We start from the raw sequence: 72,089 nt of genomic DNA, 5'->3' as shown, positions 1-72,089 counted from the left end.
ATCATTAATCAATCAGCATTTCACCTAGCTGAATTCAGTCCACATTATGAATAATTATTGAGTAGAATTGTTTGTGAGAAGAAAGAATACTGACCCATTTTGGCCCATTTATTCAAATTGCTGAACATTTTGAACCATTTCTACAAATTGGTGAAAATTATCCTTTGTTTTGACCCGGTTTTACTAAAATCCGAATCTTGATTTAAGGCTAAATACAATAACTGTGAAAATGACTGCGGAACAAAATCAATGAAAATATATTTAGAAACATAAACTTTGAACAACACGTTTCCCTTAACAAAGGCATATACTTAAATACAGGGCTTTACTTAGAACTGAAAAAATGTGTTTTTTTCTTTGTGCATACTTCTTTGTCATGGCAATGTTTAGAAATAAAGGAAGCAAATTGCATTTTTTTAATTTTACATATTTTCGAATAGATTTCAGATCGCAGATCCCAAAATTCTTGTTTGATACAAATCCATCTATTCATACAAAAAAATTAAAGAATGCAAAGTTTTAAATACTATCCATATGGTCTTTTTTAATGACTTGCCAAAAAAAAAAAAAAAAAAAAAAAAAAAAAAAAAAAAATTCACATTATGATATTTTGATTAAAAGGTATAACTAGTGTTTCAATAGGCAAAAGTTAAATCATATTCACTTGGAATATTTTAGTTGTAGATGTTCAAGTGTTGTCTTCGGAATGGAATGTATATGTACCCTGGTACCCTTTGTGAACTTATTCATGTCAGAGGATTTAAATCAAAGGGCCACTTAGAGCTAACAAACAACATTAAAAACTTTCCTCAGACTGTTATTTTGTCAATAATAATGAAAATTCGGCAGTTAAAGAAAAGGTGCAAAAATGGATCTGAAACATACTTGGAAATGATCAGCAATCAGCTGCCCACATCTATTTCATTGTACCTCCGTGATATAAGCAATATTTGTAGATGGGAATTTAAAAGTATGTTTGTTGTCATATATGTTAGTTATATGTGCAGATAGACAACAGATATTAGATTGCTTTAGGTCCATTGCACACTACCCTTGACGAACCATTGCTAATCTATCTACAAAAATACTGGTCGTAATCTTCGAGGGTGCGATTCCTATACCTTTGCCATAGACATGATTACTCGAAATTTCTCATATGATTTCTATAGATGTAATTTATTTACAGGTTGTAATCATAATACTGTCATTCCGTATTTAGAATGTAAATCTATAAATTAAAAGTCGTTTGAAGAATAAAATAAAAGATTACAAGAAAGTTTAATGCTAGCAAAATTATTTAAAAAAATTTGTACACAAGAATATTTGTTTCATGTTTAATTTTTCAAAGGTAAAATCGTCAGAAGAAACTGTAAAACGCCTTATAATTTTGTTGTAAATCTGTGTGAGTTTTATTTTATTTTGATATGCTGTTGGCTATGCTAAACACTCTGGATAACTGGTCATTGTCAACGGGTACTGTTTAAAATTTGAAATAGGTAAAAGTTAAGAAAAAACTCATTTTTAACTTTAGCTCTGTCAACTCAGATACAATGGCGCTTCCCTTTGTTCTGAGCTTGAGATTACACCACTACCTATAAGACACGAACAATAACTGACGCTTAAAATAGGTTACATGTAATGCTTGCTAACATGAAACATAATCATGTCGTTTTGTAAGGAGGGTTGGAATTAAAGAAGAAAATAAAATTATATCATGTTAATACTAGTCAAAGATTGAAAACACCTTTCCGTAGACAATGTTGGATTGTGAAACTATGTACTGCTTTTCTACATATTATGTATATTTCGCAACAACAAATTCGATAGTGTTGGGAATGTTTCAAAGATTAAGAAAATAAAAAAAAAACTTTGAGAGTACATAGAAGCATTATGAATATGAGGTTATGATCAACAATATGCAGACACGTAAGTTCGGTCAAAGATCGGTTGTACAAGAAACCGAAATTTACCCGTATATTAATTCACTATAAACAGATAAGTAGGTCTTTATCACATTTGAAAAATGTTTACTCTGTTCCTGAAAGAGTTCTGAATGGATTGAAGGAAGTTTATTTTTTTAATTAATCAATATTTGAATACAGACTGGAATTTTCTGACCAAAAGTTTTTAAACCACTACATTTTATAGAAGACATTATATCTAGATCTGAAATAACTCTTCAGTTTCTTATACTAAAGTCTAAGAATAGAGGCATTCACCTGTTATTATTAACATCATTTTGATCAAGAAAAAGTCAAGTTTTGCACTCCAGTATTTAAAGTCAAATCCCTGGATGTTTTGCAATTGCTAAATATTTTCCAACTCTTGCTTCAAAATTTTTCAATTACAAAAAAGGTGCTATCTTGCTTATGTATCTATTATCAGAAAGAAAATCTTCCCAAGTGTTATTTCACTTCAGAAAGGTGAAAAGCCAAAAATATTTGACTTTACCTCGTGTGTGAAATATTTTAAATATTCTCTTGATAGTTTTGTGAAGTGTAAACAAAATTAAAAGCAGCACAGTAAAGCTACAAAAAAAGAGGTGTAACCTAAAAACAAGGTACGGTTTCAATACAAATTTTGCCCGGTATTTTTCTTAAATATGAAAGTGATGTAAGAAATCAAAACTCAAGCTTTCTGAGTCGTTGAATTTCCATGCGGTAAGAACATGCAGATCATTTATTTAATATGACCTCCTAAATGATAATTGGGACGTCATGAACTTGTGGATTTTCCCGTATTTTTTAAAAGGGTTGCACAAGACATCAATTTTCAGTGGAATTTTCTTTCAGTTTTTCATACTAATTGTTAGACCATTATTTACACACTGATTCCTGTTATTTCCCGATCATGACAATGAGCACACGGCAGGTGTGACCGGTCGGCAGGAGATGCTCACTCCTCCATGGCGCCTGATCCCACCTCTGATGTTTCGGAGGTCCGTGTTTGCTCTGCTCCTATTTTGTATTGTTTAATGGACTGTTGAGCTTGAATACTGTTCGTTATCTCCATATATTTCATATAGCATATACATCGCCCACAAAGATTTTCAGAAATATGATATGTCAAAGGATTTTACACAATATATTTAAAAATTGCAGTGGGCGACGGCTGTAAACACCATTTTCTTATGGAAAATAACCCCAGAAATGAGTCATTTTGAGTCTTTTTCTGTTAAAATCTTAAAAATATAACAAATTAATTATGATATATTTTCAGAATGGTCCTCTTCATGACGTATTCTTTCATGATTTATCGCATTCACATTCTCAACTTTTATTTAAGCACTGAAATGAGTTCTTTTAATTTTGTGTAAGTCCGGAAGGAAACGAAACACTGCAGAATCAATTAAACAAACAAAATTATTTAACAGATCAAATAAACGAATACCCCCTCCCCCCCAAAAAAAAAAAACAAAAAAAAACCAACAACAACAAAAAACAATAACACAAAAATCTTACATACACCACACGCGCAAACACCCACACACAGAAAAAAAGAAATGTAACGTAATACAGAAATAACTGACACGACACACAAACAATGAACTTAATACTGCGTGTCAGAAAAAAATTTGTTTAACTTGTTTAATGAAAACAGCAACGTTTTTGTTAAACAATAATTAATTCCAAGTTGTTTTGAAAAAGTTCAAAGTAGAAAATTATCCTTTAAATTCTTTTCACTGTAATATAATTTTAAGGAAAGTTTATTTTCTAAACCAAGTTGGGAGTTTGTCTGACACCTGTTCTCGTATATAACACTTCATCAACACCACAGGGCTTTCGAACACCACACAAGGTTCACTGACGTTCCAGTCCCTGACTCACAGGCCTCCTACTGATAACGTCCTACCGGTATTCGTCTACCCCTCAGTTAGACGGACATTATGGTTCTCCCATTAGTTTGCAACGATGCAATTCCAACGCAGTAACACCATATGCTCCGGTCATAAACACACACTGACCAATTACCGTTTCAAGTCCTTAGCCCCTAGCCTCTGGTATACTCTATGCCCTAAAATAAAACAATGTTTCTAGAATACTGATTACTTAAGTTGAGAAATAATCATATTACCTAATATAAAACAAATATACAGACAAAGTAACGAACTCCTATAAATAGTATCGAAAACTAGCTTACCGATTGGAGAAAACAGAAATGACCACACACAGAATTTCACCTGTTCACCGTTCCCCGGCTACCGGTTCCAGACCAATTTCTGAAATTCACCATTAATGAGAACGTCCATGGTGACCAAACCAAAACCGTAGACGTGGCACAGCGCCTCTTTCACTGCCACGAGTCTCTATCGTTCTGACCAAACCAGTTTTCAAAATTTAACTAATATACGCACACTCAAAACTCTGGAAACACCTAACGACAAAACTCTTAGGGAAAACACAAAACCAAACATACTATTAACTAAACAAAAGCCAACCTCATCACAAGCACATTTCGTAACTTTTTGAAAACATTAAATTTTTAGGGCACAATAAAGCCTAAAGCGTACCTTCTTCTTTATAGGGAAAGATTAAAACAAAACTAATATTTCTGAAAATAAAATGATGTGCGATTTGAAACTTATGAAAGCATTTAATTACATCAGAACTATTACATGCTGTTCTTCGTTAGCTAAATCCAACATAGCAAGATTTAAAACAAGTCATTGATCGCAATGCACTTGTTGCCGTGACGTTATTCTGTAATATTTTACACAGTTTGTACACAATTAGAGTAGGATCCAGTAATATTTTCACAACCATAACGTTTTCAATATTATTTGCAGATATTTAAGAGGTCATTAACTTGGATTCAGTGTTTTTTAAACATATTATCCTTACACTCTCTTGTGAATAGATACTTACGAATATACAAGTATTTGTATTCAGGTACATTAGATGGTAATATAATAGTCTCATTAAATCGACATACACTCAATAGATCATAGTGTTGTAAGCTTTTACACATAAACTCTAGAACTATAAAGCTATTTGAAAAGTTTTGCGATCCTGATGAAATCTGAAAAAAAAATGAGTTTCACTACTATAATTCATGCAATTGACGAACCCCAAAATTAAGCAGTCTTACAAAGATAATGTTTACAAATAAACAATAGAATCTATATAAGGTTCGCAGCACTTTTCACAAACTACAATGCATATGAGTTTTGAAAATATTTATTAACTACATTAAGAATTTTAACCTGGTTATGCTTTTGTACTATTAGAATTTATAGATGACCTCCTCAATACTTTTAGTAATTTGCTAAAACCACGTGACTGCCACATCAAGTGACAAATCTAAAAGAAATCTAATCTTCCTCAATATATAGTTACTATCCATAAAATAATTTGTCCGAGATCAGTAAAGTACTAAAAATAATCATCATCGTGATTAAAAATGTATTTTTATCACAAAAAATCTCCGATATTTAAATGAGCACCTAACGGTACTGCGAATCTACAGCACGCTAGTACCGAGAGAGAAAAAATGTTTGCCTGATTGATTGTTCATGAAAAAGTTTATTCCTCAAACTTTAATTAGGACAACATTAATTATTTTTAATCTTGCTAAATATTCTTTCTTGCATATTACTTGAACTATTGAGACATAGGATCATATTAATCCAAGATATTTGTTGGGGTAATTTTAAAAATGTAAACAATTTAAAAGAAAGGTCAAAACCACATAAACTATATTGTTTGAATACAGCATAGACATTTAAGATACAAATTCGTTTTCGTATGGTGAAGATGATTGTACATCTAGTCTATTTCTTAACAGGAAAACTTTGCGACAATGTAATGCACCGTAAGATAAAAATACAATAACGAAAATAATTATCAATCCAATGGTGGTATAAAATACGATTGATCTTGACGAAGAACTGATTATATTACCACCTGATTTATTGGTAACGCCAATAGATGTAGCCTTAGCCTGTGTAATGGTCAAAACGGTATGAGTTTTATTTCGTGTAATTTTCCCCGGCCATATTCCACCATCAGTGCTTGGATATATCCTTGAACTGTCTGCAGTGATAAACATACAAATACATGTACATAGGGCGTTACTTATTTATATGATTTTTAATAGTTACCTTTAAGGAGATTAAAGTAAAAAGATATTTGAACACTATCTGGAAAAGTATTAGTACATTCTGTATAAATTTTGCATAAAGTTGAATATTTTGATTTTAATATGCAATATTTCCTAATACTTCAGTAAGTCCAAACGGAAAATAAAAATCAAAACACATGATTTTAAAAATAAGAAAAGTACATTTGCCTGATTGATGATCTTTATGCCGGCATCCATTGATAAAGTCACACATGTCCTTTTCGCAGAGGCATGTCTGAAGACAGTCTTCGCCGAAACGTGGAAAATAACACTTGTACCTACAGTCCCTTCCGGTATATCCACTTGGACATTCTGATAAAACGAGACACTAGTGTAGAGTATATAATGATAATTTATTGAAGTAATGTTCTCCGAAAAGATTCCTGTGTAATATAATTTTAAAATCATCTTCCCCTAATTTTCCCATCTGTTAGTCCTGGTTGTCCTCAGTTTTGTTCTTATTCAATTTCAAGATCTAATTGTTTGTAATTATTGTTCTGCTAAATTCGACTAGAAGTAATAGTTTGTGTTTTTTTTTACAATAAAAACAAGATCAAGAAAGTGATCCGATTAAGATTTACGATGTGTCAAATTTTAATGGAATTTGTTCCTGTATCAGAATAAATTAATAAAGAACAAAGTACGGTTTCAATACAAATCTGGCCCTGTATTTTTCTAAAATATAGGACTGATGTAAGATATTAAAACCCAACCTTTCTGAATCATTGAAATTCCATGCATTAAGAACACACAACTTTATTTTCTCATATGACCTTCTAAATGCTAATTATGCCGTCCTGAACTTGTGCATTTTCCCGTATTTTCTTAAAAGTGGAATTTTCTTTCAGATAATATAGAGCACATGCATCGCCCACAAAGATTTTGAGAAATGTGATTCTTCAAAGTATTTAACACAACATATTCGAAAATTTAAATGGGCGACGAGTATGGACATTGTTTGTTTTTTAAGGGAAATTACCCCCTGAAATGAGTCATTTTGAGGCTTTTTCTGTTTAAAACTTAGAAATGTACCACATTTATGACATCATATTTCCAGAATGGTCCTCCTTCATACCATATTCTCACATGATTTATCAAATTCATATACTCCACTCATTATTAAGCCAATTTCATAACTTTTTGAAAACATTTAAATTTTAATGCGCAATAAAGCCCAAACCGTACCTTCTTCTTTTATTAGTGATTGGAAGGTCGTGATTTCGAATTTCGGCCACGAATGACTTAAGTCGATAAAAAATAGGTAGCACTTGTTCCTTCGCCATGCGCTCGGCACTTTGAAGTGGAATTTTCGGGTCCTTCGGATGAGACCTTAAAATCCGAGGCCCCGTGTCACGGTAGATGTCGGCACGATAAAGATTCCTCACTGCTCAATAGTTCCGAGTGCCGAGCAAAGGTAAAAATTTGAAGACCTTCACCGGTATATGACGACGTCTCTATATGAGTGAAAAATTCTCGAATTGGACGTAAAACAACATACAATCAACAAATCAATTAATCTTCTTTTATTAAGATTGGAATTATGTTTGATACTATTTGTGAATTTTAAAAATTATTCAAAATAGTGTCTTTCCGAAATTCAAAACCCCTTACATTGGATTGAAAAATAAAAGTAGTCTTGTTTTATATGTATCTTTTTTTTTTGTTATCGAGCAATGCAATTCACAATATGTGTGAAATAACCCCATTTTTTTCTTTATATCTTTTTACTACTGTCTTCATCACTTTGCGACAAGGAGATTATTTTATAACACAGTCAACAGATTTTCATTTATACACGGTGATGGCTTATATTAATAAAGCTTACAAACTATGAAAGAAATTTAAAAGAGGAATGCTTACTTTCACACTTTTCTAAGTCTACATTCCATATGTAGCCAGAACAACAATAGTTTTCACCATATTCGCTGAAAAAAAAGTAGACTGAAAAGAGAGCACATATTCGTCTCTCAATAGTATTAATGTAAAAGTTTTAATTACACTATAGCCATCGTACTTTATTTGGAAACAATAAATATGTATTTATTACAAATAAACTACTTGTGTCTGACTTACTTTATGCATATGGCAGAAAAGACAGATCCAAACATACAGAACATCAAATTGCAAACCCTCATACTAATAGGTGTCACTAAAAGATAAATACATTAAACTATAACAGGTATAATCCCATTTTTATTAAAAAACAAAACAAGGAAGGATATAAATTTTGGGATTGAGGAAATAATTTTCCATTCGAAATCATTAATGAAAAGCTGAATGATTTGAAGAGCTTTGGAACTAAACAATTGAAATTTTCCAAACATGTCTCTTACTTTGCCTTTTTGCTTTCCATCTCTCTTTATAATCTCCACAACTCTGCAATCATTTCTGACACAGAAACATTTTCCTTATGCACATGTATATTTTGTAATCGGTGGTACTTAAAAGTTTTGTATATCTTTTTCCTTGAGGGTTTTAATCTGAAAATCTAGGAACCAAAAATTGTAGGCAATAAAATATCTGTGAGTGTGACACTCTCAGATACAAATTGACCTTGACAAGGAATGGACACCCTTGTTATGATTAAATCATCCTATGATGTTTTGGTATTGGATCAGTTTACATCAGAATTTACTCTGAAATCTACATTGGTCAGTCTCATATGTTTTCTGACTTTAAAACGTAAAAAAAAAAAAAAATAAATCCGAATTTCAATTTGCAATTGATTATAAATATACATTTTGCCTCAAGTTGTACATTTACCTCCCTGTATGGTTTAAATGTTTGAAGCTTAGAAGAATATTGAGATTCAAGAAGCTTAGAAGAATATTGAGATTCAAGAGTTAAATGAAAATTACATGTAGTGATATAAACCTCTTACGACGGCGTTTGAGGGAAGCGTATGATTATTGTACATGTTCATAATGCAAAGTTCAGTCTTTTCAATTTTTTTTTACTTCGTATGCTTCGTATTTTGCTGACTTGTTAATGCCAAATTTTAGGCCGTTGTTTTTAATTTGTACTTAATTTGACTATGGAATGTTCCGTCTACTTGATCAATACATAAGCTCACGGCAGGTTTGACCGGTCAACAGAGGATGCTTACTCCTCCTAGGCACCTGATCCCACCTCTGGAACTTTTAGGGGTCCGCGTTTATGCCCTGTTCTATTAGTTGTATTGTTTTGTAGTTTGTATGAGATCGATCACTGTTTGTTATCTTTACTTTTTTTCAATTTTACTTATGAAAATCAAGGTATCATTTATTTATCAATATCTCAGTGCATCTAAAGTGCCCAATGGAAATATGAAAATGCATTCTTTATAAGGATGTGCCATTTTTTAAATACTTTACTAATATCGTACAAATGTTATATGATAAAAAGAAAACGTTGAGGACGATTAGATTTTTTATTTAGACTTGTCACGTGATTTTAGCAAATGTACTTGTAGCATTGAATTCATCTATAAATTCCAATATTGCGAGGGCATAAACAAGTTAAAAATCTAACTTATGTTTAAATATTTTCAACATTCTTTGGAGTTTGTGAAAAGTGTTGGGAACCTATATAGACTCTACTGTCTCATTGCTAAGCTTATATTTGTTAGACCGAATATTAGACTGAATATTTTGCTGATCAGCTGAGTTAAATATAGAAATAATTAATTCATCTGCAAATTTTTATCAGGTTTGCAGAATTTTCTAATATCTTAATACTTCTTGAGTACATGTGTAAAAGATTGTCATGATCAGTTGAGGGCATGCCCTTGCAACCTATCGATTTATTAAGACCCTTCTGTTACCCTCCAATGTATATACGGCGATATCGCTTAATTGACTAGGGAATATACGGAAAATATACGGAGAAAATAATAAAATAGGCATGGTATCCAAGTTAATGGGTTCCTAATATCTGCAAATAATAATTTATTTGATTACAAAATAAATTTTTCATGGTATAAAATATTACTTGATCCTCCTCTCACAACATTCAGACTGCGTCAAAGTTAATTATATGACGTCACATTGACTATTAAATTGTAATCAGTGAATTGTTTATACCTTACTGTGTAGAATTTATTTAACGACAAAACTGCAAGCAGTAGTAAGTTGTGGTGGAGTTTAAGCTCCCGAAAGTTTAGAATATCAAATTCTTTCATTTTTATGTAATTTGAAGAAGTGGTATTTTTTGTGATGTCATAGTACTGTGAAATCATTTTTAAAATTCGTGGTGGTCAAAGTTCGTGGGCAAGCAAATTTTTATTGGTTCGAATTCGTGGTGACGTAATTTCGAGGGTAGCTCTTATATATAGAAGAATCAATGAATAAATATGTTGAAAAAATAATTGTTCATGGGGACGTAAATTCGTTGATAAGGGTGACCCACGAACATTGATGATTCCATAGTATATATTTCCCGTAAACATTAGGCCCTGCCTCCTTTTTGTAGCCTTAACTGTCCTGCAGTATTATACATTTATTTTAAATTGAATCATTAAGCATAATTAAAAACAAAAGACAAAACAATGATATGCATGGACAGACACAATGCAAAGTTAATATACATCAATATACATTTTAAAGGGAAAGGTTATATCGAATCAACGTAGGAAAGAAAATGAATATTGTTAATAGATAAAACTTAACATAAAAAGCAGGTGACTTCTTCTTTCATGTAGAAATTTTTAAATAAATTCTACTCCATATATATATGAATAAAAAACCCCAGGTCTGCTGATAACTGGGCACAGTTAGTATTCATGGGGACTCCAACAGGTTGTGGAAAGACCAAAAAAATACAAAGATATCAATCAGAAACTCAGGCATTTTGAATCAATATTTTTTAATTAATAAAATAAGTTTGCAGATGACAAGGAATGTAAAGAACTCTATACGGTAAGGGCGTATTCCTGCCCCCATAATAGTCAAATTTTGAAAATCTCTTGAAATGAGAAAAAGTGCATATATTGTGTAAAATAATCCAAATTGAGACAATATATTATGAAATTGGAAAAATTAGTTGGCTTTTCTTGTCTCTGTGACGTCACAAACTATTTGGATTTCCGTTATTTTTAAAATAGAGGCCAAAATGCACAGAGTTTGTTCAATTTTGACTATAGTATTTATAGAGCGCAAGCTTGCTCAGGTACCATATTCACATATTTCATTGATATTATCATTCTACACATTATATCAAAGATCTAGTCTGAGCAGACCTGCGCTCGATAATTTCCAATCAAAATACCGACGTAAAATACACTATTTTCTCTCAAAATCATTGCAATTTGGAATTTACGTAATTTTATTGACGTCATATATAACTAATGATGTCATAGTTGATAAAAATATTTAATGCTTTGAAGTTTGCAAATATCCACCTGGTTAAGAACATAATTAAAGATTTCCCCATCAAAGTTTTATTTTGGGGGCAGATACTGGCCACTACAGAATATAGTCCTTTTAGAGTTTCATTTGTTTCGAAAAAGTAGTTGTATAAGAAGTCAAAAGCCTGGACTTTAATTTATAATGTGGTATGTTGTGGAATGGTGTTATGAAGTGTTGAAAAGTTGTACGTTTTGATGCTATTGATCTTGATAAAACTTTTTGATTTCAAAGAATGAGTGCACTTTAGAGTGTCATTTGGAACCTTTTCGGACACCAATTTTAAGCCTTGAATTAGACTATATTGCAAAATTAATTTATGATTATTGTGCATACATATGCTTTTGATATTTATACTTCGAATATTTTGTACGTTTTGATGCTATTGATCTTGATAAAACTTTTTGATTTCAAAGAATGAGTGCACTTTAGAGTGTCATTTGGAACCTTTTCGGACACCAATTTTAAGCCTTGAATTAGACTATATTGCAAAATTAATTTATGATTATTGTGCATACATATGCTTTTGATATTTATACTTCGAATATTTTGTTAAACATATTTCTATTATTCCACATAACGTCATTGAATGGAACATGTATAAGCCTTAAATTCCGGAAATTTGAACTGGACCTCTTTCGAATTTAAGGTACCCGGAAATGTATATTTAAATCGCATGGAAGTGGAAAACATTTGCACATTATTTCAAGATTGATTCCACGGTATGAATTTAAATGGAAGAGAGAGAGAGATTGTTTAGTTTCATGATTCACACAAATAAATAAATGATTCATGGTGATACATATTGATCATTTTCATGATTCGTATCCATATGTTTGCTGCCTAGCACCGAATCAGCTCAATCTTAAGTTTTCGTATATATAACGTTATATACATATGTATAAAAAAAAGGCCCCTCCCCCCCTTTTTTTTACTTTAGCTTTATCATTTTTCGTTTTATATGCTGAATGCTTTTCAATTCAAAGAATGAACATTTATTTTAGGAAAGATTCACATCTACATGACTTCGATGTCACACTACATTTAATCGTAATTCACTGTACATGTAGTACATAGTAATACAAACACGTATAGTGAAACAATTAAAGTATACATGTATGTAGTACTCACGGTGATACATATTCTATCATATGCATGTATAGATAAATAACATTCGGAAATGAAATATAAACTTTTAACTAAAAATTTGAGTTGCTATGTTATGAAAATTCCAAGAAATACAAACTATCTGTAAAGATTATGCACTTCATGTAATGAATTTCATTTCTTTTTACAATTTAATTGCAATATACGTGCAAGGAATATACTTTTAAAATCCATGATAGATAATTTTCGCTCCTCATTCTATCTCAAATCACCCATACAGAAACTTGAATATATACTTAGTTCAACATTTGAAGTTATACAGCTGTTATACCGGCTGTTTGCACTTTTATAAAACAATCATTAGAATTAAGAAATAAAAGGTCCACATCTGTGTAACATATATTGAGTAAATAACTTAAATTGCGCCTATTGTTTATAAACATTCATTATTTTCTGTTTTTTTTTTTTTTGTATTGTATTGCTTGACCTACATGGGTGTATCGTGCATCTGATTTGCACTGGCAATACCAGAATTTCCTTCAAAATTCCAAACGAAAAGCACAATTTAGTGAAAGAAGATAAGGTAAACTTTAATACCCTAATAAAATTTTCGCAAAATTCTTCAATATTTTGAAGCCGGTACACACGGCGAGAATTGTAATATAATACAAGTATTACACTGTAAAAAATGTGTTTACAATTCAAATACTTTTCTAAACACTTTCTTGTCACCTCCTTTTTTATATGTTTAATTCCTAAACATGTAAAATATCTAAACATGTCTTAGAAAGTGTTTAGAATTTAAACACTTGTGTGCTTAGAAATTAAACATATCTAAACACATGAACACAAGCGTTTTAATTCTAAACACATAACAGCAGAAGTGTTTAATATCTAAACACCTGATAAGTATAATTTGTACCTGCAGAAAAACAAAACACTCTCGTAAATTTAGGCACAAAAAGTATATATTTCTGAAATTCACCATTAATGAGAACGTCCATGGTGACCAAACCAAAACTGTAGACATGGCACAGCGCCTCTTTCACTGCCACGAGTCTCTATCGTTCTGACTAAACCAGTTTTCTAATTTTAACTTATATACACACACTCAAAACTATGGAAACACCTAACGACAAAACTCATAGGGAAAACACAAAACCAAACATAATATTAACTAAACAAAAGCCAACTTCATCACAAGCATATTTCGTAACTTTTTGAAAACATTAAATTTTTAGCGCACAATAAAGCCTAAACCGCACTTTCTTCTTTATAGGGAAAGATTAAAACAAAACTAATATCTCTGAAAATAAAATGATTTGCGATTTGAAACGAATGAAAGCATTTAATTACCTCAAAACTATTACATGCTGTTCTTCGTTAGTTAAATCCAACATAGCAAGATTTAAAACAAGTCACTGATCGTAATGCACTTGTTGCCGTGACATTATTCTGTAATATTTTACACAGTTTGTACACAATTAGAGTAGGATCCAGTGATATTTTCACAACCAAAAACGTATTTAATATTATTTGCAGATATTTAAGAGGTCATTCAATTAGATTCTGTTCAGTGTTTTTTTTTTTTAAACATATTATCCTTACTCTCTCTAGTGAATAGATCCTTCCGAATGTACAAGTACATGTATTTGTATGCAGGTACATTAGATGGTAATATAATAGTTTTATTAAATCGACATGGTGCAAAGACATAGACTCAATAGATCATAGTAATATAAGCTTTTACACATAAACTCTAGAAGTATAAAGCTATTTGAAAAGTTTTGCGATCCCGATGAAATCTGAAAAAAATGAGTTTCACTTCTATAATTTATGCAATTGACGAACCCCCAAAATTAAGCAGTCTTACAAATATATTTACAAATAAATAATAAAATCTATATAAGGTTCGCAGCACTTTTCACAAATTACAATGCATATGAGTTTTGAAAATATTTATAAACTAGATTAAGAATTTTATGCTCTTGTATGCTCTTTTATGGTTATGCTCTTGAACTATTAAAATTTATAGATGACCTCCTCAATATTTCCCGGTATATCCAGATGGACATTCTGATAAAACGAGTCAATAGTGTAGAGTATATAATAATAATCTATTGAAGTGATGCTCTTATGTATTAATTTTAAAGCTTTCTGCTCCTAAATTGGCACTGATGAGCAGGAACACAATATTTCATTGAGCATTATACAGATCATGAACAAAATAGCCCCAACATCTCCCCTCTATACAAGCATTAGAGAAATAGAGTAATTGCAGTAATTAGACAATTGAACATCATTTCAAATATCACAGGCTTATTAGTTAAAAATACGTCAACACTAGCTACCTCAATTTATGTGTGAATGAAGTTCAAAAGGATAATATTAATGTTTTTCATTTTTTTTTATTTATGAAGGTATAAACGTAAACTTCTCCAACCTGCATACTTTTTAACAGGCGCTAAAATGCTTTTTGAAATGTTCCTGGGTGAGAAGTAAAAGTTCAAACTTTTATTAAATTGAGAGAGAGAGAGAGAGAGAGAGAGAGAGAGAGATTTGTGTTTTCAGGGTTTCTGTTTTTGCCCTGTTCACGATTCGTTTGTTTACTGGATTTATGAGATCGAGCTCTGTTCGTTAGCATAACATCTTACAGGGTTTACGACGAGAACTATGTAATACATGTGATGTAATTATCAATATGTGAAGTATATGGATATCCGACCCTTTTATGAGATTATAAAATTTATATTTATCAAAAGTTCAAGTATTTAGATCGAGGGAGGAAAGACGCCTTAATCAGATACATTTTTATATCCCTATTAAATTTTGACCTCTGCCTATTTATGTAATTATACTCCATGGACATTAATTTGCAATATTTATGAAAGTATTGCTTCGCTGACATGTTTGAATATATTTCTTTTAAAACCATAAAGAATATAGATATTTTGTATTCTAATAAATGATTAACCTGCCCATTAAGAATCAGTTAACTTTTATAGAGTATGACAGAGATTTTTCACACGCGTGTTCTAAGTCATTTTCCCGTCTGTTATTCCTGTTTTTCCTTTGTTTTGTTCTTACTCAATTTTAAGATTTAAGTGTTTGTAATCATTGTTCTGCTTAATCGGACTAAAAGTAATAATTCGTTTTTTTTTCCTTACATTTAAAACAAGATCAATTTAAGAAAGTGATCCGATTAAGGAGATTTATCCATGTGTCAACTTTTTATAGAATTTGTTCCTGTATCACAGTAAATTTATAAATTTAAGGAAGATTGAAATTATGTATGATACTATTTTTTGGATTTTAAAAATTAATCAAAATAGAGTCTTTCCGAAATTCAAAACCCCTTACAATGGATCAAAACATGAAAATAGCCTTGTTTTACATAATTTTTGTAATTAGACAATGCAATTCACAATATGTGTGGAATAACCCCAACTTTTTTTTTGATATCTTTCTACTACTGTCTTCGTCATTTTGTAACTAAGCGATTATTTTCTAAAATAATCAACAGATTTTCATTTGTTATGCACGGAGATCGTTTAATAAGTCCTACAAACTATGAAAGACAGTTAAAAGTGGAATGCTTACTTTCACATTTTTTCTAATTCTATATTCCATATGTATCCAGAACAACAATAATTTCCACCATCTTCGCTGAAAAAAAAGTAGACTGAGAAGAGAGCACATATTCATCTCGCAATAGTATTAATGCAAAAGTTTTAATTACACTATTGTCATCGTAACTCATTTGGAAACAATAAATATGTATTTATTACCAATAAACTACTTTTGTCTGGCTTACTTTGAGCATATGGCAGAAAAGACAGGTCCAAACATAAAGAACATATAATTGCAAACCCTCATAGTAATAGGTGTCACTAAAATTTGAATACATTAAACTATAATAGGCATAATCACATTTCTATTAAAAAACAAAACAAGGAAGGATATAAATTTTGGGACTGAGGAAATCATTTTCTATTTGAAATTATGAATGAAAAGCTGAGTGATTTGAAGAGCTTTAGAACTAAACAATTGTCATTTTCCTAACATGTTTCTTACTTAGCCTTTTTGCTTTCCATCCTTCCTTATAATCTCCACATTTCTGAAATCAATCCTGACACAGAAAACTTTCCTTATGCACATGTATATTTTGTAATCAGTGGTACTTAAAAGTTTTGTATATCTTCTTCTTTGAGGGTTTTAATCTGAAAATTTAGGAACCAAAAATTGTAGGCAATAAAATATCTGTGAGTGTGACACTGTCAAATTGACCTTTACAAGGAATGGACACCCTTATTATGATTAAATTATCTGATGAAATATTGGTCTTGGATCAGTTTACATCAGAATTTACTCTGAAATCTACATCGGTCAGTCTCATATGTTTTCTGACTTTAAAACGTAAAAAAAAAAATCCGAATTTCAATTTACAATTAATTATAAATATACATTCCGCCTCAAGTTCTACTTTTACCTCCCCGTATGGTTTAAATGTTTGAAGCTTAGAAGAATATTGAGATTCAAGAGTTAAATGAAAATTACATGTAGTGAAATAAACCTCTTAATTACAACGGCGTTTGAGGAAAAGCGTACGATTATTGTACATGTTCATAATGCAAAGTTCAGTCTTTTCGGTTTTTTTCTTACTTTGTATGCTTCGTATTTTAGCTGACTTGTTAATGCCAGCTGTTTTTAATTTATACTTAATTTGACTATGGAATGTTCCGTCTACTTGATCAATACATAGGGCTCACAGCAGGTTTGCCCGGTCAACAGAGGATGCTTACTCCTCCTAGGCACCTGATCCCACCTCTGGAACTTTTAGGGGTCCGCGTTTATGCCCTGTTCTATTAGTTGTATTGTTTTGTAGTTTGTATGAGATCGATCACTGTTTGTTATCTTTACTTTTTTTCAATTTTACTTATGAAAATCAAGGTATCATTTATTTATCAATATCTCAGTGCATCTAAAGTGCCCAATGGAAATATGAAAATGCATTCTTTATAAGGATGTGCCATTTTTTAAATACTTTACTAATATCGTACAAGTGTTATAAGATAAAAAGAAAACGTTGAGGACGATTAGATTTTTTATTTAGACTTGTCACGTGATTTTAGCAAATGTACTTGTAGTACTGATTTCATCTATAAATTCCAATATTGTGAGGGCATAAACAAGTTAAAAATCTTATGTTTAAATATTTTCAACATTCTTTGTAGTTTGTGAAAAGTGCTGGGAACCTGTATAAACTCTACTATATCATTGCTAAACTTATATTGGTTAGTCCGCATGTTGAATATTTTGCTGATCAACTGCGTTAAATATAGAAATAATTAATTCTTCTGTAAATTTTCATTAGATACGCAGAACTGTTCTAATATCTTAATACTTCTTGAGTACATGTGCAAAAGCTTGTCATGATCAGTTGAGGGTATGCCTTTGCAAACTATCGATTTATTTAGACCCTTCTGTTACCCTCCAATGAATTTACGGCAGTATCGCTTAATTGACTAGGGAATGTACGGAAAATATACGAATAAAATAGGCATGACATCCAAGTTAATGTATTCCTAATATCCGCAAATAATAAATTTTGATTACAAAATAATTTTTTCATTGCATAAAATATTACTTGATCCTCCTCTCACAACATGCATACTGTATCAAAGTTTATTATATGACGTCACATTGACTATCACATTGTGATTAGTGAATTGTTTATACCTTACTGCAAACAGAAGTAAGTTTTGATGGAGTTTAAAGCCTTTCATATTTATGTAATTTGAAGTAGTGCTATTTTTTGTGATGCCATAGTACTGTAAAATCATTTCTAAAATTCGTGGGGGTCAAGGTTCGTGGGCAGGCAAATTTTTGTTAGTTCTAATTCGTGGGGATGTAATTTCTAAGGTAACTCTTATATAAAGAAGATTCAAAATATAAATATGTTGACAAAATAATTGTTCATGGGGATGTAAATTCGCGGATATGATGGATTGTATGTTGTTTTACGCCCCATTAGAGAATTTTTCACTCATATAGAGACGTCACCATATACCAAAGAAGGGCTTCAAAATTTGACCTTTACTGGGCACTCAGGGCCTTTGAGCTGTGAGGGATCTTTATCGTGCCAACGCCTGCCGTGACACGGGGCCTCGGTTTTTAAGGTCTCATCCGAAGGACCCGCAACTTTCACTTCAAAGTGCCGAGCGCATGGCGAAGGAAAAGTTGCTACCTATTTTTTATCGACTTAGTTCAGTCGCGGCCGAGATTCGAACTCAACCTCCTGATCACGGTTCGTGGATATGGGTGATCCACGAACATTTATGATTCCATAGTATATATTTCCCGTAAACATTAGGCCCTGTCTCCTTTTTGTAGCCTTGACTGTGCTGCAGTATTATAAATCTATTTTAACTTGAATCATTAAGCGCAATTAAAAACATAAGACAAACAATGATATGCATGTACAGACACAATGCAAAATTAATATACATTAAAGCGACAGTACGGCTGCAAAATATGTGCTTTTTCATCCAAATTTACCCAATATGTCATTAAGAAATAAGGTATAAAGTTGATGTAAGCAGTTTGAGAAACAGAAATATTCTCTACTCAAACAAAATTAACGTAATTAGAATCTGCCGGAAAATCAAGGGTCGTACGAACTGGAGCAATCTTAGATCTGTTTATTTGTACCACGTGAATTCTAAAACGGCACGTGCCTACACTGTAGCGTTTACATTTATAATGAATATTAGGTGAAAGCAATTTTCAAAAACACAAATTATCATAACTATCTGATAAAATAATCTAAAATAATAATCGAAAAGATTTTAGTCTGCATTCAGGCGAATTTAACAGAAATTAAAAGTACAAATGTTTACGTTTAGTGTATTGGGGTCCGAGAAAGGAAAAACCAACTAATCATACGTTATCGCGGCAAATGTCAAACAAAATATGTTTCTGCACAGTTAAAAAAAATTAGCATTTCAAATGGCAACAATGTTTATAAGTCAAAAGATGTATTTTTTATGTTGAGATTACACTATTTTTTTTCTTTGAAAGCGACGGAAAAATGAGGAAATGATAACAAGTATCAACAAACCTGTCGAATAGAACCTTCGAGAGCCCTGCGTGAGTGTCGCCGAGTTCCCGTTTCTCCCTTATCCAGCGATTATATTAATCCCCAAACTAAATTTTAGTCAGGAAAGTTGCTTTTTCAAGTTCTGTTTTTCAGTTTCTTTTTCTTTTTGGTCGACTTTGTCAATGTAGCAGGCCTACCGGGATTCCCTCTCTAACCATGCTGTTTTGTTTATGAAAACTACGCATGCGTGCATAGCATGGAATGTGGAACCCCGAACACGTTGCGATGTATATATTTACGTCCCATGAATAACTATTAATTTTAATGAAATAATCCAAATTATATAATTGTAAAAGTTGTAATTTTCTGAAAGTTTATACATTTATGAGTAGTAAAAAAATTCCAAATCTTGTCGGAAAATTTTATCTAGTCAGTTTTTTGACGAGACGCGCCGTACTGTCACTTTAAGAAACATTTTAAAGGGAAATGATTCCTAATATGATTTCATCACTGAAAAGACGTAGACTTACGATTGTAATTAACTGTACTTATATATTTAAAAAAAAAACTACGGAATATGTAGGAAATTTGATATCAAAAAGTATTATCAAGATCAATAGCATTATCTTGTTCTGTACTTTAGTAGTATTGGTAAGTCGCTCCGCATATTTTTCGTACCCACAAGATATATAGTTGCCGTACGACGTGTTTTGCAAGATCAAATATTGCTAGTGTGACAGGCCGTACGAAAAATTCTCGTGTAAGAAGGGGGACGAAGGGTGGACGCAGGTTCATTAGACATATCCACACTGTCTGTGTTGGGCGGTTGAAATACGGGGGGTACCAACTTGGGGTTAATGGAGATAATCTGGTGTACATCTTGGGTGATATACTCAACAATCCCTTATCAACCGTACCAAAGGAAGTTCCCAATAAAGTATGTGAAGCTTTCCCTATCCCAACATTAATTCAAAATCGGGCAAAGAGAATTGATTCGTCACTTGGCATTAGTAAAGACAATCTGGCGAAAATTTCATTGTCGATATCACAAAGAGTCAAAAAGTCTCTACGTTTATTTACTATAAATTGCAGATCTGTGAAAAATAAGACCGTTTCAATTTCAGACTTCATCGTCTCGAATGATATTGATACATTGGCAATCACGGAGACTTGGCTTGGAACTGATACGGATCAAATAGTTTTAAATGAATTAACCCCTGTAGGCTACAAAACTTATCATAAACCCAGAATTGACCGTAAGGGAGGGGGTGTAGCTATCATAGCAAGACAAAATTTAAAAATAGTTGAAGAAAAGCAACCCTGGGACAATGTTCAGTTTGAACATAACGGATGCATCGTGCATTCAAAGGATTATAAGTTTCGAATGTCTGTCGTGTATAGACCTCCTTCAGCCAGTTTGTCCTGTTTTACTGGGGAATTCTCTCAGTAGTTAGCATCATTAGTCGTTACATCAGAAGAACTTCTTATCACAGGCGATTTCAACATCCATGTGGATAACGTCAAAAATGCGGATACGCAGAAGTTCCTTAACTCTCTTGATGAGTTTGGTTTAAAACAGCATGTTGATGAACCAACCCACAAAAGGTGGCATATACTTGACCTGGTCATTACCAGAGAGTCGAACAACCTCCTTTTTCTAAACCGGAGGTAAAAGATCCCTTATTATGTGATCTGAGAGGGAATGTGTCCGGTGATCTCAAGGGTATATGTACTGTTTTGAATGTTTCGAAACCGGAAAAACCAAAGAAATTAGTGAGTTTTAGGCAATTTCGTGAAGTTAATATAAAGGACCTGAGTTCCGACCTCGATGACACCCTTAGTTATCTGAAATCAGATGACATTTCGCTTGACGACCATGTTACGAATTACGATTCCATTGTGCGCGATGTTGTCGACAAACACGCACCTCTCTTAAGTAAAATAATTACGTTAAGACCGAACACAAAGTGGTACTCATCTGAACTGCGCGAAGCAAAACGTGAGAAAAGAAAAGCTGAAAGGGTTTGGAGGCGCACTAAAATGACTTTGCATCATTTGATTTACAAAGAAAAGTGTTCATCGAGCACGAAGCTACTCGTTGAAAGCAAGCGAGACTACTATCTGTCCAAAATTAATTTTTGCGGTAAAGATCAAGGAACAATTTTCAAAATTACGAATTCATTACTTGGAGAATCAAATGCTCCTATTCTTCCCGACCGTACATCTAATTTGGAATTAGCGAACAAGTTTGGATCATTTTTCAGTAACAAGATAAACAACATTTGAGATGAGTTGGTCAGTGAAAGCAGAGGCGACACTAATTCCATGGCTTTTGATAAACCATTTCAGGGCGAAGCTTTGGTCAATTTTGATCCTACAACTTGTGAGGAAGTTTTGAAAATTTTGTCAAACTCTGCACCAAAAACGTGCTGCTTAGACCCGTTACCAACCCATTTACTCAAAGAATGTGAAAGTTCAGTATTAGTGCCTCATATCACAGAATCATCAACAAATCGATATCTGAGTGTTCTGTTCCATCGAGTTTCAAGGAGGCAGTTGTGAAACCATTGCTTAAAAAACAAGGTTTGGATAAAGAATGTTTCAAAAATTATCGACCTGTCTCGAACTTGCCTTTCATATCAAAAGTTTTGGAAAAGGTCGTCGCCATTCGAATTGATCGTCATCTAGAACAAAACCGTCTTAACGATGACCTTCAGTCCGCTTACAGGAAATACCATTCCACTGAGACAGCCCTACTTCGTGTTCTTCACGACATTGCTGCTGCGCTGGACAACAACAGTTGTGCAGTTCTAGTTATATTGGATCTTTCGGTAGCCTTCGACGTCATTGACCATGGCATCTTGTACAAACGGCTTGCACACACTTTTGGTATAACAGAGAACGCTCTTTTGTGGATCAAGTCATACATGAGTCAAAGAACGCAACGCATATCAGTTGGTTCCGAAATTTCCGATCCATTACCATTAAATATCGGTGTACCTCAAGGCTCAGTGTTGGGGCCTAAAATATACTGTATTTTTTCCCGTCCGCTTACCGAGATTTGCTTGCGTCATGGTATGAGGTACCACGTATACGCCGATGATACGCAAGTTTATCTAGTAGTAGAACCAACTGAAACCTGGCTGAATGTGTCTTCTCGGTTAGCATGCTGTCTGAATGAAATCAACTCATGGATGTCTAGTAACATGCTGAAATTAAACGAGGATAAAACTGATCTTATTGTATTTGCCCCTAAGAGTCGAATCAAAACCATGACCGAATTCAGCTTATCGTTTGGAGAAAAAATCATTCACAGTGTTCCGAATGTCAGAAATCTTGGTGCATTTTTCGATCGAATCCTATCTTTTGAAAAGCAATGTAATGCTGTTTCAAGGACATGCTACTCGAAGATTCGCAAAATAGGACGCATTAGACATTTTTTTACGGATGGGGCATGTAAAACACTTGTCCACTCTCTGGTGACGTCACGATTGGATTATGGTAATGCGCTCTTATTCAACATAAATAGCACATATATATGCAAATTGCAGAGGGTTCAGAACACGGCTGCTAGACTTATTACTAGGACAGGCAAGCGTGAACATATTCAGCCCATACTTGTTGAGCTACATTGGCTTCCTGTCAAATATAGAGTGCAATACAAACTATGTGTCTATGTTTTCAAAGCACTTCATGGTTTGGCACCGACTTATCTTTCTGAACTAGTTTGCGAATACAGACCCGCCAGGTCACTTCGCTCGGTTTCGTCAAACAAGTTGGTTGTACCTCGAGTCCGATCAAAAACATACGGTGATCTTAGATTCGATAGAGTTGCTCCAACACTTTGGAATCAGCTGCCACTAGAACTTCGACAAGTTCACAAATTGGAAGTGTTTAAAAGGGAACTTAAGACTCTTCTTTTTAAAAATGCCTTTACTTGAAGTGGAAAGTGTATATACGTATGACTTGTTTTAATATCAACGTGACTGTATTTTCAGAATGTCTTCCTATTTTATAGGTGATATAAGATTGTTTTAGTCTTCCTTTTATTATGTAGATTGTTATATCTATGTAAAGCGCTTTAGAGTTCACATAAGATAAGGCGCTATATAAAATTTTATTATTATTATTATTATTATCAAAACTTACGACTTTTCAACACTTCATACCACCATTCCAAATTATAAATTAAAGTTCGGGCTTTTTTGACTTCATATACAACTGCTTTTTCGAAACAAAAGGAACTCTAAATTTTACATACCTTGTTAGTTGTCATCTACAAACCTATTTTATTGATTAAAAAAATAATGATTCAAAATTTTGAGTTTCTGATTGATATATTTGTAGTTTTGGAGACCAGGTCTTTCCACAACCTGTTGGAGTTCCCATGAATACTAATTGTGCCCAGTTATCAGCAGACCTGTTTTTTATTCATATGAAGTAGAATTTATTTAAAAACTTCTACATGAAAGAAGTCACCTGCTTTTTATGTTGTGTTTTATCAATTAACAATATTCATTTTCATTCCTATATTGATTCGATATAACCCTTTGAACTTGAAAAGAAGCCGCTTCATCTGTCACATCTGTTTTATATTTGGATATTTTACTACAGAAATACGCTGACGACAAACTAACAACTAAAGTTCATGATCAACCTGATGACTTCTACTTTTCTATCGCCTAGTTCTCTTATTTATATAGTAATATCGCATTATCGTCTGTATATAGTTTAGGTCTCAAAGTTGATTCGATACGCAGGAGAATGTTCTACACTGGAGCAATTTTCAAAGCGAGGCAAGGTATATACAAATTAAATGATTACACAATGATATCAAGTCTTGTTCAAGCATTTTGTTTGTTTGACGTTAAACGTCCCTCTCGAGGATTTTTTCCCTCATGTGGAGACGCCACCACTTACCGGTGGTGGGCTGCAAATTAAGACCCATACTCGGCACTCAGGGATCTTCTTCGTGCCAGCACCTACTGCGACACGGGAGCTCGATTTATGCGGTCTCATCCGAAGGATCGGTCTCCACGTCCTGCAGTGGGATTAGAACCCGCGACATAAGGATCTACATCTTACTCCGTGACTCTAGAGCAAACGGTCTAAACACTGCGCCACACGAGCGACGTTTAAACATTTTGCAAATTCTATGCTTGATAAAATGACCTTGTTAGCAAATGCCAACTATCGTCTAGTTTATTGTTGACTGCGTTTTTCATATTAATTGTTAGGCCATTATTATCACACTTTATTGTCTACGGATCTTCCAGCTTACCTGATCATGTCAAGGAGCACACTGACCGGTCGTCAGGAGATGCTTACTCTTCCTTGAGACCCGATCCCAGCTCTGATCTTTTAATTGAGAGGTCTGTGTTTGCTCTATTTAAAATTTGTATTGTTTTAATGGATGTTTGAGCATGATTACTGATCGTTTCTATCAAATTTTAGTCATTAAATTCCCAACTTGCTAAATAAGCAAGATTCAGATTATTTCATTATAAAATATATCTTGATCAACATCAATAATTGATGTAAAATGCTATGTTGCGCATAAACAAAATATGTACATATTTTACATACTAACCATTGATTAAATATGTAAATATTGGTTATGTGCCATGTGTGGAAACAACGTATACCTCATGTCATAGAATGACCTGACAAACCTGACAAAAGAGTAAATAAAGCAAAGCTTTGAAAAAATCAGGTATTCAGAAGCTTGCTGAAGAAGTTGGCAGTCAATTCGGAAGAACAAAAAAAATTACGAGTAAGATCGGAATAAAATTAATTATAAGAACCAGTGGCATGCTATTCTAGGTAGCTGATGTTAAGAATTGGGTGTAGTAAATCTGAAGAATATTGAGACACCCAGCTCTTCTCTTTCAAAAAGAACCCAAGGAAGAAACACTAACCAGTCCTCGTCTGGATAAGAAAAATAAATTAGTACGGTGTAATATACCCTCGAGTAGAGCAGAGTCTCCGAGAGAGTTGAAGAAAACATATACAGTTGTAAATCCCTGTAAGAACCCAATCGTAAACCTTACAATAGTAAGTCAAATTTATGGACTTAATCAGTTACTCAAAAGACATATATTCAAATAATCTAGCGTTTCTAATGATGTTTAAAAACATTAAACATTATTGTGTATCAAAACTAAATACATCACTTGTCTTATGATGATGAACAGATCAATAAAATTGTATTAAAGTACATTATTAATTCTCCAACATTTCTGTCTCCACCAGTGCTAATAATATGAAAACTGATTATTGTTCCTTCAAAAGAATTGCATCCCTCTGTCAAATAAAAAGACACATGTGCTAATCTTTAAGATCTTTAAGAATTTGATAAGAACGATTTTTTGTAGAATGTATTCGATAATGACCACTACTTACTGCCACCAGAAACAATATCAATCAATTCTTAATCAGAATGAAAATATATCGAGGTAGTTTTTTGAACAACGGAGGGACCCTATATCCGGAAAACAGTCTATAGCCCCTCTATCAACCTAATATCTACTGTACATAACAAATTATTAACACCACTTAGAACAAGAACCACATACATTATAGGGCATGAAAAAGGACAAAAAATGTAACTAAACTTTCTTGAAAATAAAAACCTTTTATTTTTGATAAGACATACTTACTCTTAAATAAATATATTCAGAAACTGAATACATGACCCCCCCCCCTTTTTTTTTTTTTACAATAGCAACATTTTTCTTTCCCTATTGTCACACCAGAGCTAACACGTGTATGTATTTAATTTTATATAAACGTAGGAATTAAACGTCACCGAACCACAGGGCTAAAATAAGTTCATGCTATTGATAAGAAAAAAATTATTAACAACTTCTATGTATCTCTAAGTTTTCACTACCTCACTACCGAGATTCCTATATCCCTATATACGGAAACTCTTCATACTGGTAAGGAAATTTTCTAAGTGACATAGTGACACAAGCATGGGAAATTTTGAAGAAAATAATTTCATTTCTCAGGCAAATTTTATTCTGTTTTTGAAAATATTAGCGTTATTTTAGATAAATGATACAATGGCAAGATTGAAAAAAGTATACAATCTACATTTACTACAAGAAGCCCCATTGTATGGCTCAACATTTAACCTCCCAACTGATTGTACGCTGGTTAGAAAAAATGAAATAGTTACTGTAGCGGGTATTCCCGGCAATGATGGAAACACACTCAGTTGTAACTTTTAAATTATTCTTTTATTAAGGTGACATAGTTGTGATAGATAAATGGATAATGGATAATATAGAATTTATGGAATTGTCCTGCAATATACAAATTGCGTCATAAAAATATGTACAAACAATATATCAATTATCTAATATTCTGATCATAAAAATATATCAAATTATCTGTCTTCCCTTTTACAATTAATTATCATATTTATCAATTTAATTCGATATGATAAAATGAAGATATTCTATATAAGGGAGTTAACTCTTACAACATAATTACTCTTAACAGTCTTGTGAAGAGTTAACTTTCTTTTATGTTTCTTTACAAATCATAAAATATATATACAGATAGACATACCAATTTATGGAATTGAACTTTCTCCAATTTCAATTATTTATATGGTTTACTTATGGTGTTACCTATGTACAATAAATAAAATAATCAGGGATTTGTTCTTTACAAAAACTTTCTCATAACCAATAGATATTTAAATTAGTTTGACTACCAAAATATTCACATCAAAATATTTCTAGGTATATATATATACAAATTAATTAATAAGAAAACTCCATCAGATTTATCTACACTCTGATTATACAGACAGATAATTCAATATGTTAACATTTAAAAGTGAAATATTCTGTTTTCCACCTATTTCACATAAATTATGGAAAATATATCTTAAGGCATAAAAAAGGTAAAACGTACATTTTCAGGAACTGTCGTAGGTCTTCAGAAATAAATAAAGTCAGCAGCTTAAACTGTATGTCTTACACCATGAAATCTTGAGCTAAATCTGAATAAAACTCAGTACCCCAGAAAAACTAAACTTTCAACCAATGAAATCTATCCATTTCAAAATCTGACCAATAGATATGTGTGTGGTAATGTAAAAGTATATGTACAGGTGTGGATTCAAAGGGGTGTATATCTATGTCACTAAATACCCATGTAAGTAAAGAATGAACAGAATGAAACTTTAATAGAAAACTTATCATTTATGCATTTATAACATATTTAATAGTTTATTTAGTTTATATTTAATTATTATTTTATTTAAAATCATTTCAACTTTTATTATTTTAATAAAAGTACCTCTACTACAAACTCCCCCCCCCCCCATTAGAAAATGACGTCCCCGTCATTTCTCTAATGGACTTACTGAGTGTATTCTGTTCTGTTCCTGCTATTCTTCTCGTTTACTGGAATATCTGAAATAAAAATAAATATGTACAATTAAAATCAGATTAGCTTTTCTTTAAAATATCCAGCATGGTTTGAACTATTTCATTTTCATAAGACTTCATTTCTGATGTTGATTTCAAACGATGTAGATAATTGCATTTCTTCATCCATTCATCTTGATTCTGCTGCTGTGCTAAGACATATTCCTGGGGGTTTAACCAATCTGGTTTTCTTCTCTCCCTAGTAATCCTCCTCGGTAACACTGGTTCAGGTTCAAGTTCTTTATCTTCAGATCTGGGACTTATATTAGCTACAGCATGTTCCTGCTGTTGCTCTGTCTCTATCTGTACTGGTTGTTGTTCCGTTGCTTTGTCCTCTGCATCATGATACTGTATTTCTTCCTCTGCTTCTCTTTCCTGTCTCTGTTCTCTCTGGTCAACAGTCTGCTCTCTAGGGCTCTGTACCGTCTGCTCTCTAAGGCTCTGTACTGTCTGCTCTCTAGGGCTCTGTACTGTCTGATCTTTTGATCTCTGTACTCTCTGCTTTCCTGAGTGCTTATCAACATCTTTTGGGACGTTAACATCAGGAATCCTTGGTACCTGTACTGGGATGAATTCTACTACTGACTCTTCATCAGAACTAACATCTCTTTCATCTTCTAATTCTTTAGTCTCTGGTGTTTTCTCTTGAACCTGTTCTTGTTTTTTTCCATGTTTCCCTTGTCCTGGGTTTAGGAGTAGGTTTGGAAAGTGATGTCGATGATTCTTCTAAATTGGAATCATAAGAATCTAGATGTTCAATAGGGAGTAGTAGGTTTCTGTGTAATGTCCGGGTTTTTCCTTTTGATGTTCCTTTTTGTACTTTATAAACTGGAATTTCTAAGTTTGGTTGGTCAATAACTAGGTAAGGTTCTTCTTCCCACTTAGCTGCTACTTTGTGTTTCCCATCAAACGCTACAATCTTTACTAATACTCTGTCTCCTATCTGTATTTCTGCATTTGTAGTTCTCCTATCATAACTTTCTTTCTGTCTTTCCAGTGATTTCTTTGTTATCTTGTTTACTAGTTCGTAGGCTGCTTTCATGTTATCTTTCAAGTTACTGATGTACTTAGATACTGATTTCTTTTCTTCTTTCTTCAAGCCAAACTCTATGTCTATAGGTAATTTTGGTTCACGTCCAAACATAAGGAAATATGGGGAAACTCCTGTTGACTCATTCTTGATGCAGTTGTATGCATGTACTAATGGGTTAATGTACAGCTTCCAGTTCTGTTTCTGTGATGGTTTCAGGGTTCCTAGCATGTTGAGTAAAGTTCTATTATATCTCTCACATTGTCCGTTGCCCATAGCATGGTAAGGAGTTGTCCTTGACTTTTTCATTCCTGTGATCTGGCATAATTCTTTTATGATTTGGCTCTCAAAATTAGCTCCCTGGTCTGAGTGTATTCTAGTTGGAATTCCGTAGTAAGTTATGAAACTGTTGTACAATGCCTCTGCTGTTGTCTTTGCAGTCATGTTGCGAGTTGGAACCGCATGTGCAAAACGAGTGAAGTGGTCTGTTATGACGAGTACATGTTGATATCCTCCTTTACTCATCTCTAATGTCAAGAAATCCATCCAGAATAGTTCTAGTGGACAAGATGAATTGATGTTAACTAGTGGTGCTTTTTGATTTGTTGCTTTCCTACGCACACATCTGTTACAGTTCTTTATCCAGTTTTCAATGTCTTGCTGCATTCCTACCCAATAAAATCTGTCTTTGACTAAAGATGATATTCTTTCTCTTCCCGGATGTCCAAATTTGTCATGTAATTCCATCAGAACTTTGTCTTTGAATCTTCTTGGTATTACCAATTGTTGATTAGAGTTGTCGAATGAAGTTGTTTCCCTGTAAAGAATATCATTGATTAGTCTAAGTTTGTTGAAATTTCTAACTAATGCTTGCGAGTCAGGTTGGAATGGCAAATCCTCAAGTCTAGGTTTCTTTTGCTGCTTTACATAATGGATCCATGATTTAAGAGTTGGATCATTTCTCTGAACATTGTACCAATCAATCTGCTGGTCGATGACATCCTGTTGAGAAAAATTTTGATCAACAATTGAGGCATCTAAAGACAAAGAAGTGACAAGTGGCTCTGCATGAACTGCTTTACAAACTGCTTTGATGGAATCTGTAGAAATAGATTGAAAATCATAATTAATAGGTCTTCTTGACAGAGCATCTGCATCTTGGTTCTGATTTCCAGGCCTGTAAATAATATTGAAATCATAAACAGATAAAGCTGCTAGCCACCTATGTCCTGCAGCGTCAAGTCTTGCTGTTGTCAGTACGTATGTCAGAGGATTATTGTCTGTCAGTACTGTAAATTTATGTCCATAAAGATAGTCATGAAATTTTTCACAAATGGACCATTTCAAAGCTAAGAACTCTAATTTGTGTGCTGCATAGTTTTTCTCAGTAGGACTTAGACTGCGACTTGCGTAGCTGATGACTCTTTTTCTTCCTTGTTGTTCCTTATACAATACAGCTCCAAGTCCTAACTTGCTGGCATCCGTGTGTAATTCAAAAGGTAGGTTGTAATCTGCAAATCCAAGAATTGGAGGTTCTGTTAATAGTTTCTTAAGGTGTTGGAAGGCTTATTTCTGTTCTATTCTCCATTTGAATTCCTTTGTTGCTTGTTTTCCTTTCTTGTCCTTTTTGATATTGGATTTTGGCATCATTTCAGTCAAGGGTTTTGAGATTTTACTAAAATTTGGAATAAATCTCCTATAATACCCGATGAAACCAGTAAACTTTCTTATTTCTTCTGGTGTACTAGGAGTTGGCCAATCTAAGACTTTTTGCACCTTTTCTGGATCCGTTTCTATGGCTTCCCCTGATACAATGTGGCCTACATACTTAACCTTCTTCATAAATAAGTTGCACTTCTTTGGTGATAGTTTCAGGCCTGATTCTCTAAGTTTATCAAATACTAGTTGTAATCTGTGAATATGCTCTTCATAAGATCTCGAGAAAATGATCAAGTCGTCAAGAAAAATAAAACAAATATTCAAATGTAAGTCTCCTAGACAGCTCTCCATCAACCGTTGGTATGTTGCTGGGCTGTTTGATAGTCCAAATGGAAGTCTGTTAAATTCATAAAAACCCAGAGGTCCCACGGTGAGAGCTGTTCGTTCTTTATGTTCTTCTAAGATCTCAACTTGGTGGTACCCAGACTTCATGTCCAAAACCGAGAAATACTTATTTCCTGAAAGTGCATTAAGAATTTCTTCAATCCGTGGCAATGCATAGGCATCTTTCTTTGTTCTTTGGTTCAGTTGTCTATAATCTACACACATTCTTAATTTGTTGTCCTTTTTTCTGACTATTACTACATTACTTGAGAATGGTGAACTTGATTTTCTTATGATGTTGTAATTTAGCAGCATCTGTAAATGGTTTCTGATTTCTTCAAACATAGCAGGTGGTATTCGCCTCGTTCTCTGCTTGTAAGGTTGTTCATCTAATAAATCTATTCTGTGCTTTACGGTGTCATTAAACCCAATATCAGTCTCGTCTTTTGAAAATATATCCTTGTAATCTCTGAGTAGTTCATGTACTTCTTGTATCTGACTAGATGATAAGTTGTCAGTAGAAATTTTCACTTCCTGCAAATGAGTTATCTCCTCCTGTTGTAGATGTTGAGGCTGTTCTATGATGGATACTGGGTGAAGTTCACAAAGTATTGCCTTTGGATTAACAGTCACTGTTCTTGTTGTTAAGTTGCTAATATTAACTGGTATGATTTGATTTTCTCTGAAGTTGAAGTTCACCACAGAAGGTTCAATGTCAAGATCAGTTGGAATTCTGGAGTATGTTGTTGATTGCAGTAATGTACAGGTTTTGTGGTATGGGATCTTCTTATCTGCATACCCCTTAATCACTACTTGACTATTTGGAAGGATGGTGATTGTCTGTTGTTCAGCTGATTTTACTATGGCTAATCTAAAATTCTGCTTCATCAGTGTTTTTTCTCTCAACTGTAAACTTCTAAAAACTAAAAACCATGGTGTTTGTAGAGCTGTTTCCTGTAAGAAATTCTCTCCTTACTGTTGATGTGTGTTGTTGAGAAATAAATTGATTATGTTGGTTCCTAATAATATTGGAGTTGTTTTGCTATAATTTGAATGTGGTACAATCAAGAAAAGGCACGGTAAAGGTTTACAACTGGGAATTCCTATAGGCTGGATTTCTATTTCAATATACCCTAGGTACAAGAGAGAATTTCAAACTGCACACTCAATGTTGATGATATCTTGTATTGGATGAATAGGATTTTCTTGCAGATTGTTATCATAAGATGACTTTGAAATTGTGGATACAGTTGATCCTGTGTCTAGTAAGGCTTTAGCTTTAATCTGTGAAATCAGAATTTCTGTCTCAGTTGATTCACCAATTAATTTTGGCTGGTACATGGGGCTCTGTGGTCTTCGACCTATCGTCGGCCCCTTGCCGAAGGTCGTTATCCGTATAAATTTCCTCTTGAATGGTCGACTCTAACTCTACATCCAATTTGGAGGTGGCCTTGTTGACTGCATCTCCAGCATACAACTTCCTCAGATGCTGTGGGTTGAGAAGTCTGAAATCTTTTATTCTGTTGCATCTGAGGAGCCTGAAATCTGTATGATGTTTGACCTCTGAATCTGTTAGGAGATCTGTATCGTGGAGTGTAATTTCCTATTGTCATTACTCTGCCTCTGTACTGATCATTTCTTTCTCTCTTCATCTCCTCTAACTCTGTAGATAGTCTGTTGACTATAGATCTTAATTCATTTGTATCCTGTTTTCTTTCCACAGTAACTCTCTTTGATGGTAGAGGCTTTGACTGTTTTTCAGATTCAGTTCTTTTCTCTTTGTCCTGCTCGAGTACTCTCATTGCCATTCGTTACTCATCAAAATCAAGATACTTGTCATGTAAATGGCCTGATATATCTTTAAGACTAGGCTTCATTCCATTCCAGAACATGTTTCTTAACATTTCATTTTCATCATCTTGTTTTACTTGCCCTCGTATGACAGCTTTACTCAATAAATCTTCCAGTCTACATCCCCATGTTGAGATATCCTCACTTTCTCCCTGCTTCGCTCTGTAGAAGTTGGCAAGCAATGTTTCCTTTTCCTCAACAATGCCATAAATACTGTCCAGTTTGTTTAAAATTTCCCCCACAGATGCATTAGACCCTAGACGCATAAGCACTAGTACTCTACTTGCTGGAGAACGCAATGATCTCCTGATTGCTAAACAAATAATATTTTCTGAAAAACCATTTGCTTGTAAACACTTTACCTCATATCTCCATTGATCGTATAAAACATCACCCTTTTTGTCACCTGCAAACCCTGATGTTTTAGGGACACCACTCAAGGGAATGTGGGTTGAGGAAGTGGTCAGGGTAAGGTCATGGGCAAATGGACCAGGTTTGGTAGGGGTAAGGTTATTGGCAAATGGGTTAAGACTGGGAGGGACAAGGTCATTGAGGAATGGATTAGGACTAGAAGGGGCAAGGTCATGGTCAATACTAGGACTAGCATGAACAGACGGACTGGGTAATTCCTTCTTTAAGGATTCAGCATATTTCAAAACCCAGTTTTTAAATTCTTCAGGAGTACTAACTTCAGGCTTGATGTCTAATGCCTGAAATGTAGACGACAAATCAGACATTTCTATCTCTGTAAGCTCTGCCATGATGGTAATAAATAATAGATATCAAATCATGCAGATGTTTGACTGATCAATGTAAAAATTGCAATTGTATAACAAGCAAGTAAAAAAATGACAACTCAAAGAAAGCGACGCGCATCTAACTGACAGATGAAACAAATAAACCGACATGTTGATTGACTGTCAATAACCTCTTGTTTGTTTTAAATTGTTTTAAACAATTTACATTTTGCAATAAACACACAAAATATAACACGATTTTAAACCATGTTTATATATATATATATATATATATATATATATATATATATATATATATATATATATATATATATATATATATATATATATATATATATATATATATATATATATATATATTTAAATGGAAAGTATCAGAAGCTAATGATGTTAGTACCTTAACACTAAACTAAGTGGACACCATGACAGACAAACTTCTGATCAGATTCTGTATTTCTAATGTTTGAGATCAATGTGAGAACAAATGTGGTTTTGTGTTCACTATATAAACTCAAATTCACTGTATACCTAAACTCTCAACTGCACTAATGTATGACAATCACATCTACTCGAATTTTCTCTATACACTATCCAAAACAACCTGCTAACTGTACCTGTATCTGTGACAGTCCGTTTTCTCTAGTCTGAGTCAAAGTATTTTTAAATATTTGTACTAAATAATTGTTATAATAATGAATGAATAACAATATGGAAAAAAAAAATCAACAATGTGAAACGGTCGAAAAATCTCTGTCTTTGTTTTCAACAACATGTGCTTTCAAACTCTAAACTCTTCAACTGGCCAGTCAATATTGTATCAAAAGTAAATAATCGCTACACTTAATATAGTATCTTGTTGAATAAATAGGTAAACAACCACTAAGTACCTCTACTACATTACCATCACCATTTCTCAAGTTCAAAATCGCAAAAGATTAGTACACCAAGGATTTTGACAGAATATGCTTTAAAAAATATAAAATGGAATAAATTCAGTTAATTTTAATACAAACATTGATTATTTGCATCCATTTGTGTAAATTTGTCTTTTAGTATAAGCCAGTAAATGAGCGCGGAAAATTTCGCCGATGATGTTGGATTACCAGTTGGTTGATTTTAACTTCATTAAAGCTATTTAATTTTGAGTAACAATTACTAGTGCTATATTTTTACTTCAGTAATAATATTTTTACTAGATTAAAATTCATGAATTGTCGGTTAGATATCCACAAAGTAATTTTACATCACTTATTAAGAAAATGGTTCACTGGAGAAACGATTTTACTGGAGTGATAATACTCAATGACCACTGTTTTAGTTTTACTGCAGTAGAAATAATTTTAGAGGTGAAAATTATTAATGATATAGTTTGATTCCTTCATCTTGAATGCCAGTTGTTTTCTGTTTTGTAATACTTTTTTACTTAAAAATTTCTTTGCTTTTGGGTTATATTTTTTAACTTTATATTTTGCATTTTTTACCTTCATTTTTCTTGAATATTTATTTCATTTTATTTTAGCTGACATCCACGACTGTACTCGTCAATGCTGTCACCGGACATCCATGACTGTACCTGCACGACTAATGTCAAAATCGTAGTATCAGAGCAAGATTTTCCGGATTGTTCAGCGTGGTAAATATGTTGATAAGCTAATACGTATTGTTTTTGAAAGAAAAATACCCCATGTGTAAATATGAAGAAAAGAAAATTAAACAATATCTGTTTTCAAATAAATGTGCTGCATGGAAGGCTGTGATAGCCAAAAGGTAACATTGACTGGTTTAGTGAATATATCGAGGAAACTATATTCTAACTTGCCTCAAGACATAAGAAAATTAAACCATGTTTCTATGCTTAAATCCATTGTATGGATCGCCATAATAGCTAAAAAGTAACATTTAAAACAGTGTACATGCATGACCGTACCTGTACCTGATTAACAACATCCACGATTGTACCTGTCCTGTATACACAAGTTATTCTACATCCTTGACTGTACCTGTGCCTGAGTGACAGCATCCACAACTGTGCCTCTCCTGTATATACACTATATTACATTCCTGACTGTACCTGTGCCTGATCAAAAACAAACGACGGTACCTGTCCTGTATACACACTTTATTCTACACCCCTGACTGTGCCTGTACCAGATTAACAACATCCACGACTATACCTGTCCTGTATACACACTTTATTCTACATTCATGACTGTACCTGTGCCAGATTAACAAATCCACGACTGTATCTGTCTAGTATAGTATACACAAGTCATTCTACATCCATGACTGTACCTGTGCCTGAATGACAAAGTACCTGTCCTGTATACACACTTTATTCTACATCCTTGATTGTACTTGTACCAGATTAACAACATCCACGACTGTACCTGTCCTGTATACACACTTTACTAGACATCCATGACTGTACCTCCGCCTGATAAACAACATGCACGACTTTACCTGTCCTGTATTCATACTTTATTCTGAATCTACATCCATGACTGTAACTGTCCCTGATTGACAACATCCACGACTGTAACTGTCTAGTATAGTATACACAAGTCATTCTACATCCCTGACTGCACCTGTGCCTGATTGACAACATCCACGTCTGTACCTGTCCTGTATACACAGATCTGTTATTATTAAGTAGATTTATGATAGCTGATAGTTAAACTGAGCTAATTGTTTGTCTTTAATTTTCATATTCTTTGACTGATTTTTGATTTCCTCAAGGTTGATATTAAAGCTTTTGGACCAAAAAATTCTCGGAGTAGGGCTTTAAAAAGTTTTTGTGATGAATTTGCTACTTATCAAATTTATCGGTAGTTTCTGTTTATTTTCTTTACAAAAACTTCATTTGATTTTTAATGTTATTTATTGGTTTCATAGCTTTCTTTAATTTTTTTTTATTCGCCAATCATGTTAGATTTGTTTATATGAGTATTATAAAAATAATTGTTAACAAGGAAATTTCCGTTTTCATCAAATACTAGTAGGCCCTTTATATACAAAATTCCACTTTCTAGCCAATCTGTGTAGATGAGAATTCTTATCTTATCAAGTTGATTACCCATATAGGTTTGAGACAATATTTCAGCATCGATCATCTCTCTCTCCCTCGTTTTTGATTTTTTGTTTGTTTACATTCGTTCAGTGTACTTAAATTCACAATATAATAATGGTGATTATTTCAATAATAGTTTTATTTTCTTTAGCGTTGGTTATATTCGTTTTGGTGTAATTATTTTTTTTCAAAATGCATGATGTAAAAAAAAGATTTAAAGGATGATTGTTTTTCATTGAAAATTCGTGTTACCCATGCGATCCTGAGCGCTTTCAATTTACAATCAATGTTAACTATTTCAATCCCTCCTTCATTCTGTTTACCGATTAAAGTATTTCTTTCTATCCGTTCTCTTTTTCAGCAGAGAAAAAAATTGCTTTCATTATTTTTTTAATAGTTTCTTTTCTTGGATATCGCAAAATACTTGCACCACAGAATAATTGTGTAAATGCTTAAGCATTGATTACAGTACATTTTCCTTATAGTTAACTTTCTGGTATTCTACATTGTAAGTTCTAATTTATCAATTTTTCCATCCATTTTTGAGCATAACACTAATTCGAATTAATACCTAAATATATATTCCTAAATATTTTACAGGTGCATTAGTGCTAGCCCGTAGAACACGCCCCTAATTTTTTCTGCGTATAACATTTTGCTATGGTAAATTTTCCTTTATATGCTTGTTCCCCCCCCCCCCCCCGCCCTTCACACACACACTTTTTGTTGATGTAAGGTCGAGGACAAATTTCAGGATTTGGACAGTTATAAAGTTTTAAAGCTCACCTGAGCCGAAGGCTCAAGTGAACTTTTCTGATCAAAGTTTGTCCGTAGTCTGCCGTCGTTGTCGTCGTTGTAACCTTTTCACATTTTCATCCTCTTCTCAAGAACCACTGGGCCAATTTCAACCAAATTTGCCACAAAGTATCCTTGGGTAAAGGATAGTCAAGTTTGTTCAAAAAAGGGTCGCGTCTTCTTCGAAGGGGAGAAAATTAAAAATTTGTGAAAAATTAACGGCATCATTTAAAAATCTTTAATACAAGAACCACTGTGCTAGAAAATATGAAACTGATGTGGAAGCATCCTCAGGTTGTGCAGATTCAAATTTGTTAAAATTCATGAATCTCAAGGATAGGTGGGGCCACAGTTGGCGATAGAAGTTTTACATAGTAATACATAGAAAAAATCTTTAAAAATCTTCTTCTCAAGAACAGCAAAGTCATGATTAGTCATAATTATATGGAAGCATCCTCAGGTAGTTTGTAATACAGTTTGTTCAAATCCTGACCTACAGGGGGAGGGTGGGGCCACAATGGGCGATCAAAGTTTTGCATAGCAATACATGGGAAAAAGAACTTTAAAAATCTACCTCTCAAGAAGAGTAGCCTTGATAAGTCATATTTATATGGAAGCATCCTCAGTAGTGTAGAATCAAGTTTCTTCAAATCATGACCCCTGGGGGTAGGGTGGGGCGGCTGGGGCCACAATGGGTGACCGAGGTTTCACATAGGAATGTACAGGAAAAATCTTTAAAATTCTTCAAAAACACAGCAAAGCAATGATTGGTCATAATAATATAAAAGCATCCCCAGGTAATGTAGATTACTCAGTAGTATAGAAGGGTCATAACAGGGGATCATAGTTATACATAGTAATATAAAGGATATATCAGTAAAAAAATTGTTCTTAAAAATAGCAAAGCCATTATGTGTCATTAATTCAAAAGCATCCTTAGGAAGTGTAGATTCAAGTTTGTTCGATTCATACCCCTCCCCCTCCCCCCGAACCACTTTTATTTTTAAACTTTTTAATACTGAATTGATTTCTGCTTTTTCCTTGCTAAAGTTCTTAGGTGAGCAATGTAGCTCCTAGGCCTCTTTTTTTCCTTGTTAGATTTTTGGGAAGTTGGACCCCAACTTTTGAAACCGTTGCTACGGGCCTGTAGTGATATTTATATCACACAATTCATCATATCTGTTTTTCAAATGTCCTGATAATATTCCGTCAGATTTACTTTTATTAAGTTGGATTCTTAATACCTAATGATATGGTAAATTAATCCATTCAAATAGATAAAATCATAAAAATATTGACTGTATTGCATTATTATATTTTTGCAAAGTATGAAAATGAATACGTGAAAGAAAATTTAATTTTTGTTACTTTAGCCTTAAACTATTTTCTGAGCCTAATCAAACAAGTGATATAAAATCTGAATTATAAAGAAACTTTAACACGAAACAATAAAGAAAGATAATTATTGATTTCAACATGATCTTGACCTGTGAACTTTGACCTAACACTTGTCAGGGATTAGGAGGTTCTGTATTAGGATCATCCTATCATAAAAACAATACGTATTATAATTAAGCAAATTTGAATTTCACTCACAAATTTTGATATTTCAGTGTGTCCTTGACCGTGAAATTTGACCGTGAAAATCAATAAGGATTTTCAAGACACAGATAATCATCAGTTTATTAAATCAAGGCAAGTTACCATTATTAATTTTACTAAAGCTTTGCCGTATACTTTTGACCTATGACCAGTTGTAAACTTTGATAACAATTTCCCGCAACTTTGTTGGCGGGTTAAAAAAATTACAAATACTGTATAATCTTGGATAAAAGCATTATGGATGATCCTGGTATATTAAAGAAGAAGATATAATAATTCATAAAAACACAATTGAAAACATTTTTGGATGGAATAGTGCATTTTATTGTGTTAACAAAGACCTATTGGAAATAATTAGTTCAATCATACTACATGTAACTACACTTCACAATTCAATGATTAAATGGCATTCGAAAGAATTGAAAAATAACCCAATAATCAAAAGAAATATGACAAAAAGGAAGGGAAAATGAGAGAAAAGTTTTTATCTTGTAGTTAAGGTCGTACTCCTGTGTAATAAGATTAATTATTTTTTCGAAAAACAAAGAGACCAGAAAGATTTTTATGAATTGTTTTTTATTCATTTAAAGCAATGGGGGATAACTCTTCAATGACAGGACAAGGTCATAAATTAGAACACACTGCGCTCTAAAACATAATAATTATGTCCAAATATACTGAGTATTCAGCCCATATATTCAATTTCATTGAATTTGAGATTATTCTGGGTCTGACACGATAGTGCAGTAAAACCCTCTCATTGAAATATGGAATCACGTGTTTTGATGCAAAAAATTTATATTCTTTTTAATTGTGGCATTATTACTATCTTTAATTCTAACAAAGCGTAAATAACAACTATTAAAGTTGTAACGTATATATTGTATTCTGAGATTATCCCAATCTCCTGTGCACTCTGTAACCACGTGCTTGCATGCTATATCTTTATGTTCTTTGTTTATACTAAGCAGTCTGTAATAAACTCATGTAGAACACACACGTGTTAGAACCATTACTTTACTTGGTGTCAGAAGTGTTTTTCCTGAGTCTTTCTGTGAATCTCTGGATTTAACTGGACACCATGGGTGACGAGGGAAACGCAAATGCTCCCGTTCCCATTGTTGTGAATCCATCAATTCCAATACCTGGAAAATTGGATCTCAAGGGAAATCTCTCAACAAACTGGAAAAAATTAAAGCGGATGTGGACTAAATACGAAACTGCATCCAACTTAAAGGAGAAAGACAAAGAGGTGAGAACTGCTACTTTTCTAACATGCATTGGACCTGATGCATTAGACATTTTTGATGGCCTCCAGTTTGAGAATGAAGATGATAAAAAAGATATAGATATAGTACTTGAAAGATTTGAAGCCTTCTGCATCGGACAAACAAATGAAACATATGAAAGATATACGTTCTATAAAAGAGATCAGGAAACGACTGAAAATATTGACACATATGTGGCAATTCTGAGATCACTTGCAAAAAGGTGCAAATTTGATGCGCTGGAAAATGAAATGATTCGTGACAGAATTGTATTAGGAATACGGGACAATGGCACGCGAAAAAAATTACTTCAGGAACCGAAGTTGGATTTGAAGAGATGTGTTGACATCTGCAGGGCCAATGAAAAATCCACCTCCCAGCTTAAAACTATGGAAGAGGTACATGCCGTAAAAATGAAATCACCACGCAAACCCCAGGCATTTACAAAAACCAAACAAACAACAAGGAAAGAAATTAAGCAATTTCCTACTGCCTCTAAAAGTCACAAAGAACGCCTATATTGCGGTAAGGAACACCCCTTTAGAAAAGAATTGTGTCCAGCATGGGGAAAAAAGTGTAGAAAATGCAGCCAGATGAACCACTTCTCAACGAAATGCTCACTACTCAAACCAAGGCGTGGCCACATCAAACAAATCAACAATGATACAAGTGATGAGGAATTTATCCTCATGATTAAAAACATAAATGCCATTGAGAAAAAACTGTATGCAGAAATCCAAATTGAAGGAAAAACTGTGAGATTCCAGTTAGACTGTGGATCAACAGTGAATGTACTACCCGAAGAAATCTATAAACAGGTATGCAATGACCCTAATCTCAGCATGCTTCAGAAAGCAGACATGACTCTTGTCATGTTTAACAAAACTGAATGCCACCCTCTTGGCAAAAGAAGACTCAGTGTGCGAAATCCCAAAAACAATAAGCGTTACAACTTTGAAATAGTTGTTGTTCAAGGAAATTTAAACCCAATCTTAGGAGCAAAGGTAATTCAAGGAATGAACATGATTACGGTTAACAGAGAAAACATTGCTGCCGTCGACTCCGAGAATCAAAACAAAAGCATTCAAGAGAAATACAATGACGTATTCAACGGTCTTGGAAAATTAAGTGGAGAGCTGCATCTTGAGATTGACAGTTCGACTGCTCCCGTTAAACTTTCCACTAGAAAGGTGCCGATCGCTATGAGAGCTCCGCTAAAACATGAGCTCGACAGACTGACAGACGTAGGTGTGTTAGCACCGGTATCGGACCCAACCGATTGGATTTCCTCACTTGTAGCGGTAAGGAAGCCCAGTGGGAAAATGCGACTATGCATTGACCCAAAGCCGCTAAACAAAGCCTTAAAACGCAACCACTATACAACACCAACTATAGAAGACATATTGCCAGAACTGAGCAAAGCTAGGATTTTTTTCTGTTGTCGACTGCAAAGATGGTTTCTGGCACATCGTTCTGGACGATGAAAGCAGTCTCCTGACAACTTTCGGAACACCTTGGGGCAGATACAGATGGCTCCGCATGCCTTTTGGAATAAAACCAGCTAGTGAAGAGTTTCAACGCAGAATGGATGAAGCATTGTCGGGTCTCCAAGGAATCAAAGCAATACATGACGATATAGTCATATATGGCTGCGGAAACTCTGAGGAGGAAGCAATCCTCGATCATGACAAAAAACTCTCCAACCTACTGGAAAGATGCAGATCTAAAGGCATCAAAATAAACAAGGACAAAATGAAATTGAGAATGCGTTCCGTATCATATTTAGGACATATTATCTCAAGCGAAGGTTTGAAAGTAGACCCCTTGAAAATTAGGGCAATCACAGAAATGCCGAAACCTACCTGCAAAGCTGACATTCAACGCTTACTAGGAATGGTGAATTTTGTCCAGAAATTTGCGCCAAACCTCTCAGAAATTACAGCACCCCTCCGAGATCTACTGAAAACAGATACAGAATTCGTATGGGAGGACGCTGTACACGGTAAAACTTTGACGATCTAAAGCACATACTCTCTACAAGCCCTGTACTACGCTTCTCTGATCCTAATCTACCAACAACAGTACAGTGTGACGCATCTGAACGTGGACTGGGAGCCTGTCTCATTCAAAATGAACAACCAGTCGCATATGCTTCTCGTGCAATGACTCCGACTGAAGTTAACTACGCGCAAATTGAAAAGGAACTACTTGCTGTCCTGTTCGCAATGGAACGTTTTGAGCACTACACTCTTGGACGTAAGGTGAAGGTAGAATCAGACCACAAACCGCGTGAAATAATCAACAAGAAGAGCCTTATATCTGCGCCAAAACGATTGCAACGAATGCTCTTACGTCTGCAAAAGTTTGACTACGAAATTGTATACAAACGAGGACTTGAAATGTATCTTGCCGACACACTGAGTCGAGCCTACCTTCCTACAGTTCAACTACAGAAACATGATTCAGAAGATCGAGTACTTGCAATTACCGATCGCCCAAAATCGGAAAAGGATGTTGAATCCATAACCATGAGCGAGTACGCCAATATCTCATCGGATACTTTGAAAAAAATAAAACTTGCAACTTCACAGGATGAAATTTTGCTAAAACTATCCAAAACAATCAAAGATGGCTGGCCCGAGCGCGATGAACTACCACCTGACATACAATTCTACCATACATTTAGAGATGAATTAGTTTCTCAGGACGGACTCATCTTCAAAGGAGACCGTATTGTAATTCCACTCACATTGAAAGATGAAATTCTACAAAGGGTACATTCGAGCCACATTGGAATCCAAGGATGTTACCGCAGGACCAAAGAATCTCTATACTGGCCGAACATGATGAAGGATATCGAAACCTATATTAAGAAATGTCATGTCTGCGCTACCATACAAGTTGAGCAAGGTAAAGAAACTCTCATTTCTCATGAGATACCGGACAGACCATGGCAAAAGATAGGAACTGATTTATTCCAGCTTGATGACAGACAGTATCTCATTACTGTTGACTATCATTCAGACTTCTTTGAAATTGACCGTCTACATGATAAGAAATCAAAGGAAGTCATAAACAAGCTCAAAGCCCAAATGGCCAGACATGGAATTCCTGAGATGCTGATTTCAGACAATGGACCTCCCTTCGGTAGCAAAGAATTTGCAAGCTTCTCACGAAACTATGAGTTCAATCATATAACCTCATCACCTTTATACCCAAAATCTAACGGAAAGGTAGAAAATGCTGTGAAAATTGCAAAAACTTTATTAAAGAAATGCCAGTTAGACAACAAAGACCCTTTCTTGGCACTACTCGATTGGAGAAACACTCCTTCAGAAAATATCGGTAGTTCTGCTGTCCAGAGACTAATGGGACGTCGTACAAGAACACTACTACCAACAAAATCTGAACTTTTGAAACCATCCCTACCGACAAATGTCAAAGAGCAATTAGCAAAACGGAAATCTCTGTCAGAATTCTATTATAACCGAACAGCTAAAGACCTACCAAAGATTAATATTGGGGAAACCGTGAGAATTCGACCTTTTGGAAAGGAAAAAACCTGGACTAAGGCAAAAGTTGACGAGAAAGTTAATATCCGCTCATATCAGGTTACTACAGAGGATGGTCGCACCTATCGTCGAAACAGGAAACATCTGCGGCGCAGCAATGAGCCATTCATTGTGAACAACGTAGTAGACCCCCCAAACTTTATTAATGTGATGAATGATAAGCTACCATCAGCAGAGAACCCCAAACCATCAGCGGATAAAATTACTCCCATCAGACGCTCTACAAGACAAATAAAAATGCCAAAACGTTTTGAAGATTTTAAGATCTACAAGTGATAAGTGAAACAGCAAAAGTGTTGAGGCATAATAATCCTCTTTGCTGTTATTGGCCACATGATCATTTATTGTATTACCATCATCTGTATATATTGTAAATATACCTCTTTCTAAGTGAAATGAATGTTAAGTGTAATGTTATCTATTGGAAAAGAAACTGTAAAACAAAGACTCTATCTCCAAAGTTTAAATTAGGCATCATGGACTCTTAAGTAATTTTCAATGTTTAATGTTTTATTTCTTATTAAATGATAATTATATCAATTAAATTAAGACATTTTTCTCAAAGAAGGGGGATGTAACGTATATATTGTATTCTGAGATTATCCCAGTCTCCTGTGTACTCTGTAACCACGTGCTTGCATGCTATATCTTAATGTTCTTTGTTTATACTAAGCAGTCTGTAATAAACTCATGTAGAACACACACGTGTTAGAACCATTACTTTACAAAAGTATGGTTAGTATTCTGGCCTTCAACATAATACAAATTCTAGAATTGTGAGATACAACCGAATGGTTCCATGCAGGGCTTGTTTGTCATTTTTGGATCGGCACCTAAATAGTAGGCTTGTCAATATCGTTAAATCAAAGAGGTGAAGATGACAAACAGTAAAATGTACTGAATATACATTTGATTCTTTAATTCCGTCTTAGTAACTTCTTAGGGGTAGAATATTCAATATATACAGGACTGGTACAGTAATGAATATACTTACAGTCATGGATGTAAAATAACTTGTGTTTACTGGACAGGTACAAACCTGGATGTTGTTGATCAGGCACATTAGTACTCTCATGGATGTAAAACAACTTGTGTATACACGTCAGGTACAGTCGTTGATGTCAATCAGACACAGGTGCTGTCTAAGATGTAAAATTTCTAGAGTTTTCAAGTCATATACAGTCGTGGATGTTGTTAATCAGGCACAGGTACAGTCATGGATGTAGAATAAAGTGTGTATACAGGACAGGTACAGTCGTATGTGTTGTTGATCAGGCACAGGTACAGTCATGGATGTTGAATAACTTGTGTATACAGGGCAGGCACAGTAGTGGATGTTGTTAATCGGGCATCTGTACTAACATTGGTTTCAACTGCTGTAAATGCTACTTTTTAGCGATTTTGGCGATCCATACAATGGGTTTAAGAATAGAAAATAGATTTATTCTTTATGTCTCTAGGCAAGTTTAATAAATTTTCCTCCATAAATTTACTAAACAAGTTTATATTACCTTTTGGCGATCACAGTCTTCCATACAGTAGATTTATTTGAAATCAGAATTTTTTTTTTTTTACTTTCTTATCTTAATATTTACACACGGATTTTATATATATATATATATATATATATATATATATATATATATATATATATATATATATATATATATATATATATATATATATATATATATATATAAACAATCCGTATTTATCAACATATTTACTACGTTGAACGACCCGGAAATTCTTGCTCTGACATTCCGTCTTTGACATTAGTGTGCAGGTACAGTCATGGCATTGGCGAGTACAGTCGTGGATGTCAGCTGACAGACTCTGATGATATAATGGCATATATCAATGTCAAGGACATCGTATAGGCGTATTTACACTCAATCAACTACGATGGGTCGTTGGAGTTTTCTTTTTAATCAACTGCTCTCATCGAATGTAAATATAAGTATCGATAATAAATTTTTAAATTCTGTGAAACTCGGAGGACTTCCCATGTATTTTTTTTAATCACATTCCAATGAAGTAAATTACTCAGTGTCCTTTTAAAGAAAATTTCTCTATTTATATCTTTATTACAATCCATGGTTTACGTTGTCCTTAATTTGCATATGTTTGTAAACATGGAGAATAAAACGTAAGTAACGTTGATGTATTACGCCCTTAAAACTCTTTAAAAATATAATTGTGCTTTGACCAATGATTTTTTTTTTTACTTTATTTAAACCATACATTTTAAATACTCGTCCCTATAAATGATATTGGTACATTTTTGCATGAAGTTTAACATATATGTTTTCTTATGATTTCACATAGCTTTACCTTTCTTTATTTTGAATCATTGAGTTTTTAAATACTTCATTAATATTGAACCCAGGTCTAGTAATCCCTCCATTCCACCCACGATGTCAGTTACGCAAGGGTTCTTTCTTTGAATATTCTGTATTTCTAACAGTGTGAAATATTCTGCAATGAAAATTTTGTACAAAATTAATTGTAGACACATCAATTAAAAATAATTTTGTAGATCTCGATTGCAAACTTGTACCTTTTTTTATCGATTAATGAGAATGGTTTGTGCATTCTGTATTGTAACAGCTTTCATTTTTAACATTGGAATTTAACAGTGAGATTCTCACACATTGAACATTTTCCTCTCTTTTTTGGATTAAATTAGAAAAAAAATTCAATGGTTTAAACTTTGTCATTTTTAGCTCTTTAGAGCCAAAAGCTCAAGTGGGTTTAAATTATCGAGAAGTGGCGGGCGTCCGTCCCCTGTCTCTTAGTCCATCCGTCTGTCTGTTTATCTTTCTGTCCAGCTCTCAGTCTGTCTGTCGTGTGTTATGTTTATCTGTATACTAGCTTATCATTGCCATAACTTCTCGAGAACTATTAAGCCAATTTCAACCAAACATGCTATAAGGCATCTTTGAATAAAGGGGTTTCATATTTGTTCGATGACCATCCCTCTTTGAAGGGGGGGATAATCAAGAAGTAGTGGAAAATTGGTGGCAGTATTTACAAATCTGCCAAATAACCACTTGGCCAGAAAACTTTTATAAAAACGTCTTTATACACTACATATTCTAATTTGTTCATTTCACGTCCGCGGCATAGGGTTAGGCCACAATAAGAAATTAAAGTTTTAAATTTAAAACATATAAGGGGAAATAGGTGGGAAAAACAATAAATATCTTCGTCTCAATTGCAAGAGCATCATAGAAATAATTAGTGAAATAACTAAGCCTCCATCCATTACCCTAAAGTTTAGGTTGGGCGTGGAAAAATTCACACAATCTGTGATTAGATGTTAAAAAGTTTTAAACCTTGTGGAAATGACTTACTCTCAGACCAATATTTGGTCTTTTACCATTCAGGTTTGGAAAAAAATTGATAATCTCTTTGCAGGAAAATATCAATCTGTTGCAAGGTTAAGATACTGCAGATTCTTTCATTACTTTTGACCGTAAGTATTGCAAACAGATCCAAGTTTCAGTCATATAACGTTATCGTGGTGTTTGAATTGATCTAAATCTTGACAATCAATAAAGTAAATCTAAAATCAGTTGTCATGTTGTTTAATATTATGTACATAAAGCAAATTAATATTTGAATGAAGTTAGTCTCGATTTTTGTTGTCATAAAAATTTCGTTTTTGCTCACAAGAAGGACATAAAACTGATTGTTCACATTCCGGGGGGGGGGGGATTAAGGACCTCTTAACTTTTGTGTTAGTTTAAATAATGCCATGAACATTGTTTAACTTGTACACTTTTCAGCTTACCTAAGCCGATTTCGAGATTTTTTTCGTATAGGACCTCTTAACTTTTGTGTTAATTTAAAGAATGCCATGAACATTGTTTAACTTGTACACTTTTCAGTTTACCTAAGCTGATCGAAGATTGTCTGGCGTCCGTCTGTGTGTCGTGTGTCGTCCGTCATCTGTTTATTTGTTAAATTTTCGAGCTCTTCCTCAGAACCACAGGACCAATTTCAACCAAACTTGCCACAAAGCATCCTGTGGTAAATGCAATTCAAATTAGTTTAAATAAAGGGTCATGTCAACTTGCAAGGGGAGATATTTATGAAAGTGAAAATTTGGCGGGATCATTTAAAAATCTTCTTCTTAGAAACCACTGGGCCAGAAAAGATAAAATTTGTGTCACGGTCCTGTTGTTATGGGTAACACTTTTTTGTGGAAATATACAGTACAAGTTAAATGTATAATACCCCCTGCAACATATTGAACTATAAAACATCGGATGAATGTTTTATTAATTGTATATTTACCATGTTCATCATTTGGTAGATTTACCATGTTCATCATTTGGACGAAGTCGGTAGTATAAGTGTCACCCCAATATTCCTCAATATCTTACTGCGCAGATATGCATTCCCAAACCAATATCTAACGGTTAACAATTGTATTTATGTATAAAAAGACCATCAGACATGCTACTAATGTATCCAACAGTAATTTCCGATTATTGGCGCACTAGGTGCGTGTTTTATTTCGTCGGTTCAACCGGCATGGCAGCATTATAAAGCTTCTTTGCTAAAACGCAGATGGCGGGATATTTAGTTTTGTCGTGAAGGCATGACAATCGAGCCCAATAAAAGCAAGAGCAAATCAATCTGCTGGTTATTTGGTTTTCAAAACTCATATAACCAGAATATCCAGGAGTAAAAGTCGTTGGGTAATAACTATTAAAAATTAATTGATCTCTTTAAGCTGATGGATTTAAGATAATACAATTAATTAAAACTTTCAATGATTTTAATAAATTGTTTTGTCGGAGAAATGAGTGGGAGGTGAAATAACTCTCCTATAACTATATTTATCTTTCTTATTTCTAATTAGAAGAGAAATAATATTTCCATTACTTAAGTTCTACGAGAGAACGAATACAGGACACTCATAAAAGGAAACTTTGCAAATTAAAAAAAACCATTTATTCATTTTAGTCCTGACTTAGTTTCCAATATACAGAATTGGGAGACCCACAAGTTGCACAAGGGAGACCCCCCCCCCCAACGACAACACCTATATGACAGCTACTGGGCATATTTATTCAAATTATGGCCCCTGGGCTTAGGGTGGGGTCAGAATAAGGAATTAATATGGAAATATACTGGAAAAGAGTTTTAATATCTTCTTTTCACTGGGTCAGAAAAGATGAAACTTCTATGAAAGCCGTCTAACATAGTGTAGATAATTTGGTTAAGTTATGGACCCCTGGATATAGGGTGGGGCCACTATAAGGCAGCAGTTTTTTGCATGAAGATATATAGGAAAAATATTATAAAATCTTTTTCGCAAGAACCACTGGACCAGAATAGGTGAAACTAATAAGAAAGTTTTCCAACAAAGTGTAAATTTAAAGAACAAGGTACGGTTTCAATACGTCTTGCCCTGTATTTTTCTTAAAAATGAAAGTGATGTAAAAAATTAAAACTTAAGCATTTTTAATCATTGAAATTCCATGCAGAAAGATCATACAAACCATTTTTCTCACATGACCTTCTAAATGCTAACTGTGATGTCATAAACCTGTGCATTTTTCCGTATTTTCTTAAAAAAATGCAGAAGACACTAATTTTCAATGAAATTTTCTTTCAGAAAATATTGTCTACAGGCATCGCCCACAAAGATCTTGAAATATATGATTTTTCAAAGAATTTTACACAATATATCCGAAAATTGGAGTGGGCGACAGCTGTGGACACTATTTTCTTAAGGAAAATAACCCTAGAAATGGGCCATTTTGAGGCTTTTCTGTTTAAAATAGGTACCATTCCAGAATGGTACTCCTTCATGCCATATTCCTTCCTGATTTTTCACAGTCATACACTCAACTAATATTTAAGCCAGTTTCAAAACTTTTTGAAAGCATTAATTTTTTTTAAAAATAAAGCTAAAACCGTACCTTCTTCTTTGTCAAAACTATTTGCTTGGGGATCGGTAAGCCATAATAGGGGATCAAAGGATTACATGGCAATATATAAAAAAAGTGTTTATAAATCTTCTCCAGAACTACTGGGACAATGAAGATGAAAATTAAATAAATGCTTTCTGACGTTCTGTAGATTCTAGTTTGCTGAAATCATGGATCGGATCCCGTGGGCTAGAGTCTGACTTAAATAATGGATCAGATGTTAACATGAAAACACATAAGGTGAAAAAACTTTGAAAAATTTTCCTTGCAAGAATCATTTGGCCAGAAAAAATGAAACTTTTGCGATGCTTTCTTGACAAAGTGTAGATTCAGGTTTCCTCAAATTTTTGATCCCGGAGTAGGGTGGATCATAAAAGAGTATCAAATGTTTCCATAGAAAGATACTAAATATGTTTATCTCTTCTCCAGAATCACTGTACCAGACATGATGATCCTTAAATAAAAGCTTCCTGACAAAGTGTAGATTCAAGTCTGTTCAATTTATGGTTCCTGAGGATTGGATTTACTTCTGAAAATATGTTTTTAATCTTCTTATTACAGGTGACAGGTAAGCGTTGTGGCCTATGGACCTCTTGCTTTCTTAAGAACGTATTTTTTAGGACTAAGAAAATTTTAGAACACCTGATAACAAAAGAGAACACTTTGACATACATGTAGTGATAATAATATTCAAGTATTTTAAATCGATTTCTGCCCAAAATTTGTCCCACTTCGACGAAGAAAGAGATTTCAGTTTCCTGAATGTGAGAAATGAAAAAAAGGTGAAGATAACGAACAGTGATCAATCTCAAAAAAATCTATAAACAATACAAATCTGTGAAGAGGGCATGAAACACGGATCCCTGGAAATTCTAGAGGTCGGATCGGGTGCCTAGAAGGAGTAAACAAAGTAGCTTACATTATTTCATTCTATATTCAAATACATGTATGGGGGAATTTCTGACTTTGTTTTATAAGGGTTTTATTATTGAATGTAAATAACAATTTCAACGTCACGGAAATAGATCTTGATCGATACACAACATCCCTTTCACCCAAATGAAACCAACTTCTTTTCAAGTTTATAGAACACTAACACAGGGTACTACGCAGAGAAAAAAACTATATATTGTTTTCACTTCGTTATTCTATCACTACCAACACTTCCGACTCGGTTTTACAGAGCATTAAAGGTTACTTTACGACCATGTATCAAGAAGTTCAAGCAGTTCTATGGAACAATGCAAATCTAATCACAAGATGGATAACTCACACATATATGTAGGAAAAAGAAAGTCAAATCAAGCAGATTATGTAAACTTCCAATGAATATGAAGGCAAAACATTTTTCAATTTCAGATGTAGCACTTATCAGACATGGCCCTAATGTCTGATATAATCTATTTACACCTGCCTGTGTAAGAAAGTTGAATGGACAATTTTGTTGATTTTATGATGTTTATTGGTATATGAATAATTATGTTATGTGATCGATCCTTTTTTTTTTTTTTACTTTTTTCATAAATATTTCATAACTTTGAAATTCATCGTACAACGTCGGGTCTTTTATAGTAGAAATGTATTCTGTGAAAATTGAACTCGAGTAATAAATCAATTTAAGCAACAGTTTGCCAAATATTTAATAAAAAGTAGTATATCGCTAAATCAACAATAAATTATCTGATTTATAATTCTTCTTCAAATAGCACATATTTTTCTCTTTTTTCTTCATCCAATAATTGTCAAATTGAGAACACTTCGAAATTAAAACTTCAGACCCCAAACTTGAAACATGAAAAGATGAGATAAAGAAGAGGTGCACCTCTAATAAATTCCTTTTTTTTTTTAAAAAAAGTTTAATCATTTCATAAATCAAGGTTGAATTTATATATATATATATATATATATATATATATATATATATATATATATATATATATATATATATATATATATATATATATATATATATATATATATATATATATATATATATATATATATATATATATATACAAGGGTCATTCAAAAAGTTCGTAGACTTTTGTCATAACTTTTTTATTTAACGTCATATTACAACCAAATTTGGTACACATATTTTAACAACAGATTCAAATATTTTGAGTTATAAAGTTGGAATATATCTTGATGTTTATCAAAATTGTCAAAGATTTGAGACGGGGTCACGGAGCAGGGTCAAAATTGAGTTATTTACTAATTATACGCTTTATAATGTTTATAACCATACCTCCAATAAATGGCGCTTAAATGAAATAAAATTTAAATGTTTAAATTTAGCATTGTTTTATTACTTCAGATGCTAAAAGGTAATGTAATAAATCGCTTCGATTTAAAATTATCGATTTCTAAAGACAGATAGACCTGATTAAAAAAGCAAAAAACGATGACGTTGAATGACGTCACGGAGCAGCAGCTAGCAATAAAATTTTGTTTTGCAATCAGGAAACCTCTAAAACAAACTCTTAAAGAGCTGGAGGAACCAGGAAATATATAAAAAAAAATGAGACGTGCATTTGTATATAATTAAAAAAAAAAAAAACACCATTTTTTGAGTGGGAGAGACTTGAGACTTTGAATCGGACGATGGACGGTCTGCGAAGGAACGGGTTTTAGTTTAAAATCTTGTCAAAAGAGATAGTTACGTCATGAAACGTGATGCCCACTGTCGCAGAACTTGTGAATGCCTAGTTACGCGGTAAAGAATTTGAAAACAATGAAAATCTAACTAATGGTGCTCGAATAATTATTAGAAAACTAGGTGTCAAGTGTTATGGATACGTTTTTTATGAATGGAGAAGTCGCTACCAATACGTTATAAAATCAAAAGACAGAGTAAGTTTTGTGAAACTTTCTCGACGTTGTTGTTTTTAACCGTGCTCCGTGGCGATAAAACGTGATGCTTTTAAAATTGGCTAACATGAGTTCCATTTAATCAAATGGAATGAAACTTCATACATCGATAAATAGTATCAAACTATAAACAAATTAATTATAATACAAAAAAGACATTAACAGGTCAATATATTAATGTTTGTTCAGTTTTGGTGAAAACAGATTTAAAAAAAATTTAATAAATCTCTTATACTATTCTCATTACGGCTGAATCGCTCCAATGTTTATAAAATGGAAAGATTGTAGTTTCCTTGAGAGCAAATGTCGAAATGCTCACTGCATGTATAATTAATTTGTTTTATGTTTGATTACTGAGACTGTGAAAAATCATAATTTATTGTCCAATTCAATTTTCCCTAACTTTTACGTTACACTGCATACTATGACGTCATGGATTTATTCCTTCTCAGAGAGCCAGATTGACTAGTAGACGTGTTGTAGTTTGTTAGAAGTGGTAAATAACCCCGTCGTATAGGCAATTGATGAGTGCTGGTAACAAGTATTACCAAGCTGTTTGTATACCAAGAGGCAAGTGTTGGTACCAAGTCTTACCAAGTGGCAAGCAGCTAAGTTGTTTGTGTAGCCAAGAGGCATCGCCTCATTAGACATTTCTCTTTGTGTACTTAATTGTAGCACTAGGCAAGTGAAAAAAATATCTATATATATTGAATATCTTACACACTAGGCAAGTACCCATTGTGTTTGTATATATTTTGCATTCATTATCATCCTTGTAATACTTGGACAAACCAAGTACGATCCCAAGGAGATCGATCAGGTCTCGCAGGTTACAATAAGCAAGTGTATTTTTACCAGATTTTTGAAGTTCTTGGGCAACATAGCTTCATCTTTCAGTTAATTTTGCTTTAAATTTCTATGGATTTTTAATAATGTTGTATTATACTCAGGTGACTGTTAAGGTCCTTGGGTCTCTTGTTTTTCTTTAGTTATCAGAACAGGTCCCTAGGAAGCAAAGTAAGAAGGAGGGGGTGGTGGTTGGGAGATTGGACCAAAAAAAGTCATGAAACGTTATTATGGAGGTTTAAATGTGTAAATTAGATTAGCTCCCTATTGTACAGTGTATACTGGCACAATCATTGAAGTAAGGGGATAGAAAATACACGAAGAGTAAAATATGATACGAATCAAGCTTTTTTGACAGTTTATTCTTCAGTATGACACTATGCCATGTACAGCATCGGAAAAGACACTGACGGAAGTGAGTCAATGCCCAAAAAATCAGCTAGAATGGGTAATAGAGGCGGAAAAAGCAAACTGTTCATCCGTTTATCAAACTTGTGTTGAAGCAGAAGAGTTCGTATTCCATTGTGTTTTAAACACAAAACTGACAGGATTTCTCCAGGTTTGTGCCCCAGCAAAACCAATTCACGGTATGTGAAATGCCACCATTATGCAGAGTAGATAAAGTGCTACATGTATATAAGAAACATTCATGACCAACAACCATGTGTGATTTACACATTTTACGTATTTCTTGCAGGCAAAATGTGTCCAGAATACAATATTAGAGGCAACATAATTCAGGAGAGTTTATCTGCAGGTTGTGGGACAGACAGAATCCCATGTCCTCCTGTATACCTATCAACAGAGGCATATAAATGTAATATCATGCATTACTAATTACATGTCTTATTAAGATATTTACTCAGTGGTGTTTGACATTATAACCGATGTATGTATGTAATGCAGCACACAATTATAGTGGTTGATACTTGTTCAACTAAGTGTAACTATTCATCGCTTATGAAAACAGAATGTATCATTGTGCATCATAATAAAGTTGTCGTATACGTATCAAATTTTAAATCACATTTTGTATGCCTAGTAATGTATCTATCTTGATACGGAAACATTATTTGTAACAAAACGGAGAATTAATTCACGCATTTCGATTCACTAAATTACAGTAAAAATCACCTTTCCTCAGATCATTTCGAGAAAAAGTTCTTTTTTATTTGATAATACCCTTGAATCATGTGTTTTCGTGGTATTAGTTGTTTTAAATAATTAAGTGCTTCAAGACTAGTACTAAAGATATGATCAGGTTGCTTTACGATCACATATAAATAACAATTTTCCTAATTCAAAATTATTTTTGGTTGCTCACAAACCACTTTTGTTTTTCCATAGGGACATCCTTTGTATTACGTTGCTGCATTTTTTCATTTTTCTCTGATGTCATATTTTCGGGGGGGGGGGGGGGGGGGTGCTATTTACAGAGTCAGTAATCGCTAGAAAAATACTTAACATATTGACATGAAAATCTAATTGATATTATTAATCCACCACATCTATACAGGCATTTGCTAACTGGTTACTGATTCCTGTATGTTTGTTCACTTGAGAATGGTCGATCTGAAAATTAATTAAATAAATTATTTAAAAGTAAAATACTCACATATTTTTAAAGAAATCATAAATGTTCTTATCTAATCATTAATACCTTTATGATTTTTTCCCTCAAATTTACTTGTTTAAAGTCAGCATTTCGTAAAATTTTTGGTCGTTAGAATTATCTTGTTAGCGAATATATCTTATTAGATCGTAGTTTGGCTGATGTGTTTCATACCAATTGTTGCTCTTTTATTTAATATTGAATATGATTACGGAATGTTCCATCTATCTGGTCAAACACAGGGTTCAAGGCGGGTGTGACCAGTCAACAGGGGATGGGTACTTGTCCTAGGCACCTGAGTCCACCTCTGGAATTTCCAGGGGTCCACGTTTAACGCCCTGTTCACAGATTTTTAATGAATGTAGTTTTTTTGAGATCGATCAATGTTCGTTATCTTCACATTTTTCTTTAAAAAGTCCGAGGTTTTCCTTCAAAATTATATGCAAACGATACACAATAAAAAAAAAAAACAACAAAAAGCGGAAAAATCCATTTATTATTACATGACCAAGTAGCTGAATGGAGGATTAAATGACGTCAATGTGAGGAATTGTCGGCTTTTTATTCTTGATGAAAGCGCAATTATTAGACTTTTATGAGCAATTGTCAAAATATGTGTACTGTAGGCTATTTAATCACTTTTCTAACTTGATCCCTGTCAGATGAAGCTGTTCATTATTTGTCAAAAAACCTGTATATGATTTATGAAAGCAGATATAACGTCATGCATCTAGCATTTTATAGAATTTTTTGAAAAAAATAAAAATACCGAAAACATATATATATATATATATATATATATATATATATATATATATATATATATATATATATATGCCACAAAAACGCATGCCATAACCAAAAATAAAGTTTTATGTATAAGCTGAATTAAAGTATTTTCAGGTCTTCAAAATTTTGCTTATCACAATGTAAAAAAATATAACACGTCATATTGAATTATTTAGATAATATCATTCAGGTAACTAGAAAATCACAAAATGGTCTATTAATCTTTTATTTGTTTAAACAGTGATTATAATTAGCTCACTTGCGCGGAAGGCTCGAGTGAGCTTTTCTTATCGAAGGTATAATGCGTCTGTCTGTCATGTGTCTTCTGTCATCTATAAGCTTTTCAATTTTTCGACTTCTCCTCAAGAACTAGTGGAACATATTTCAGCCAAACTTGCCACAAAGCATCCTTGGATAAAAGGGATAATACATGTAGGTTATTCAAATGAAGGTTCATGTCCTCTTCCAAGGGTTGATATTAATGAAAATTTACTGACATTCTTTATATATCTTCTCATTGACCACGGACCAGAACAGATGAATCTTATGTCAAACCTTCATTACATAGTGTAGGTCTAAGTTTGTTCAATTCAGGACCACCGGGGGTAGGGTTGGACCTAGCAGATCAAAATTTTTTCGAAGGGATATAAAGGGAAAAATCTTTTACAATCTGGGGTCCATTTTACAAGAGCGTATGATTAAGTCCCAAAACTTTAGTTGATTGAGGATATGCAAAATTAGTGATTCTAATTAAAATTGCTAGTTAGCGTAAAAAAAATCTTTCTACATTCTTTTTTAAAGATTAAAACCATTTTCAATTTCATGTAATTAGAAAGTTATAAGCACAATTAATTTTGGTCTTAGTCGTAAGTTCTTTTGTAAAACTGGCTCTTGCTTCTCAAGAACAGCAAGCCATGATTAGGCATATTTATACTGAAGCAGTTTTGGTCATCAAAAACATTACTTCGTTAAAAATCACTCTGAAGTTGATATCAAAAGGATGCTGGAGTTCCTCATTGACAATATTTCTGTAGTCTTTGGAAACCAAGTCTTCCAACAAACTGTTGGAATCTCCATTGGCACTAAATGTACTCTTTTATTAGCCGATCTGTTTTCATATTTCTATGAAGCAGAATTTTTTTTCAAAAACTTAAACATGAGAAGAAGAAAACACTTGCCGTGGCCTTCAACTCGACAATCAGATGTATCGACGACGTTTTATCTATTAACAATATTTATTTCCATTCATATGTCGACTCGATATATCTCAGTGAACTTAAAATAAAAGACACCATAGAGTCTGTCACATCTGTTTCATATATGGATGTTTTACTGACTATAGGCGACAAAGGTCGACCAACAACTACATTCTATTACAAACGAGATGACTTCAGCTTTTCCATCGTCAACTTTCTTTATTTATGTAGTTATATTCCTCTATCACCAGCATATGCTGTTTATGTCTCTCAACTGATTCGGTACTCAAGAGCATTCTCTGAGTACGATCAATTTTTAGGTTAATCACACATAAGATGACGTTACAGGGATTTCAACAATCCCGTTTAAAGTCAGCATTTCGTAAATTATATGGTCGTTATAATGACCTTATAAGCAAATATACCCTATCATGTGGTCGTATTTTGGCTGACTTGTTTCATACCAATTGAAAACGCCATTGTTTTTGTATTAAATTTGACGGAATGTTCCGTCTACTTGATGTATACATTGGGTTGACGGCGGGTGTGACTCCTTGCTCCTTGAATGCTTACTCCTCCTAGGCACCTGGCCCCACCTCTAAAATTTTTAGGGGTCTGTGTATATTGCCTGTTCACAGATTTTATTGTTTGTCGTTTTTGTTAGATCGATCACTGTTTGTTATCTTCACCCTTCTTCATCATGACCCTGGTTTGGATGGGGCCACAATGGATAAAAATTTTACATGGCAATACATAGGATTTTTTTTTTTTAATAGAAATTTTCCTATCAAAAACAGTAAAGACATAATTAGTCATAATTGTATGGAAGTATTTTGAGTTAGTGTTGATTCAAGCTTATTCCGTTTTGAATTTCTTCAAATCATGACTTCCGGGGAAGGGGAGAGGGGGGCATAATGGGTGATCAAAGTTTAACATAAGAATGTATAGGAAAAAATCTTTAAAAATCACCTCAAGAACAGAATATATTTGATAAGATCTAATAATACGGAGCATCCTCAGGAAGTATAGAAACAAGCTATTTCAAATCATGACCCCGCGGGTAGGGACGGGCACAATTGAAGATCAAACTTGTACATAAGAATATATGTTTGAAAATCTGTAAAAACCCTTTAGAGCCACGCCACATAAATCATATTTATATGGAAGCATCCTCAGTAAGTGTAGATTTAAGTTTGTTCAAATAATACCCCCTTCCCTGCTCCTCCTGGGAGAAAGGTTAGACTGGGAACACCTATATATTTAAACTTTCCAGAATAAAACTGATGTCTATTTTTCTTCAGCCAATGTACTGAGGAGAGCGATGTGGCCCATCGGCCCGTTGTTATGTAAGATAAAAGAGAGACTTTAACAGGGAGTGCAAACCTCAGCTATGGTTCCAATTTCCACATTTTAACATAAATTTTCAAAATAGCTGTAGACCTGTCGCAGTAGCCTAATGGTAGTACATGTACGTTCGCCTCGTAATTGGTAGGCACAGGTTCGATTCTCATTCGCAAACCTAGGTTGTATAAAGGTAGTGACTATTCTTTCGCGAAGCGTCTGGCGTAAGAGGTGTATGTTTTTGCTTGTTTATTTAACGTTTTTTCGAGAATTTTTCAGTCATATTGAAACGCCATTACTTGCCGGTGGAGGGAAATTTAGACTAGTACTCGGCACTAACGACCTTTGAGCAGTGAGGATCTTTTTTGTGCCAGCACATATTGCAACATGGGACCTCGGTTATTAGAAATTAAAGTCAAGGGTACGTATTTCGCATATGACCTTAAAAACGTAGGTCCCGTGTCACAATAGGCTTTGCAACGATAAAGAACCCTCACTGTTCAATAGCCGTAAGGACCAAGTATAGGTCTAAATTTGAACTCTTCACCAGCGTACGGCGACTTCTCTATATGTAGAGTGAAAAAAATCAAATTGGACGTTTTACAACAATGAATTAACCAATCCATCCATCGAAATAGCTGTAGGGTAAAAGAAAAGAAGGTTCCCCTTATTACCTTTTTTGAAATAAATATTTTCATTATGAAATTTTAATTCTAAAAGAATATGATCACTTACCATAAACCTTATTTTCTTTCATTATCAGATCAGGAATGTTACCATTCTGTCAAATACAACGAAAACAAAACTGAAAACAATGGAACAGAATTCAATCTCCACAACAGTAATTGTAAAACAGAAATAACGTAAGTTATCTTTTACCGTATTAACAACTTTAATTTAGACTTCATACTATCTTTGAGTATGTTTCAGAGGGTCTAAGTAAAAGCTCCAAAAGCTTCACACTTTTTCTATGAGGAACGTTATTAAGAATAAAACATTGTTGCCATAAATACTAACTTTTTTTATAAAAGTGAAAAAAGTAAAGTTAGCAAACTTAACCTAAAGAATCTTATGCACAAAACTACATGTGAATATAACAAAAACGCAGGCGCCAGGTAGAATCATAGGTGGAAGAAGTGTCTAGGGCAAGTAAACATCCCTGTTGATTTGTCACATCCACTGTGAGCCCTTTGTATTGATCAGATAAACAGAGTTATCTGTAGTTCAAATAAGGGTCAAGACAACAATTTTACAACGATATGAAACATGTAAGTCAAACGATCTTACAAAATTTGCAAACTAGTGTATCATATCGAATATAGCCTTTTGCTAAATGCTGGTTTTAAACGAGTTTATAAAATCCCTGTATTTTTAACTTATTTCTTAGTAGTTTTATAAATTTACTCGGAACATGTTCAGTTTTGATACTAAACAATATTTGCAAGTGATAGAGATATATTACTACATAAAAAGGTCGTTTACAATGGAAAAGCTAAAGTCATTGTGTTTGTCAAGGACGTCACGTGATATGCTTTTCTTTCTGATATTGACGCCAAAGCACGTCCACGGAGAACGATATTGCACGACTCACCATTTCTATACTGTAATGAACTGTAAAAAAAGCCGCAGTGGAATGGAGAATGCAAAAGCTGAAAAGAATAGTTGTTTGCCTCTAAATACTTGCCTTCATATTTAGCTAACAAAAGTAAAAGCAACAATAATTCTATAAATTACAAAAATAAATCGTTTTCAGGGCTAGTCCGAATCGACCCCAGGGTGAAAATCGAAATTCCGAAATCAAATGCTCATAAACAGGACACGCCAAGACATATTCGAAAATATGATTGGGCTACTATGAAAAATGGTAAAAAGAAAAAAAAAATATTTTTGACCCCCATTTGTTCCCTCAGAATAAAAAAAATATCTACAGTGCAACACCTGTCCAAAAGGTGATTCAGCTACTGCAAATAAAAAGGACCAGTTCAAGGAACAAAGTTTCTGTAGAAAAACGTCTTTTCCCTATCTTTTACACTGAAGTCCAAAATTGTATACTGGAACGCAAAAGAAACGCAACAATATATTTTAGGGGGAAATATAACATATTGGATATTTTTTTGTATATAAAAAAGGGCATCTTCAACTTTTCAAATATAGGTAATTTAACGGTAGAGTGATTTTCATACCGTTACCGGAAGTAAAGTTTGAGTCTGCTTAACAGAAATCAAAAATTGCATGTTTAACAAAACATTTGCAACAATATGGGGTTTTAAGGATTTGTTTCTGTTCATCATAAGTAATGCAGCAATATTCCGAAAAATAAATTCCAATTTCTTTTCCGCAAGCGATGCCATGGCTTCCTGAAAATGACTTAAGTACACATTTCCATTGCTCTAGCTGGAAAATCTTAAAATAAAGGTGATGGAGAGATGCAGATTCAAATATGACCCACATCACGCTTCAACTGGCTCTTACGTATCATTAGCATGATTGACAGTCCTTGGACCGGAAGTCCAAGTGTTACTACACTGCGCTTGGATAGAGAAAATTCGACCTCATCATCTCAAAAACAGGTTTTTAAAATTGGCAAAGAATATGTCTTTCGCTCAGATCTCGAGATTGACGAACCTATTGCATCGTAGAAATCAAGCTGCAACTGTTGTGCATGACAGTCTTGCACGCTGTAATTGGATGTCCGGTGTGGGGGTGTTTTAACAGTCATTTGTTACTTTCTAAAGTTAGAAGATAATCATTTAACATTTTTATCAAATCACTGATGTTTTTAAATCGAACTTTACCTTACTGTATTCATTTTTGAAAATCATTAGATAAAAAATTTAATTATTTGTAGATTACTGCTTGTTGCGTTTTTTTTTTTTTTGCGTTTCAGTATATAATATGAAACCGCTTTGGCAAACTCGGTGCTAGCTTTGATTTCGAGTTCACTTTTTCGAGTTGACATATAAATGAAAGTAACTATTGTCAATTTATTAACTGTAGTTGATATACCTACGAGGGGTTATCAAAAAGTTCGTGGACTAATGCGATAAAATTAATACTATGTAGCCTGTGTTTACAAAATTTATAAGGAACATAAAACAACGAAAGTTTATGAAATGTTGAAAATTTTAGCTTGATACGTTGATTATTTGCCAAATTATTCTAAAATAAAAAAGACATTATATGATCACCCGGCGCTTTCGCCGTTTAGTTTCATGACGTCCGACAACGTCATTGTTTCTCAATGTACGCTCTCTCTACCTCATACACTTATCTTGATGAGATTACCTGAAGTTAAGTACTAAGGACTTAAGCCCGTCTTGTTTATATGACTTAACAATGCCATGAACAGCTGCTTTCAATGCATATAATATTGTAAATGGATCTATACATAGGGAAAGATCCTCACTTGAATATGTCAGAATACTTAGATTGTTGGAGTTCAATTTCTACCACACATGATCAACGTCACTTTTCGACGTGACTGACTTTTGACACTTTGACTACAAATGGACACTAAATGTGCGTCATTCATCTCTCTGAATTTTTTTGGGCATTTTAAAACAAGTACTCTGGATGCATTTTATTTCTCTGTAGCCCGTTTAAACATTCCTTAGGTCTATACCAGTTTTTCCAGGAGCGTAATTTTATAGAATGTTGGAAAAAGAAACACCTTCCCCTTTTTGACGTCATTTTCAAGCCCATAATTGTCTGGACACTCCATATAAAATTTTACGATAAATTTCACAGAACTTACAGAATGGGGTAAAAATTGCAGATTTTACGGAACAATTGTGTCGTACCACATGCCTGAATTAATAATATATATTTTGATGACAAATGCTCATATCTAAAGAGTTTTTCTCAATTACACTCAGGTAGAAAAAACGTCATATTTGAGGTTGCGCCGCCTGGACATATCATTGCTTACAAAAACATTAACAATTTATTAAAAAATAAAACTTATGATTTATGGTTTATTCTATAGATAGAAAAGATGATGCTAACTAAATGTATTAAAATTCATTGATGTACCTAAAGCGGTTTTAATTTTATGGCGCTAGTCCACGAACTTTTTGATAACCCCTCGTATATGTAGATTTGGAAGCTATAGAAAATTAAAGTTATTTTATCTACAAGTATTTAATTTTCTGTTTCTTAAGATCTAGAATGCAAAAGCAGCTCGGCTAGGAAAGGAATGCAATCATTACCCTTCGGAATTCAAACAAATTGTTTTAAGATTTGTTCTCCAATAACGATATAGATATTGTGAATTAAGAAGTGAAGCACCTTTTAATATCAACGTCATATTATTTGTTAATAGAATGATATTTTTTTCTGAATTCCATGGTTATCAAAGAAACTATTAATGAAATCAAAAATATGTTCTTTAATTTATGGGGGTATGGGGTGTACAGAGAGCGGAAAAGTCATACATTTCGATTTTACTGATTTTTGGAATAAAAAAAACTCTGTGAAATACTTTCATTTTTTTGTAAATCCTTATTTGATGAATACCACTTCCACGTCTGATGTTTCTCTTTCAATGCAATCAATTTCTGTGAGGAGTAAAGGTAGGGGCTTTGAAGCGCATTTACTAGACCCTGCAATGTACCTTTGTTAGAATTTTTGTTAACTGTTTTTTTTTAGTGTGGACACGGTTAATCAAATTTGCTCACCTTGAAGGAATGTAAAAAGTTTTAAGAAAGAAACGTAATTTAGAAGAATCCTTTAAACAGGTTGGGAACAATTCCCCTGTAGAGAGATCATCTCGCTAGAGCGCGATTATCCCTCTTTAGCGGAAGAATAAACATTACCATAAACAGGTGTTTTGTTGTTTTCATCATAAAATAATCAAAAATCTCGTGCTTTTTGAAAATCCGGGAGAAGGCTGCATTGAAGCGTGAATTTACTATAAGAAACTGACAACATGGGCTAGAAATTTAAGACAATCACTGCTGCATGTGAGAATAGGAGGCTGAAATCCATGTGTAAATCGTGCATTTTTTGCAAAGGTTTTAAATTTACAGTTATATATGTTTTTGAAGCATATAAAATATGTATAGATATCCAAATTATATTCGTTAAGGTTTTAGCTTTCCATTCTTGTACAGAACGTTAAAATCACTTTCTCCAGAAACCCATGACAATTGCTTTAATGTTTGATCTTTGATGGACGCTAAGAAGTACGGAAGCGCAACAGGGTTGTAACATTTGTTGAAAAGTCATGATTAAAAAAACACAACTATACATTTATATATACATTGACATATATAGAAGATGAATAACCATTAATTAATTAAATAGAATATTGAAAACAAATCAATAAAAAGAAGGTTTAAATTGAGTCTAACCGATATTGACATAGTAAAAATGTTGATATATGGTAACCTTGGACTTTCAGTAAGGCGTGATTACCGTCTGTCAAATGGTGATCTAGATTTTTCATTGGTTGCCTTAGCTCATCAATATTCATAAGAACATAATCAAGCATAACTGATAAAGGGCACAAAACATGTTAGTTTGAATTATTTTTTATAACTATACAGAAATTCAAATCGAGAAAACAAAAATGCGAAAATGTTGAGGGATCACTGCTGTCAACGTGTTGTGAAAGTTTGAAGAAGTAGGCCCTAAGTGTTCGTAATTCAATGACATAAATTCTTAAGGTTTTTTCCCGTGGCAATGAACAGTTCTTCGTTTGAGGACACTAGCGCTGGAAACATATTGGGATCCTGCATAACAGGTGTAAATTTTAATAGGGCATCAGATACTTTCCAAAACATAGGTTACTTAGAAGAACCCAGGCCCGTAGCATTTTTATTAATAAAAGGGGGGGGGGGCGTCTGAAAAATTTGACCCCCCACAAAAAAACTGCCTAAAGGAATAAACGCTTTTAAAGATACGCTTTATTCAGAAAGAAGATCTATTACGCTACATGAAATACTTCGAAATTAACATTTTATTATTCCTACAGTGAAAAATTGCAATGATATTTTTATTCAGTTAACAATAGGGGCTACTGTCATGTATAAGCGATGATTTACAGTTTATAAATGACTTCCTAGTCATAGTTAAAGTTCACCGATAAGACTATTAATTAAATTGGCTGTGAATTGAAAAAAATGTTAATACATATAATGTTGATAGCTTTTAACCACGCCTGTTTTGAACCTCGGTATAGATCTAAAGAATTCTAGCCACACAACCTGCCTATTGTATTTGTTCCTAGTCACACATCCCCCCCCCCCCTTCATCTACCGTCTCTCACCGTCGAAAATTTGAGATGTTTTCCAGTTTAACTTGTACAGTCATATTTTGAGACCAATGCAATAGAATATGATCAAATCGAATTCTTTGAGAGTTGGTAAATTTAAGTAGGACGAAAATAATATATAGAAGATGCTGCAAACACTGACGAATGTAGCAATGAACCAATGAGGGCGTTTCATACAGTAAGAAGGTGGGACCTAATTTAGTAAACCAGGCGATTTGAGAATCTATAGACCATCAATTGACAAACTACGTGTCGAGATTGTCATGCCCTACGGAAAGCTCAAAGTGACGGACACCCCATCACTATATATACTCTCCACTTTTCAAGCAGGAGTATTAAAAAATAAGACGAAAGATATAAGCACAACTGTAATAAGTAAGTTTACTCGTACTGATATTTATCACTTGTGGCTCCGTAGAAAGGCTACACTATTGTGCATGATCTTATTCAAATTTCCAAGGTATGCAGCAGTAGAGGCAATATTTTGAAGCAAATTTATCGAGATGAGACAATAAATATTTAAGAAATGGGTAGACATACTTCCGGATTTTCCTTTTACTGTATTTAACACGTTTACAGTTGGAATCGGAGTATAAATCTCGGGTTTCCGAGATGTATTTTCTCCCGCTAGAGAGGGATAATCGCGCTCTAGCGAGATGATCTCTTTACAGGGGAATTGTTACCAACCTGTTAAAATGTAATTGGGGGTATAAGTTTGATCTTCTGATACGGATATAAAACCAAATTCTTCTAAAATGCAGTTGTAATAATGAGCATGACAAAGACTGTAATTGTCAGCTGGATCCATAACACTTTTCATGTGGTCTTTCAAATTCTTTTATCTTCAGAGTTTGATGGTCCGAATGTTGCCTTTTGTCCAATGCAACTCTCTCATTTCTCACATTTCCACAATGAATTTTTTCGGATAGAAGTAAATATGTTTTTTTCATAAATGTACAAAATATCTTCAATTTTTCTTAAATATTAAAAATAAAGTTTACTTTGTGAAAGTGCAAGGATGTGTGTCAATCAAACGCGGCCCGAAATTCATAGTTTTTAATAATTTTAAGATAAAATCAGTTTCTGAATTTATATTATTTCGGTGTGAAATGCGCTAGCAAGATATAAGTCACGATATCACGCTAATTTTTTTTTTTTTTTATTTTTTTTTTATAGAAAATATTAACTTCAAATCTGTGCCAAATCTCCTTTAAAATCTGCAGTTTGGATTTATTTTATGTCAACTAAGAAAACAGTCTTAAATTTAATATCTAAACTTACATTTAAAGTCTTAAAATTTCAAAAAATAGATAATTCTCTATTGGGTTACAAAATCAATATTTTAATTAAGATAAACAATTTCATAATTGGAAGGTGTTTAAAAGCGTCACTCCTCGAAATGTTCAGAGGATAGTATTAACTGTTCACTGTTAAAACACTGTTTGTTATCTTCAGACCTATTTTTGTATTCATATGAAGCAGAATTTATTCAAAAACTTCCACATGAATGGGGAAGTCTCTTGCTGTGGCTTTCAATTCAACATTTGTATATATCGACGACCTTTTATCAATTAACAATATTCATTTTCATTCGTACGCTGATTCGATATATACCTCTGAACTCGAAATAAATATACTACAGAGTCGGAAACAGTTTCATACACGATATGGATATTTTACGAGAAAAAGGCGTTAATTGTAAGGACAAAACCTTAGGATAAACGTGATGACTTCATCAATTTCTATCGTAAACTTCATTTTTATGTACCAATATACCTTATCACTTGAGGAGTTTACGTTTCCGAGTTGATTCGATGCGTTAGAGCATACTCTACATACAAACAATTTCTAAATCGAAGCAAGTCATAACAAAGAAGTTAATGAAAAAGGGACATCAACAGTATCTTGTAAAGTCTACATTTCGGAAATTATATGGTCGATACAATGACCTTGTTAGCAAATATATTTAAAAAAAAAAACCAAAATGGAATGCTGACTGATGTTTTTCTTACAAATTGTTAGGCCATTACTTACATACTGAATTGTCTACAGATTTTTCTGTTTTCCCGATCAAGGACCATTCGGAGTGAATGACCGGTCGAAAGGGGATGCTTACTCGTCCATGGTACCTAATCCCTCCTCTGATATTTTTTGAGGCCCATCTTTGCTCTGCATTAATGTTGTATTGTTTGTTTGTTTGTTTGTTAAACGTTCCTTTCGAGAATTCTTCACTCATATTGAGACGCCACTAGTTGCTGGTGGATTGCTGCAAATTTTAGACCTATACTTGGCACTCAGGGCTATTTAGCAATGAGGGATCTTTTTCGCGCTAGCACCTACTGCAACAAGGGAGCTCCAATTATACGGTCTCATCTGAAGGACCAGGTCTCCACGTCCTACAATGGGATTCGAATTTGCGACGTTAGGACCAATTTCTTACTCCGCAACTCTAGAGCAAACGCTCTAATCACTTCGCCACGAGGGCGACAAATTTGTATTACATTGGACTTTTATTTGAACTTGATTACTGTTCGTTATCTCCACATTTCACTTCACCTTTTTTATTGATGTTTTACAAAGAAAATGTGAATTATATTGACAATAACTGTCATGATAAAATCAGCATTGTCATATTTAAAATATATAATCGCTTTAATTTATCAAAACAAACCAAAAATCCATTAGTACGGAAGCGTATGTGCTACATTGACACGTTTTATTTTCCACACTTTTATCCGTGATTTTTCCACTTTAAGTTGTAAATTCATCAAATGAGTCTGCGAATTAAAACTAATTTCATGCACATTTTTTTTTTTGCTTACTACAATTAAATTATTGAAATAATTCTTTCAATCAATTTATGCACAACAATTCAAAATTAAAGATATTATATTCTTAAAGAAGATATGTCTATTTGATTTGCTGCTTACATCAATTGTATTCATGATACATGTATTTACCAATATTTTATGATACTTTCACTTTCATTAGGGTCGCCCGCGTGGTGCAGTGGTTAGAGCGTTTGCTCTAGAGTCGCGGTGTAAGGAGTTTGATCCTTACGGCGCGGGTTCGAATCCGACTGGGGGACGTGGAGACCGGTCCTTCGGATGAAACTGTATAAAACGAGGTCCCATGTCGCAGTTGGTGTTTTCACAAAAAAGTCACTGCTCAATAGGTCAAAATTTGCAGCCCTCCACCGGCAAGTGGTAGCGTCTCAATATGAGTGAAAAATTCTCGAGAGGGACATTAAACAACAAACAAACGAATACTTAAATTAGGCACCGGATATCATCTCCGGAATTCCTTATTTATGCCCTGTTCACAGATTTATTTTGTTTGTGGATTTTTTTGAGATAAATTACTGTTCGTTATCTTCACGTTTTTCATTCATGTTAGATTGGTTATTTTACTTTTGGACTTCAATTAATGCATCTAAAATCTGATAAGTAATTATTTTCCACATTATTTGTTGGGCGACTAAAATTTGAAATTAGCTTATATTAATGCAGGATTCATGGTCTGTTCGTTGAAATGCGTGTTTATTTATGTCGAAATGATTGTGTGAATAAATTATACAGGTTATTGTGTACTTTCTACTGATGAAATTGCAAAAATTACAATTAAAAGTGTACATTTTACAGATTAAAGTGTAAATTTTACAGATTAAAGTATAAATTGAACAGATTAGTGTGTAAATTTTACAGTTAGATATGTAAATTTTACAGAATAAAGTGTAGAATTTTCAGATTTAAGTGTAAGTTTACAGATTAAAGTATAAATTTGACATAATTATGTAAGCGTAACATTTACAGAATAAAATGTAAATTTAACAGATAAGTGGAAATGGAAAAAAAATCATAAGAAAGACATATATTTTAGAAATAATTTTCAGATATTGCTTGGAACTATTCTCAGTTCTGGCTGGAGTTCTGATACTCCTGAATGTTGGTTGCTATTTTGGGATTTGGCGTAAGAGATTTATGGATAAGGGAAATCCTGTTACACAATTACCATGTGAGTTAAGTTTAATCTGTTTTCAATTTATTTGAATGATTTTAAATTATTAAAAATTAATGCTGATATCAAAAGATCATATTTAACTTCTACGTTGTATATACATGCAAATAAACTTGTAATAACACGGAATCATTTGGATAGATTAAACATATTTAGGTAGGCTAAATAATAGGAATGACAGAGAATATGAATATCCAGTTCTATCATGATATCACTTGTTTTCTTAAGAAGTTTTAAACAATTTGATTTTAGGACTTTAGGAACTAAATTTTGTAACAGTGACATAACAATTAAATTATAAATCTTTGAATAAATCAATATTCTCAATTCTTATGTATATGTTTTCAAAAAGTATTCCTTCAAATCAATCTAAATTAAAAAAAAAAATAATTTATTGCAAATGCAGAAATAATTCTTTTAATAATCATTCACTAATAATTATCATACTTCTAAACTTTTTAAGACCAAGATTGATATATTACATTCCTTATTCTAAATTCTCGGATATTATATTGTTATATCACTGTTGTATTAAATTCAACAAATAACCCATTGTAGGTTTCTTATCACTTTCCTTTAAATACCATCACAGAGTAAGAATGATAACACAAAAAACTTTTTATAAAATATACTGAAGGAAAAAGAAACACAGGGTAAAATTTTGAAGTGAAAAGATGTTATTCTTTCAAACGTATTTTCCAGTTTTCCTATCTAACATTTAAAATTATCTTTAATAAAAATGTAACCAAAATCTTATTTGATGTTGACTGATAATTCATGAGTTATTTAATCTCATATAATGGTACCACCCAAAAGTGTAAATCAAAAATTCTCATTATCTCCTATATCTCCCTCGCGCATTTGTCACAGCCTTGATTCTATTCGGATATATTTCGTCAGTGTTTTTATCCTTCTAATGGGGATATTTTTCAACCATTCCGACAAGGCAGCCCTTAGATGAAAGAGACTAGCTTGGACATTTCGATCCCTATCGTCCAGGTAATCCCACAGCTGTTTCTTTGCAGCTGTTCGATGAGGAAAAGATGGAATTTCCGGAGAGAAGTCGAGTGGGCAAATGTGAATGTTTGCTAGAAAATCTTGACAACCCTGCCTACATTGGGCTGGGGGTTAACATTCTGAAAAAAAGGCAAACGACGCATGCGTGCACGAGTGGGAGGAACACCAGCGTAACGTTGACGTATTCACAACCAAAAATTGCGCAATGGTTTCTTTCAGTTTTGGAGTGAATGTAACGGTTATTACTCTATTAGTAGCAGTTTTAGTTGTAGTGAGGTGGCGATTATACAGATGGCAGGATGAATAGCCCGATCTTGACGTGGCGCTGTTACGCTTCAACGCCATCGCCACGGTTGGTTGGAAAGCCTTCTGGGTCCTTTCTGATGACAGGTAAGATGTTTCATGGTGGAAAAATTCAGAACAAACTGCACATCAACACATTGTTGCTTTCGTCCTTACTTAGGCAATATAATAGCCAGACCTCATGAAACTTTCGTCAACTGTACCCTGATTGCAAGAAGTTCATATCGTCTGTAAATATCGAAAAAACAATGTGTATACCTCAAGTGTATCAAGGGGTACCATGAGATGTGTTGACAAACCCGTCTCCATCAAAATACACGTGTTTTGGGCTTTTTACCAATGTTTTCTACTAGACGCCATATATTTCATGGTTGAGTAATTCTGAACACTAATTTTAGTGCATATAACCAATATATCCTTCTGACCAGTTTTCGTAATTTTCGACCATGCAGTCAAAATAAATTCACATATTTTGTTACCATGCATTTCTTTTTCCTTTTAGTACATATTCTGCTATTTAAACAAGAGTTTTGATGTTTCGGAGAATACCTGCAAAGTGCATAATCTTCACAAAACCAATTCTTAAGATATCTAATATCTGATCATACAAGAAATAAAAGAAATATCTTGATATTTTTTTAGGATTTTAAGCATTCTTATCTTTCTTTGCAAATGGTTCATGTTTTAATAAAAACACTCTTAAGATCTATTATTTCAACATTGTCATCCGAACACCAAAAGCTTACATATTCCTTAATTCTTTAATAGTGTCTGACGTGAATTGTCCAGAAACGAGTGCAATGATAAACGACAGACATGTGGATCATGGATGAATGGTTTGATTCAAAATCTAAAATGAGCGGAAATCATTTTCGATCACTGTTCATTACCTTCACCTTCTTCATTTCTATTCAATCGTAGAAAGTGCAAGAGTGGATTTTTTTTAAATATCCAAAGGATGGTGAAGATTTGGACCATATTATTTTGAATTCTTAAATAACCCACACATTTGTTTTATTTGCATGCATTTTTTATATTATTCCTATTTTCCGAGTTCTAAAAACACTTCAAAATTAATCTTAAAAAATCCGAATTCATTACTTAAATTTTCTTTCTTCTTTATTTTCTGTCAACTGATCTCTTTTTATCATATATATCAAAAATAAGACATTATAAGTCTACCTTCTTTTTTCATTATCATTTAACTATTATATTCATTAATCCATTCATTATGATATCGCACTTCACCAGAGTACTACACCAGTCAGATCGAACGTATTTCATAGGAGTTCGGAATTCTTTGAAAGCAATTAATTATCAACTTTTAAATTAAACAAGTAAAATTTAAAAAAAGAAAAAAGAAAAAAAGGTAGTGTTTGATAGTTTGTAGTACTGCTAGTTGATTTTGTTTTTCTATTTCATTTATTTTTATGACTTATTTAATTTTTTGTCATGAAGAAGGGACAAGGCGTCGTGAAAGTTTGACAATTTCTAGTGTTTGTGACTTTGGTGATTATATATATATATATTTAAGAAATATGGTATCATTTTTAAACATCTATCGGGATATAAATGCGGGTTGGTCACGAGATCATATTCCATAAAGCCCGAAGGGCTTTATGGTCAATTTGATCTAATACCAACCCGAATTTATATCCCGATAGATGTTTTAAAATGATACCTTATTACTTACATGTATATTTACATTTGTGACTTACTCATATTATATATAAGC

The 72,089-nt window shown here is 33.4% G+C and overlaps 3 protein-coding genes across 3 annotated transcripts; all 3 read left to right on the top strand.

Annotated features, from left to right (window-relative positions):
* The first annotated feature begins 40,381 nt into the window (after positions 1 to 40,381).
* Positions 40,382 to 42,052, top strand: LOC133201657 (uncharacterized). Its single transcript, XM_061337445.1, has one exon. It carries the CDS (start codon positions 40,382 to 40,384, stop codon positions 42,050 to 42,052), a length of 1,671 nt encoding a protein of 556 aa, XP_061193429.1.
* Positions 42,053 to 42,730: 678 nt separating this feature from the next.
* LOC133201656 (uncharacterized protein K02A2.6-like) lies at positions 42,731 to 44,416 on the top strand. Its single transcript, XM_061337444.1, has one exon. It carries the CDS (start codon positions 42,731 to 42,733, stop codon positions 44,414 to 44,416), a length of 1,686 nt encoding a protein of 561 aa, XP_061193428.1.
* Positions 44,417 to 47,566: 3,150 nt separating this feature from the next.
* Positions 47,567 to 71,480, top strand: LOC133201815 (uncharacterized). Its single transcript, XM_061337616.1, has 6 exons — positions 47,567 to 47,618; positions 54,164 to 54,392; positions 54,503 to 54,622; positions 59,507 to 59,606; positions 68,910 to 69,031; positions 71,123 to 71,480. The coding sequence occupies exons 2-6, from the start codon at positions 54,185 to 54,187 to the stop codon at positions 71,185 to 71,187; spliced, it is 615 nt and encodes a 204-aa protein (XP_061193600.1). The 5' UTR covers positions 47,567 to 47,618; positions 54,164 to 54,184; the 3' UTR covers positions 71,188 to 71,480.
* The last annotated feature ends 609 nt before the right edge of the window (positions 71,481 to 72,089 follow it).

The sequence above is a fragment of the Saccostrea echinata genome, unplaced genomic scaffold (assembly GCF_033153115.1).
Source record: "Saccostrea echinata isolate AGI-Se365-2 ecotype Australia unplaced genomic scaffold, CSIRO_AGI_Sech_v1 ptg000045l, whole genome shotgun sequence".
Classification (NCBI taxonomy): Eukaryota; Metazoa; Mollusca; class Bivalvia; order Ostreida; family Ostreidae; genus Saccostrea; species Saccostrea echinata.
Note: the sequence above shows the minus strand (reverse complement) of the source record. Positions and strands in the feature narration are given on the sequence as shown.

Bases quoted from the DNA above. Each gene is read 5' to 3' on its own strand.
- LOC133201657 (XM_061337445.1), top strand. From the start codon at position 40,382: ATGGGTGACGAGGGAAACGCAAATGCTCCCGTTCCCATTGTTGTGAAT.
- LOC133201815 (XM_061337616.1), top strand. From the start codon at position 54,185: ATGCCATGTACAGCATCGGAAAAGACACTGACGGAAGTGAGTCAATGC. The intron at 54,393-54,502 runs GTATGTGAAATG...TATTTCTTGCAG, and splicing joins CCCAGCAAAACCAATTCACG to GCAAAATGTGTCCAGAATAC. The intron at 69,032-71,122 runs GTGAGTTAAGTT...ATTCTTTAATAG, and splicing joins TCCTGTTACACAATTACCAT to TGTCTGACGTGAATTGTCCA.
- LOC133201656 (XM_061337444.1), top strand. From the start codon at position 42,731: ATGACTCCGACTGAAGTTAACTACGCGCAAATTGAAAAGGAACTACTT.